The sequence below is a fragment of the Apodemus sylvaticus genome, chromosome 3, assembly GCF_947179515.1.
Source record: "Apodemus sylvaticus chromosome 3, mApoSyl1.1, whole genome shotgun sequence".
In the NCBI taxonomy this organism is placed as follows: domain Eukaryota; kingdom Metazoa; phylum Chordata; class Mammalia; order Rodentia; family Muridae; genus Apodemus; species Apodemus sylvaticus.
Genome location: NC_067474.1, coordinates 56,140,813 through 56,212,080, shown reverse-complemented (window position 1 = coordinate 56,212,080; position 71,268 = coordinate 56,140,813). Strand labels below are relative to the sequence as shown.

General features: G+C 46.2%; 2 protein-coding genes across 3 annotated transcripts; both read left to right on the top strand.

Moving 5' to 3' along the window:
• The first annotated feature begins 15,998 nt into the window (after positions 1 to 15,998).
• On the top strand, positions 15,999 to 21,726 carry Spata31f3 (SPATA31 subfamily F member 3). Of its 2 annotated transcripts, none has more exons than XM_052175459.1 (5): positions 15,999 to 16,149; positions 16,607 to 16,652; positions 17,151 to 17,211; positions 18,090 to 18,580; positions 21,441 to 21,726. In XM_052175459.1, exons 1-5 carry the CDS (start codon positions 16,003 to 16,005, stop codon positions 21,680 to 21,682), a joined length of 987 nt encoding a protein of 328 aa, XP_052031419.1. In that variant the 5' UTR covers positions 15,999 to 16,002; the 3' UTR covers positions 21,683 to 21,726. The 2 variants fall into 2 exon arrangements, with proteins under 2 accessions (XP_052031419.1, XP_052031418.1); XM_052175458.1 differs by having other exon boundaries at positions 21,438 to 21,726.
• Positions 21,727 to 36,093: 14,367 nt separating this feature from the next.
• LOC127679870 (protein FAM205A-2-like) lies at positions 36,094 to 41,799 on the top strand. Its single transcript, XM_052175457.1, has 4 exons — positions 36,094 to 36,237; positions 36,853 to 36,898; positions 37,383 to 37,443; positions 38,100 to 41,799. Exons 1-4 carry the CDS (start codon positions 36,094 to 36,096, stop codon positions 41,797 to 41,799), a joined length of 3,951 nt encoding a protein of 1,316 aa, XP_052031417.1.
• The last annotated feature ends 29,469 nt before the right edge of the window (positions 41,800 to 71,268 follow it).

Here is a 71,268-nt window from a genome sequence, read left to right as displayed (position 1 = left end):
ACAGCGCCTGCATCCCAGTCCCAACTGGTCCAACACAGCACAGCGCCTGCATCCCAGTCCCAACTAGTCCAGCACAGCACAGCGTCTGCATCCCAGTCCCAACTAGTCCAGCACAGCACAGCGCCTGCATCCCAGTCCCAACTAGTCCAGCACAGCACAGCGCCTGCATCCCAGTCCCAACTAGTCCAGCACAGCACAGCGCCTGCATCCCAGTCCCAACTGGTCCAACACAGCACAGCGCCTGCATCCCAGTCCCAACTAGTCCAGCACAACACAGTGCCTGCATCCCAGTCCCAACTAGTCCAACACAGCACAGCGCCTGCATCCCAGTCCCAACTAGTCCAACACAGCACAGCGCCTGCATCCCAGTCCCAACTAGTCCAACACAGCATAGAGCCTGCATCCCAGTCCCAACTAGTCCAACACAGCACAGAGCCTGCATCCCAGTCCCAACTAGCCCAACACAGCACAGAGCCTGCATCCCAGTCCCAACTAGTCCAGCACAACACAGCGCCTGCATCCCAGTCCCAACTAGTCCAACACAGCACAGAGCCTGCATCCCAGTCCCAACTAGTCCAGCACAGCACAGAGCCTGCATCCCAGTCCCAACTAGTCCAACACAGCATAGAGCCTGCATCCCAGTCCCAACTAGGCCAACACAGCACAGAGCCTGCATCCCAGTCCCAACTAGGCCAACACAGCACAGAGCCTGCATCCCAGTCCCAACTAGTCCAGCATAGCACAGCGCCTGCATCCCAGTCCCAACTAGTCCAACACAGCACAGAGCCTGCATCCTAGTCCCAACTAGTCCAGCACAGCACAGAGCCTGCATCCCAGGCCCAACTAGTCCAGCACAGCACAGCGCCTGCATCCCAGTCCCAACTAGTCCAGCACAGCACAGAGCCTACATCCCAGTCTCGACTAGTCCAGCACAGCACAGCGCCTGCATCCCAGTCCCAACTAGTCCAACACAGCACAGCGCCTGCATCCTAGTCCCAACTAGTCCAACACAGCACAGCGCCTCCATCCCAGTCCCAACTGGTCCAACAGAGCACAGCGCCTGCATCCCAGACCCAACTAGTCCAGCACAGCACAGCGCCTGCATCCCAGTCCCAACTAGTCCAGCACAACACAGTGCCTGCATCCCAGTCCCAACTAGTCCAACACAGCATAGAGCCTGCATCCCAGTCCCAACTAGTTCAGCACAGCATAGAGCCTGCATCCCAGTCCCAACTAGTCCAACACAGCACAGCGCCTGCATCCCAGTCCCAACTAGGCCAACACAGCATAGAGCCTGCATCCCAGTCCCAACTAGGCCAACACAGCACAGAGCCTGCATCCCAGTCCCAACTAGCCCAGCACAGCACAGAGCCTGCATCCCAGTCCCAACTAGTCCAGCACAACACAGCGCCTGCATCCCAGTCCCAACTAGTCCAGCACAGCACAGAGCCTGCATCCCAGTCCCAACTAGTCCAGCACAGCACAGGGCCTGCATCCCAGTCCCAACTAGTCCAACACAGCATAGAGCCTGCATCCCAGTCCCAACTAGGCCAACACAGCACAGAGCCTGCATCCCAGTCCCAACTAGGCCAACACAGCACAAAGCCTGCATCCCAGTCCCAACTAGTCCAGCACAGCACCGCGCCTGCATCCCAGTCCCAACTAGTCCAGCACAGCACAGAGCCTGCATCCCAGTCCCAACTAGTCCAGCACAGCACAGAGCCTGCATCCCTGTCCCAACTAGTCCAACACAGCATAGAGCCTGCATCCCAGTCCCAACTAGGCCAACACAGCACAGAGCCTGCATCCCAGTCCCAACTAGTCCAGCACAGCACAGCGCCTGCATCCCAGTCCCAACTAGTCCAGCACAGCACAGAGCCTGCATCCCAGTCCCAACTAGTCCAGCACAGCACAGAGCCTGCATCCCAGGCCCAACTAGTCCAGCACAGCACATCGCCTGCATTCCAGTCCCAACTAGTCCAGCACAGCACAGAGCCTACCTCCCAGTCTCGACTAGTCCAGCACAGCACAGCGCCTGCATCCCAGTCCCAACTAGTTCAACACAGCACAGCGCCTGCATCCCAGTCCCAACTAGTCCAACACAGCACAGCGCCTGCATCCCAGTCCCAACTAGTCCAGCACAGCACAGCGCCTGCATCCCAGTTCCAACTAGTCCAGCACAGCACAGTGCTTGCATCCCAGTCCCAACTAGTCCAACACAGCATAGAGCCTGCATCCCAGTCCCAACTAGTCCAACACAGCATAGAGCCTGCATCCCAGTCCCAACTAGTCCAGCACAACACATCACCTGCATCTAAGGCTCAGGGGTCACAGAAGAGGGAGCAGAAAGCTTGAAAGAGACAGGATCCGGAAGTTTGAGGTGAGATTGTATCTCCTAGAAATGTCAGAGAAGCTACACCATGGAGGCTGCCTGAATAGGACCTGAATAAGGGTGACATGAATAGGCATGCTAAATGGAAGGGGGATTTCATGGAGCCTCAACTGTAGACAAAGAACGACAGGCAACTAAAAAACTCTGAGAGGAGAAAGCGTCTTTCCCAGGGAAGAGCGTCAAGTTGGTTATCTAATACGAAGGGGTCTGCCCTGAAATCTTGTAATACAGTAATATTATCTAGACTGAGCAGGTTGTATTTATATATTTAGGTACATGAGCACACACACATGCACACACACATGCACACACAGGCACACACGCATGCACGCACTCACGTGCCCACCCATGCATGCCCCATCACCGTTACTATCAAAAATGATTAAAGCAATAGGGGCCATGAATTTGAGGGAGAGCAAGGTAAGGGGTACACACAGAGGGTTGGAGGGGTGAAAGGCAGGGAAATGATGTAATTGTATTTTATTTTCATATATAAATATTTTTAAATTATTCAATAATTTTAAATATTATAAATTATCCACTATAATTTATATTATTAATTTTAATATTATAAATTTAAATATATGTTTTATATTATATAAAAATAATAAAATATTATTTTTGGCCATGAGGCTTTATCAAAGCACTAGTAACCCTAAGACACTGAGGTTGGCTCAGATGTCCTTATGCACCCAAGCTGGCCTCGAACTCAAGTGCTTGCCTCAACCTGGCAATACAGCTGCCCACCACGACCCCTGACTGGATTTTAGTTTTGATGAAACAGAACTTGTCAATTTGTTTTCCTATGGATCACACTTTTGCTATAAAAATTTGGCAAAGTTTGTATAATCCAAGATTGCAAGGGTTTTTTTTTTTTCTAGAAAGTTTTAGATTTTATATTCAGTTCTTTAATTCTTAAAAAGTCTGTACATTTATTAGGAGCATTGCACCTAATGAAACCCTTCCTACACTGACAAATGTTGATTTATTTCTAATCTATTAGTAATACAAAATCTTGATAAAAAGACAAAAGTCATTAAATGAATAATTCCATGAAAGGATGAAACTACATGCTTTGCTCTTAAATGCCATTTGTAAAGATTTCTCTATTTAAATATTTAATTTTAATATTTAAAAATGTTTTTTTTTAAAAAGGAAATATCTATGAACAAACTATGTAGACACAAAAACCAACCAGAATATTTGTGGATGAACTGTAAATACTGACTTTTTCCTGCTATATAATACAGTAACCATGAGAAAGGCCACAGATATGTTCATCAAATGTCTACCAGGTTTTTTATTATGATAATATAGATATTATATAAAATTTACTAACTCAGCAATTTCAACTGTATAGATCAATGACATTAAATCCATTTTTGTCATTGTATTCCTGGTTCATTCTATAATCATTTATTGTGTAGTGTGAGGAATCAATGAAAAGAAATTGCTTTTACATACTGATACCAATCGTTCCCAAAGCCGTTCACTGAAAGGACACCTTTTGCCCCTGAATGGCTTTGGAGTTACCGTCAGTTATCTGTCTGTTGGAGTTATAATCAGTCATTTGTTTGTTATGTGTGGCATCACCTATGAATCCGGGTTTTTTTTGTTCTGTTTGCACGTGCCTGGCTAAGGTCCTTTGCTTTACTCAGATAAAAATCCTAAGTATGCAAGGACTATCTCTTCCATGTTGTCTGGCCTAGGCCCTAGGCAGCCTAAGGCTTCTCTGGGCTGGGTTGGTTCACTCAGACTTATTTTAATTTTATTTTTAAAGTAAAAAAATTTAATTAGTTAATTCACTTACACTAATGCTGACTCCCCCAGGTCCCTCTTCACAGTGACCCTTCCCTCTTCCCCATCCCCTTCTCCTCTGAGAGGGTGGACCCTCCCTGGGTATCCCCCCAACCTGGTGCATCAAGCCTCTGCCAGAATATGTGCATCCCCTCCCACTGAGGCCAGACAAGGCAGCTCTGGTGGGGACCGGATACCGCAGTCAGGCTACAGCTTTAGGGAGAGAGTCCCCACTCCAGTTGTCACAGGGCCCACATGGAGCCCGAGCTGCACATCTGTTACATATGTGCTGGGCTCCGCCTTTAAACCCATGCATGTTCTTTGGTTGGTGACTCAGTCTCGGAGAGCTCGCAGAGGTCCAGATTAGTTGATTCTATTGGTCATCCTGTGGGGTTCCCATCCACTTCAAGGTCTTTAAGCCTTTCCCCAACTATTCCATAAGGGTTCCTGACCTCTGTCCAATGGGTGGCTATGGGTCTCTGCATCTATTTTAGTCAGCTGCTGGGTAGAGCCTCTCAGAGGGCAGCCGTGCTAGGCTCCTGTCTGCAAGCATAACAGAGTAGCATTGATAATGATTGATAATGTCAGGGATTGGTGTTTCCCCTTGTGAAGGGTTTTAAGTTGGGCTGGTTATTGGTTGGCCATTCCTTCAGTCTCTGCTCCATCTTTGTCCCTGCATTTCTTATAGAGAGAACAAATTTTGGGTCAAAAGTTTTGTGGGTGGGCTGATGTTTTATTCATCCACTGGGGGTCCTGCCTGGCTACAGGAGGTAGCCTCTTCAGCTACCATGTCCCCACTGTGAGAAATCTTGGGTAAGGTCACCAGCACTGACTCCAGGGAGCCTGCCCTATCTCTGGTCTCTGGGACTTTCCCTTACCCGGACCCCACCCCCACCCGGCAGCTGCAGATTTCTATTCATTCTCCTGGGCCTCTGGGTCGCTCTCCTGTCTCTCTGCACATCTGTTCCTGACCCTCATTCCTTTCTCCCTCCCCTCTCCCACCCAGTTTCCTCCCTCCATCTGCCTCCTATGACTGTCTTCTTCCTCCTTCTAAGTGGGATTCAGGCATCCTCACATGGGCCTTCCTTCTTGTTTAACTTCTTTGGGTCTGTGTGGTGTATCATAGGTATTCTGAACTCTATGGCTAATATCCACTTACAATATCATGCCTGTCCTTTTGGGTCTGGGTTACATCACTTAAGCCTCTATATAACCAAATGAAAGAAAAAAAATCACTTGATCAGCTCACTAGATGCTGAAAAAGCCTTTGACAAAACCCAACACCCCTTTACATTAAAAGTCTCATAGAGATCAGGGATTCCAGGCACATACCTAAAAAGCGGCATACGGCAAGCTAAGGCAATAGTCACTTGGACTTACAATACCAGTCCCTGAAAACTAGGGGATCGCAGATCCAGGCTCTGGAGGCCAAAGACTTACAGGTGTAGGTGCACAGACCTGTCTGTGGGCTTTGATGTCTATGGCGTGGCACTTGGCATACTTAATCCTCTTAGCTCAGAGAGGTGCAACAGCGGCCAGCACTGCTGTGGCTCTCAGCTACAGTTAGCATCATAAATCTTGAGTTTTATCACTTAGAATGGCTGGTGCTGTGCTTCTTAGAACTTAGGTGTCTAGACCTTTTGACCCTAAGGATATGACCTTTGACCCTGAGCCCTGGAACTCATCCAGTGACAGACCCTCTTGGGCTATCCACGGCTTTCTCCAATGCTTTTGCTATTATTCATAATCTGTGCCTCAAGTCACTCTCAGGAACTCCACAGGCACCTTTGTGCCCCTGCTATTGCAGGCACGGATTTGAGGCTGTACACAGATTCTTGTCTCCTAGGGAACATGGTTTGAAATAGAAATAGAGGTGGTTTACTAAGAAAGCGGAAGAACACGTGAGAACAGGAGCCGTCCAGTGAGCAGAGGGATGAGGTGCTTCCTGAAAGTGCTGGGTTATGAATTGCATGACTCCCTCCGGGTCATCTGCACACGACCTGCCTCTCCCATAGGTACACTGTGAGCACTTCTTGAGTACACTCCATGTGCTGTGTGAAGCCCACCTGGGGAAGAGCTTCTGGTCCTTTTCTGGCTTCTTACATATGTTATTTTGCTATTTTTTTTCAGTCTCCACACTCTACACACTGTGACTGCTGTCGCCATCTCCATGTGACCAGCTCTACCCATGATGAATATTAAAACAAGCAGAAAGACTATGTGAAGAATCCTTTGTTCGGACGTAAGGTTGCAATACCCCGGGTAGCTCAAGTTAGTGTCTACAAGTTGAGTGAGTGAGTGAGCGGAGCCAGGCGAGGACGCTCGGTATGGGCGTGACCTGTAAACAAAGGACTGTATTTGCACTAATCGGTAGATTCCAGGTCTACCCACCAGAGGCCCTGCGTGGGGACCACCCAGGCCCTGCATGCTGTGATCTGACACCAGCAGCCCCCTGCCCCAGCATAGCTGTAGCCATTTTGCTCCATGCCTGTCAGTTATTTCATATTGCTGCTGTGACATGCCTGCCAGTCACTGACACAGCAGAGCAGGGTCACAAACCCTGCTATGTTCTATATGTCCTGAGGCATGTTACTCTTTTTTTAAAAGACTTATTTATTTTACATGAATACACTCTCGTCTTCAGACACTCCAGAAGAGGGCATCAGATCCCATTACAGATGGTTATGAGCCACCATGTGGTTGCTGGGAATTGAACTCAGGACCTCTCGAAGAACAGTCAGTGCTCATAACCATTGAGCCATCTCTCCAGCCCCTGAGGTGTATTAATCTTAAGAATTCCACAAGCTTTATTTATGTAGGATGCATCAGATTAAAGGTTAATATGAACTATTATGTCTAAAGTGGCTCGAGTCAGATGCAACCACTGGGCAGCACTTCCTGTGCCTGCCTATGAGCTCATTGTTGGTTGTGTGTGTATGTGCGTGTGCATGTGCGTGTGCATGTGCGTGTGCGTGTGCGTGTGCGTGTGCGTGTGTGTGTGTGTGTTTCCTTTATAGGCTGACTGAAAAAGATATTTGTCACTGGGGCTCAGTCCCAAATTCTGAGCTCCAGTCCTGATTGATCAGTATCAGGTGTGCATTCAAGAAATCATCCCTGTCTGACTGAGATTGGTGTTTATGTGGTTCGTGGAGCGACTCTCAGACCTCAACACTGTATAGGAATGGATTTTAAGGCCTCCACCACACTGTGTGTGACAGGCTTTTCTGGGAGGATGAAACACACACATATACATACACACACAGAGAGACACACACAGACACACACGCAGACACAGACACATAGGCACAGACACACAGACACACACATAGACACACACACATAGACACACACACAGAGACACACAAACACACACACACAGACACATAGGCACAGACACACAGACACACACACATAGACACGCACACACACACACACACACACACACACACACACACACACACACACACACACACAGTATTCCTACTCCTCCCAGATAGGAAGACTATTACAGACAAAAGTATGGATTCCACTGGAGTCCACCTTGGGGAATCAGTGAGTTTTACTGGGCTTGGCTTACTTATAGGAATCTAGGTGAGAGGTTAGATGACTCAGCCCTGTACCTGCCACCAAAGCCCACCTCAGCATGGGTGACAGCTCACAAAAGCTAGAAGCCTGGAGCACACTGCACAGATGCCAGGGACTCAGGCGGCTGCAGAGCGACTTTCCAGGCAGCTCAGCGGATCGGATCGCTGCTTCTCTGGGTGACTGGCCTTGTCTGAGAGTGAGTCTCAGAGGTCTTTACTGCTCCACTCTTGGAGAGGACTGCCCCAGGGAATCTGGTCAGTTTCAAGAGCTGAAGCTGCTTTGAGTCGCTCATTTCCTGTCTGAAGTGGCTTCTCTGCGGCATTTCACCTCCCCTTCAGAAATGCTGCTATTCTACCTCCCCAGAACACTGTCTGCCTTAAGAAGTTGAATCTCAAAGAAAACTGCTGCACAATACAAACGCATCACTGGCTCCTTGCTGAGTTACTGAGGAAGTCCTTTTCCTCCCGTTTTGAGGGCCTAGTTGCAGAGGCATCAAAGATTTAAGCCTTGTCTTGTTCAGAGCGCCGCATTCAAGGGCCAGCGCGAGTACCCTACAGCAGTTGGGACTGAAGCAGGGCCTTCTTGCCAGGGCTCGCAGCTTCGGCCGCAGTGGTCTTTGCAGCCAGATAAAGTGCCCGGAACAGCTGGGCAGCCATCTGGCTGCTCTCCAGAGAACGGCTGCTCACTGCCGGTTCCCTACTCCAGGTAAGGGGAAAATTCTATCTGCTGTCACTTCAAAGCCAGAGTGGCCTTCTCGTGGCTTCACTGACTCAGAGAGGATATTCTAGGGTGCTTACAGTGCCTATGAAATCTCTGTTTAAAACAAACAATCACAACAGTGTTCAACAGAACTTAACGGTATCTAGTGATCTAGGGAGAGTTGGGCCATTCTGCCTCAGTTCCACAGACCTGTGGGCAGTCTTCATGCCAGTACCACAGAGTTTTGATCTACACTTCGGTTTTAAACCAGACTCAAGCTTTAGTCTTTTTAAAAGTATATTTTAGGGGCTGGAGTGATGGCTCAGTGGCTAAGAGCACTGACTGTTCTTTCGAAGATCCTGAGTTCAATTCCCAGCAACCACACAGTGGCTTACAACCATCCGTAATGAGATCTGATGCCAGAGCTGACGTAATGAGATCTGGTGTATCTGAAGACAGCTACAGTGTACTTACATATAATAAATAAATCTTTAAAAAATCCATTAAATGTAGATTTTAGTGTTCTAGGGTCTTGGTACTGCCCTGAATTTTAGAGTCAGATATCAGTCATGCAAAAGGGCCTGCAGGGAATCCTTGTGGACTTCCCTGAGTCTCTGGATAATGTGAGGAACAGTGTTACGTCTCGTGACCTATGAACGATGTGTGTTTATTTTTTAAGCTCTTCCAACAGGATTTTGTAGCTTTCAGGGTGAGTTGTTTACATTTTTTTGTTAGCTTTAACTCTATCTTAATTTTGGACAAATGTAAGTGACACTTACAGTTCTTTTCCCGATTTCTGACAAGAAGGGTGAATGGCACAAGCTTTTAATCCCAGCACTCAGGAGGCAATGGGATGTGGATCTCTGAGTTTGAGGCCGGCCAGCCTGGTCTATAGAGTGAGTTTTAAGACAGCCAGGGCTATGTAGAGCAACCATTAAAAAAAATCAATTTCTGATTATTTCAAGTAGATGAATATCCAGGTGATTTTTGTACAGGGATCTTGTATCTTTCAGTTTCCTTCAGCTCACAATCTACTGGTTCTGGTAACTTAAACAAACAAACAAACAAACAAAAGAAAACAAACAGAGTCTGTGCATTGTCTACACACACTACACATTATTTATAAACTCGGGCAATTTTGTTTCTTCCCTTCAGACGCTTCCCTTCTGTTTCTTTTCTGTCTGGCTGAACTGGTCAGAATCTCTGGGGGCAACACAGAAAAGCATTGTTGAAAGGCTAATATTAAGTCCACCATATGACCCCGCTATACCACCCCAGGAATGCACCCAAAGGACTCTAAAACCTATGGCAGAGATGTTTCCCTATCGGTGGCTGAAAATGGAATTGATTTAGATGTCCATCAACAGACAAATGGTTAAAGAAAATATGCTACATTTTCATCCACAAATAAAATAAAACTCCAATGAAATGGAAGTAGACATCGTGTTAAAAGAAATAAGCCAGACTCAGAAAGACAAATGCAGTGCTTCCTCTCATATATGGAATCTAGATTTAGATGTGTGTGTGTCTTTGAAATTATTTGTGCAGAACTGATATTATTTCTTCCTTAAATATTTTATAGGATCCAACTGTGGGCAAATATGTGCCTGAAACTTTCTTTGCAGCAGCAATATTTTGCAGTGAGATTTTAAGTAAAAAGATGTGATTTCTTTAGGAAGGTGGAAAGCTACGCGGGGTTGTTTCTGTCAAATCCTCTATTTGAAAAGTAAACAGTTCATCTCATAACTCATTTTTCTGCTGCTATAACAGAATGGCAAACAGGGGAAATTATAAAGAATAGAAATGTATTCTCTCAGCTGTAAGCTGGGCGGTCCAAGCTGAAAACCCGAGATTCTAATGAGACCCTTCATGCTGTGTTCTGTCACGGTAGGAATCAGGCGGGCAGCGGCAGCAGATGCTGTGTCCTCAGAGGGCCAAGGAGCAGAAGCACGAGGAAGAGCTTCCACGACCGTTGTGAGAGCAGCCTACCTTCCTAATAGTGTTGCCTTGTCAATTAGCTTTCCGATATGCAAATTTCGAGGGATCATAGTATCGAAGCCATAATAGTCCATTTCATCTAAACTGTCAGTTTATGGACACTAAAATGTTCATATTACAGATGCATTACCCCTTTAGTATCGTTGGAAATTGGGATTAGCCACCTCTTTCATTTTAAGGATTGGTATGTTGTGCCCTCTTCCCACCTGTTTTCCTATAACGTCTTTAACTATGAAGGATTCTGACCTTGACGAGGGTCCCATGTCCTAGCTGTGATCTCGGGCCCTGTGTGGAATCATATTGAAGCTTCTTAACCAAGTTTCTTGGGTTTCCTAGCATGTCCACAAACAAGTTCATGCCCCTGACAGTAAATCACAGACTGAGTGTGGAGATAAGGCTATAACTAGGGGGTGGTTCATCCCTCTAATCCCAGCCCCAGGGAGGCAGAAGCAGGCAGATCTCTGAGTTTACGGCCAGGTTGGTCTGTATTGTGAGCTCCAGAAAATCCAGGACTTGTCTCAAAACAAAGATAAAGACATAATTGAATTTCCTCCTTTTGGAGATCAGCTGATGCGTGTGTGTGTGTGTGTGTGTGTGTGTGTGTGTGTGTATAACTTAGTACTCTATTGTCTTAGGGTTTTCATTGCTGTGCACAGACACCATGACTAAAAACCCTTCTTAAAAGGACAATATTTAATTGGTTCTGGCTTACAGGTGCAGTCCATTATCATCAAGGCAGGAACATGGCAGCATCCAGGCAGGCATGGTGCAGGAGGAGCTGAGAGTTCTACATCTTCATCTAAAGGCTGCTAGGAGAAGACTGGCTTCCAGGCAGCTAGGATGAGGGTCTTAAAGCCCACACCCACAGTGACACTCCTACTCCAACAAGGCCACATCTTCTAATAGTGCCACTCCCTGGGCTGAGCATATACAAACCATCACATCGATTGCATAAGATTTTATTTTTAATATTTACTTAAATGATAAGTTTCTGGATCCTGCCCATAGAGATTGTGATTTATTGTCTGATCTAAGGCCCGAATAAGACCATTTTTACAGCCTTCCCAAGATTTGACATGATTATTGGGAGCCTTTGGAGTCGATGACCTTGTAAAGGTTCTTCAGTGCGCTGCAGCCCCGGAGTGGGCTTTTGCTGCCCTCTAGCGTCCAGTGGAGGTTCTTTCCTTCTAAGGAGCCTGATGATTTCAGTGTGCTGTGGGAACTGGACTGTGTGCAATGCATTAACCAGAATGCTATTGTGTAAAAGTCGTCATGTACCTCTGTCCCCAGAGCCTTAGAACATCTCAAGTGTCACTAATGTTTTAGGAATGTGAGATGTGGCAAAATCCTTCCAAAGGCCTTTGTGGAGAGACAACACTGGCATCCAAGGAGTGTCTGCCCAGATTTTTCTTTACAAGGCTATGTATGTGACCCCCAGCACCTATAAACTGACATCCAGGAATAGTTTTATGGAGAAATCTGATGGCATTAATGTGTCACTGAGGCGTGACAATGGGAGCAGGGTCTGCCTTAAGCACATTTCCTAGAAACAAATGAACAAGGGTCCTTTACTATGCCGTGTCTCCCAAAGCCCAGAGAGGCCTGTCATGGGCTACATCTCCCCTGTTTACTGTTCAGACATGAGGCAGAAGGGCAGATGTGATGATACACACACACACACACACACACACACACACACACACGTGACTAAAATGGCCTTGCTGCGTCCACGGTATGAATGACACTTTTGTTCAGGAGCTCTGGGACAACTGTCCTCTCCACACAGGCATCTTCTGCCCACAAGTGACAACCAGCACATATACCTACCCTAGAGGGTGGTCTGCAAACATTTTGTCCTAGCACACGGTTCTAACTCTTCAGCCCTGAGACAGAGGAGCAGCTCCCGGGAAGCCAATGCAGAGGAGTGTTCAGCAGAAGGTCCTCCTGGCGTGGTGAGGTCGCAGCGGCTGTGGGTCCCTGGGTAGTAAATGGGGTGCCAGCAGGAGCAGGTGCAAGCTTTGCAGAGTTCGATGATGCCTGTCTAGGTAGAAGCCAGGGAAATAAGGCCAGAGAAACCCAGAGGGCAACAGAAGCTGCTGGAAGCCACAGCCTGTCAACTGAAAGGGATAAAATACCGTGGGATGGATGGGCTCGCATGTGGGATGTGTCTGCAGTCCTGGCATTTAGGACCAGGAAGCGGGAGCCCATGAGTTCAAGGCTGGCTTGGTGACATACTAAAACTCTGTCTCAAATAAAAAGTTATACAGATTAATTACCTGAAAGTTTGCGATCCGATGATTGTGGGCTTCTAAAAGTATTTGCATATGCATTAATCTACCCTAAAGTGTACTTAGGTTTCTTTGGTACCTTATAGATGTAGATTCAGATATACATACCTGTTTCGTGAGATTAGGTATGTATTTTTCTGTGTGTGGTATCATGCTAGATTTTTTTTAAAAAAATCAAATTTTGGAACTCTTAGAGTTTTAGATTGAGGTTCACCAACAGTAAAAGAAATCTGCTACTTTGTCGGCACGTGGACCTGCTGCTAAAGCGCTGACAAGCGCTGATTATCTGAGTTGCTTTTGTCTCACTGGGACCAAAATATCTGATCCGAATAGGAGGGTGGGATTTATCCTGGCTTACTTACAGTTTTAGTTTTCATAGTTGGGGAGCATGGCAGAGTGGGTGAGTCTGTGGCGGGGGGAATACCAGGCGGCGGGTGCCGCCGCAATGGTGAATCAGGAGGTAGAGAAAGAGCCCCACCCAGATCTGTAACCCGCAAAGGCCCGCGCTGGTGAATTCCTCCCGAGGTCTCCAGAGCCAAAACGTGAACCTGTGAGGATACTCCAGAGTCAAACCTAACCCAGCTTTTCACTTGACGCTTGCTAAGCTGTCATTTGGAACTCTTTCTTGGAATGAATACTCTCATCCTGCATGTTGACATTTGCAAATTCATAAAAGATGTGGAAATGGAGTCCGTGTCATGTTCAAGTGTGGCTTTTCCTAAATCATCTTTAATTTAAAAATTGGTAAGTGATATTTAAGAAAGACATGCATTGATTCATCTATCAAATAATTTCCAGAATATTCTTCCTTGTAAGTAGTAAAAACAAAAAGTCCTCATAACCACAATTTAAATTTTTTGCTATGATATACTTAGCATAAAATAAACTCACCTTTTTAATGACTTTTCTTGGTATTCATGAACTTATTATATTATCTTGACACTGGGGATCAAGTCAAAGCCTTCACCTACTGGCAAAGGCTCTCCCACTGAGTTCCGTAGCCACCCTAATCCTTCCTTCCTTCCTTCCTTCCTTCCTTCCTTCCTTCCTTCCTTCCTTCCTTCCTTTCTTTCTTTCTTTCTTTCTTTCTTTCTTTCTTTCTTTTCCTTCCTTCCTTCCTTCCTTCCTTCCTTCCTTCCTTCCTTCCTTCCTTCCTTCCTTCCTTCCTTCCTTTCTTTCTTTCTTTCTTTCTTTCTTTCTTTCTTTCTTTCTTTCTTTCTTTCTTTCTTTCTTTCTTTCTTTCTTTCTTTCTTTCTTTCTTTCTTTCTTTCTTTCTTAGGAAGGTTTATTTTTTCCAAATCTGCTTATATATTATTTTATTTTATTTTATTTTACTTTTTGTCTTTTCGAGACAGGGTTTCTCTGTGTAGCCCTGGCTATCCTGGAACTCAACTCTCCCCTTACTCATTTCTAAGTGCAAAGCTCAGAAGCACAAAGGACACTCAGTTTGGCCATCACCACTGTGCACTTCCAGGACAGATGCATCCCTGTTAAAACACCATTTCACACTTTCCCAGTCCCAGGAAGGGATGCTCTTGCTTCAGATGAGTTAGTCTTGCCTTTGCAATCAGATTTTTCAAGCGTCTTGTGGGCAAGTAGGCAAAGCAGTCCTTACCTACTTCCTCCCCATTGGTACTGTCTAACTCAGTATGAGCACACAGTAAACACTCACATGTCTGTTTGACAGATGGCTGGATGCTGAAGGAAGGACCAGATGGCATTTACAGAGACTCTGGATTAAAACACACTCTCTCTCTTTTAATATTTATTTATTTATTTATTTATTTATTTATTTATTTATTTATTTATTTATTTATTTAATGTGTGTACACGGTTGCTGTCTTCAGACAGACCAGAAGATGGCATCATATCCCATTAAAGATGGTTGTGACCCACCATATGGTTGCTGGGAATTGAACTCAGGCCCTTTGGAAGAGCAGTCAGCACTCTTAACCGCTGAGCCATCTCTCTAGCCCCCCAAACCACTCTTAATCCGAACAAGAATTTCTCAAGGAAGTTGTTGCAGACATACTGTCCTGTTACCAGGGGCCAAGAAGTTGAGATTAATGTGTGAATCAGGGAAGGCATTGGGGTTGGATGGAGGAAATCTCGCTATGCCTAAAGGCATCCAGATGTTCATAAAACACGTTTTCAGGGAACTATCAGCAGTCCTGGTAGTTTCAAGCAAAGACTCCCAGGTGTGTAGCTCTTGATCAAAAGTCTTGTCAATAGCCTATCTCAGGAACAGGCCAGGTGCCACAAGATGTGCAGAGGCAATTGTAAAGGACGGAGCCTTGGCTGGGACTTTCAGGTTAGCCTCATTCAGGTGCTTCTGTGGAAGGCGTTGTTTATAGTATCTTCCCACCCACATCAAGATAGGCTACACAGCCTAGGATAAGTAAGTCCTCTAACTCTCAGAAATAGTTAAAAGGACAGTATCTGAGTGGTGGCACAAGCCTTTGATCCAGCACTTGGAGAGCAGAGGCAGTAGATTTCTGAGTTCGGGGCCAGCCTGGTCTGCAAAGTGAGTTCCAGGACAGCCAGGGCTACACAGAGAAACCCTGTCTCAAAAATACATACATACGTACATATATTCACACATACATGAATGAATAAACAAATAAACAAATGAAGAGCCAGAAAGGGTTTTTTTCCCTCTTTTAACCTGTTTTTACACAACCATCCTAAACCTTTCAATACTGGCTATTAGTCACTGCCTGACACATTAAAATTATGCTTTTAAGGTTTGACAATGTAATGCTTGCTCGACCCTGTCCTATGATATTTAGTTATCCCCCAGTACAGACAATTTAGTTTATGGTATTCCTCTTAGCCTTCATCTTGTTTAAAGAGCATGTAGTGTGCACGAAGGCTTGACTGTCTGCAGAGAGTTGTCAGATAGGAATTCACAGGGAGCAGAGCTATTTTAGAAGCTCTTTGTATAGGAAGTAGGGAGCACAAAGGGGACATGCTCTCCATGACCGTGGCAGCTTTTATCACAGGCTCTGGGGCCTGTATAGACAACCAGACACACTCATCTGAACACTGAATCACCACGTGAGCTTATCCAAGATAGGGAGATGCTTGCAATTCCACACCTGCTTGGAGGAACAAGAGCTCTTTGTGATGTAGCTCGGTGGCCTGGGTATATCTTCTGTGAGGCAGCGAGCGGGACTCTAGAATTCAGAGGCATTGCATTCTAACACCCCGGAAGCCTAGGAGAGGAATGACTAGGGACGTTGAATGATGTTGATCCCTTCTTTTATTCTGTGGGATGTGGGATACTCAGTGTATACGTACGGGTCTCTCTTCATTATTGCACTGGTTATTTGGCATGTGAAAAGAAGCCACCGAGGATTACGGTTGGGACCTAACAAGAGCTGTGCCAAGGTAGGAAATACTGCGACCAGGCCTGAGCATGTGGTTGAAAGAAATGTTTCCCCTCCGCGTCTCTTGGTTATCTTACTTCCTGGTTTTTCTGTTTTCTTTTTAATAAGGATGTCTTCACTGGATCCCAGATCAGTGGGGGACATTTATGTCCTTTAATAACTGAAGTCCCTTGGTTATTGGCATTGTTCATTGATTAATTCGTTTCACCTTTCTTCCTGAGTCCTCCGCAGAACTCGTCCATGAAATGGGATGGAGGGTGTAGGGTGTGGAAGAGCTCGAAGCAGGACCAGAAATAAGAGGAGGACACGAGCTGGGGTCATGAGCTGAGGGGAGATGCGGGGATCACAGACCTGGATTACAGACAGTGACTGGGGGGAGACTTCAGAGTTTTGTATCACTTTAGACATGAAATAATTGACGTCTCTGCTTCATATTGTAATGCTTTTTGTCTTTCAAGTGTTTCCGAAGAATCAAACAGAAGCCTAGCGATAGAACGACAAGAGGTAAATCCCGATTCCTTTGACTCCCTACCCCTGTGGGACAGGGTTCCACAGATCACCCTCTGGCGATGACTCCCTACCGCTGTGGGAGAGGGTTCCACAGATCACCCTCTGGCGATGACTCCCTACCCCTGTGGGAGAGGGTTCCACAGATCACCCTCTGGTGATGACTGGCCCCAGAAGCCAGGTGTTTGCAAGCCTTCAAGACTATAAAATAAGCAGGGAGAACAAATGAAGACTTAGGTGGGTGGGGAAGAGACCGGGACTATCCCATCTTCTATCTGACCTCATGTCACCTCCATCTTCCCCACAAGACGGGCACTGACAGGGCATTGAAGATCACGTGGAATTAGAAATAGGACAGCAAGTAAATAGTTGAGTTGTATTTGTAGCGTGTGCTCTTGGGGTTGCCAAGTCATCTGTCCTTCAAAGGCCTTCAGCTTCTTATAGGTTGCCCCCTCAGCCTTCCCTTCGCCCTAACACTATGTCCTCCTTCTTTAGCTAAGAGGACATCTAAGGAAGAAGCTGAGAAACTGCAGAAGCTGCTCTCTATCATGAAAAGGTGACGTCTTGCTCTCTGTAGTCTCCCGGCTCCCAGTTTGGATGTGGTGATCTCTTAGCCTGGACTGGGCAAGGGAGGAGGGCGGGGGTGCTGACTAGAGACACCATGGAGTATGTCAGTCAGAGCAGAAAGGGCTCATACATCTTAACATGGAAGGGCTCCCCATTTTAGACTAGGTCCTCGTATGTCTGCAGTTCGGGGTTAAGTGGTGATGGCATAGCTTGCATTCAGTCAAGAGAATAGGTTTGGAATAAAGAAGCCATTACTGTTGTATCTCTTTCTAGCTTCATCCTTTCAAGGGTAGAACTCTGGGTCTGACTACATTCAGCTTCTATATACAATCCCATTTCTCTTCCATAGGCCAGTCTTGGAATTCTCTCTGTAAGTTATCTTATATCCCCACCCCAGGATTTTTATAGAGTAGAATTGATTCATTAGAGATGTTGGGGACAGCAGCAGGGGGACATCCACAGTTCTTAGGATGAGGGGCTCACATCTCACAGTTTGGATATACCATTTACAAGGCACCAGATTTCTTAGCCCCCAAATAGAACTGATTCAGGCCTTCTGCGGTGGTATCCTTTGGTGGTTCCCCATCAGCTGATCACCGGATGCTATCCGCCTGCTTCTTTTCATCTGGTTTAGCTTCTCAGTAAGGTTGGCAGAAAACTGACCCAAGTTCCCAGTTCTCTACAAGGGTTGTACCCTCCTCCAATAGCTTGTCCAAGACTGCTCCCCAGACTCTCAGTTAAATCCACTCAACCCACTCAAGAAAAGCAGAGTAGCAGACTTCAGAAGGTAGAGGCCCAGGACTTGCAGGGTGAGGGAAGGAAAGCGGTCTTCACGCTGTCATTAATGGTTGCCGTTTCCCTTCCCAGCCAGGGCTGGCTCCCTCAAGAAGGAAGTGTGCGGCGGCTCCTGTGCCCAGATCCCTCTTGCCCGATCTGCAATGCCATGGCTCTGGAAATCCAGCAGTTGCTGGGGGTTGAGGACAAAAAGATCGCTTCCAGTCCACTGAGGACCTCGCGTACCTTTTCTTGCCTGGAGGCATTGTCTCCGTCCAAAGTGATGGTTGACCAGAGTTCAGAGCTCAGTTCCCAGTACTCCAGAGACATTTCATCAACATCCAGGTTCACGCAGTCACAATCAACTGATCAGAAATCAACTCAGTCGGCCACTCCATCCACTGGAGGTGACGCTGTCCTCCAGTGTTACCACTCTGAGCCTCAGCCCCAGCAGGAACCTCAGGGGTCAAATGCGTTCCAGGATGCAAGCGGTCTGTCATCTTCAAGTATGGATGGGCCTGGGGTGCCTGCAAACCAACAAAAGAAGAGGAAGAAAACCAAGAAACTTGTCTTGAAGAACCAAGGTCAGCAGCACTTGAGTGATAGACTCCTTCCTATTCCTAGCACCCAGAGCTTCCTGAACTTAAACCAATACCCTATGCCCTCAGATTTTCAGTACCTGCTGCTCCTATGTCTAAAAGGCCCCAAGGTGCCCTTGAGTACAGAAGGCTATAAATGCATGTGTACTTTCCCTTGATCTGTGGAAGAGTAGCTCCCGGGGCATCTTGTAGCACAGCGCTTCACCATTTACCATATTTTCAAAGCCCAGAAACTCAACAACCGACAAGCATTGAAAGGATGGGCTGTCATCCCCATGACTCTAGCATTCACAGACGGCTGCTCCAGAGTAGGCCACAGACTCATCCCGTGGCTTAGGTTCTGCTCTCTCCAATGTTTAGCTTTCATTTTAGTGGCCTTTATATAATGCCTTAAAGGTGTGTGTGTGTGTGTGTGTGTGTGTACACGTGCACGAGACATTGAAACACCGATATGTCATCTCTAGACATTGAAACACCCATGTGCCATCTCTAGTTTTCTTTCTGTAGTTTACCTTTTGCACACTGGATTTTGAGTCTGCCTTTAGAGATCTTTCCACAAGGGGGCGGGGGAGAGTATGGGACTTTCTTAGTCAATTACTCCTTTACTCTGCATTGCCTAGAACTTCCTACACTCCACTTAGTACTAGCTTCTTCCCCATATTCTCAAACTTGGGTGTTTCCATGGACAAACACAGATTAATGTCCCAGTTAAGGTCAAGTGTGAGGTCTTGGTGCCTGTGACTATAGTAATGGCAGCCTCCTTGGGATTCGCCACTCACCTGGAGAGCTCTGTAGATGCAGAGAACCACACTGTAACACTGAGATGTGTTCCAGCCTGCCTCGCCAGATCCAGGGATCTTCCTCGTTAGAAGCCATTTCAGACCTCACATGGGTAGCAGCCTTGCTCTGCAGTGTGCTGGGCTCTACCTCCAAGAGCAGTTGAAATGGCAGGTTGCTTTAGTATTGCTGGAACTGTTCCCTAGAGATCCAGCTGCTCCTGTCCCCTGCTGAGCAGTGGCCCCTGCCCTGAAGCAGCACAACCCTGATCTTTGGTGATTTTTTTTTTCTCTCAGCCTGAGTCCTGGTAGTCCTTGAAAGGATAATGACCTATACTGATCTATTGCGGCAAGTCTGTAGTTGATTGATTAGACCGAAATATTGAGAGGATGACAGATTACATATAGGGAGATCTGCTGGGGCACTGTCCCTACCCCCACCTGTGATTTCTGAAACAGAAAATCACTGTCTACAGTGTTCCAGGAACTCTTGACAGCAACTTGGTTCTGGTCTTGCCTGAAAAATGACTCTCTGAGACACATAGACAGTACCCAGCCCTCATGCTTGGAACGGACTTGCTGGGTGCTGACAGGCCTTGGCCAGCAGCAGCAGAGTTGCCAGATGTTGGTAGCAATGACCCTAAGCTGTCTAAGCCTTGTCTCAGGGAGCCATTGAGAAACTAGAAACAAGATAATCTTTCCTACCATGGCTGCCTGCTGTTTTGTGGCTCTCTCTGGGCTATTACACTGGACATTCTAGCCAATACACAATATAGAGATGGGGCCTGAGTCTATTGAAGTCTCTGATTCAGTCTTAATAATGGCATATTAAGGTCTGGCCGTGTGTTCCAAGTGCCAGTGCACCTTATGTAGAGACTCCAGGCTGAAGTACCTCTGAGGATGTGTTCCTGACATTCCACAATCACTCGAAGCACTTTTCTTTCCTAAACTAAATTTTGACCTGAAAAAGAAACTCCTAGAAATACATTTGGAGAAATCTCATTCTGACAGGAAAGCTTTTTGGCCAAAAAGATTTTCTCCATGCAGTAGATGTTTGGTAATCTAAGCAAGCAAAAGAAAGCCCCGGCCCAGGACTCTTATCCCACCAGGATGCCCATGGCCTCACTGAGCACAGCATTCTAAGGTTCTCCCTTAGTGCTTCTGATATCTCCCAGTCCAGTCTAGACCCAATAGAGAGGCCCAGATTCTTGTGTGTACCTGGGGGTGGGGGGTGGCGTGAATAATCCAACTCAAGAACACCAGACTCCTTAGAGTAGGTTGGAGACCAGTCCTGACCTAAGCAGGGAAGACAGAGGACGTAGTGGAATGCAAACCAGCCAAGAATCACAGAGCACAGATACACACTCTGCTGAAATTCATGCACCAGCAGAAGATTTCTATGCAGAACCCCAGGGCTGCCTGACCCTCCTGTCTGCTCTTTAGGTTCTTTCTCAGATAGAATTTTCTTTTGTGCAGATGACTTGCCTCCAGGAATAGGGACTGGTGGCAAGGCTTCCCCATGTGCAGCCTTCAGTTTCTCGACAACACTCACCAGTTTCTTCACAGGTTCCCAGAGCATCCTTCAGGATTTCTTGGGGCCGAATAACCAAATCAAATTATTTACACAACCATCAGATTAAACAAATGATCTTACCCAAAGGTTCCTGAGAATTCCCAGTCTGGAGTGTCCAGCCCTTACAAGGCCAGACCTTACTTATTAATACACACACAAGGTACACACGAGAATCTGGGCCTCTCTATTGGGTCTAGACTGGACTGGGAGATATCAGAAGCACTGAGGGAGAACCTTAGAATGCTGTGATCAGTGGGGACATGGTCATCCTGGTGGGATGAGAGTCCTGGGCCGGGGCTTTCTTTTCTTTATTAGGCCATCAACTGCTAGGCCAGTATTCAAGGAGGTGGGGTGGTGGGGCTTTATTTTTTAAACAGAAAATTTTCAAGGTGGGATTCCTTCCAGGCCATGCTGTGGAGGGTGAAACTTGGTAGGACTGGGCATTGGAGGGTGTGACGGGGACACTATACTCATTAAACTTCCACCTTTCCAGCAGGGCCCCCAGAAGCTGAACTGGAAAACAAGATGACGTTCTTTTCTCACTGGGTTAACCCTGAAGTGAAATGTGACAGACCAGAAGAACCCATTGTCCTTAAGTCAGAGACAGGGGCCAAACCCGAGACTGGAGAGACCAAGAAGAGCCACAGTTCTGCCAAAGACCGAGCAGAGAGACCCAGCGTGGAGAAGCCAATAAATGATCTAAAAGCCAAGTCCCTTCGTGTTAAGAGGAACATTTGACTTTCCTTGACTCCTACAGTGCCTGAACAGCTCCAGCAACACCCTTTCCGCCCAACCAACCCTGGGCCCCATGGCTACTCCCACAACTACTTCAAAACTGTCTGCAATTAGTGTCAAGCAGCTAGGAAATCAACGTCAGATCTCCTCTCAGAAGGTCCTGGTTCACACAGAGGATAAACATGTCAAGCAAAAAGACTTCATAGGCTCCCAAAGCTCTGCCTCCTCCCCAACAAAGGCTTTCAACCATCATCTCTACTCCCAAGCAAGTCCGCCATGATATTCTCCAAATATACTCTATACCTATAAAGCAAAGAGCTACCTGTATTTTCTTTTTGTTTTCATTGCTGTGATAAAGTAGGAAAAGTTCTCCCTGGGGTATAGGTGCTTAAATCTGCCTTGCATTTTGATGGGTCAGCATTTATATCATATATACATATCCTATGGGTAAAGGGATTTGTGAGGAGAAGGAAGGCTCCTTGTTTAAAGTACACTGAAGATAGAGATCAAGCTTGACTGCTCATGAAGAAATGAGCTTCCTACCTTTCCTTTAAGAATGGTCACTCCGCCTCTGTGTTATCTCCCCCTTTCACAAGTTACATTGTCATACCCCAGTCGCAGGGAACCCAAAGTTCACCGAGAAGCCAATTCCGATGCAAACACACAAGGGTCTTTATTGTGAGTTCTCAAGCAAAGACTCTCACTGTCACAGCGAATCAGAAGTGAGAGCCTCAAGTCTTGGGGCACAGAGTATTTATTGTGGTTCCAGAAAGCTTGGGGAATTTCCATACAGATCCCCAAGTTAATATTTTAAAAACTGTATTTCTGGCATAGTCTGTAGGAACCAAACGCAAGGGCTCAACCACCTGGCAAAGAAGATGGCTAGGTTATCTATTTTCTGCAGGATATCTTAGGTTATCTCTGTATCTGGACCCTACTGTTGTAGATTGGCTGTTGCTAAGGGGAGGTTGCCATAAGTTGTTTTCTCAAGTGGACTTTGTGATCCCTGGCCAAGCCTCACACAAAATGGACCTTCTCAAAAACAGACTTGGTTGGGCTTTACAACATATTCTGCTGGCTCCACCCAAGTTAACACTTCATGCACGTCAGAAATTCTAACATATTTTGGGAATTAGAAGGGAAGAAAAGAAGGAAGGGGGAAAGGGAAGAAAAGAAAGAAAATGCAGGGAAAAGACAAAAATCCTGAAGAACCAGTGAGCACAGGGCATAGGAAACATCAGCCCGAGTGGTAGAGGGAAGTCAGGAGAGTGGACAATGCCTGGACGGCTGGGGAGGGAAACAGGTCAAGAGAAAAAATTATTGACTGATTGAAGGTGAAACGGCTTGGTGCTGACCATCAAACACCATTGAACAACATCGAGAGCCTTCATGATCTTGAAAAGAATAGCCAAGGAACAGGGTAAGACTTGCAAAGCTAGACAGTGATGGCGCATGCCTTTAATCGGAGCAATTGGGAGGCAGAGGCAGGTGGATCTCTGAGTTCGAGGCCAACCTGGTCTACAGAGTAAGTTCCAGGACAGCCAGGGCTACACAGAGAAACCCTGTCTCAAAAAAACAAATCCAAAAAAAAGAAAGAGAGAGAGAGAGAGAGAGAGAGAGAGAGAGAGAGAGAGGGAGGGAGGGAGGGAGGGAGAGAGAGAAAGAGAAAGAAAGAAAGAAAGAAAGAAAGAAAGAAAGAAAGAAAGAAAAGAAAAGAAAAGAAAGAAAGAAAGAAAAAGAAAGGAAGGAAGGAAGGAAAGAAAGAAAGAAAGAAGAAAGAAGGAAACTGGGAGTGGCAAGTGAGATCTCAGAGGAAGCTCTGAATCCATGGAACTGGAGAAGAGCTGGCACTAGAGACAGAGACAGGGCTTGCTCCTCTCGGCACTGGATCTGCAAGGATGTGGATGTGACCTCAGGGGTTCAAAATTGGGAAGGAGGAGGGAAAAGGAAAGGGACAGTCTTGGTTACGTGCAATGGATTCCTGTTGGCCATCCAGTGTTCCTTAGAAGGCAGCATGTCTGCTGTATCTTGCTAGTCTACCTCAGAAAGCTGAAGCAAGGGCAGGAAGCACCAGGCTTCCTTGTGATGTGGAATGAGGCAGGGGTGGCAAGGCGTGGAGCGGTTGGGGGTTGGGGGTGGACACCTCTGGTTCTGTCTGGATCTGTCAACAATCCCCATCAAGTCAAGAGGAAGTGGTAATGGGAGTTGCTTCCTCTCATAGGACCCTGCTGTTTAGCACAATGTGTTCACTGCTAGCAGGATACAGAAACCCCAGGTGGGAGAAAGTATGGGTGTGTGTGTCATCCCTTCTCCAGGGTAATTCTGTGCCTAAAGGAAGGAAGACCAGCCTTTAGTTGATTCTTAGAACACAGGCCCAGGCTCGCTGAGCTAACACACTCCCCAGTGGTTTCCTGAAGATCACGGAGGTCTTCTGACAGGCATCCTCTCTGCCCAGTGGGAGCTAGGCAGAGAGCCACAGGGCTAGGAGATTACAGGGAGACCTGAATGAGGGAACTGATGGGCTCAAGCGCACACTTCCTGGGTTAAGATGAAGTAGGTTCTTCCCATGCCCCACTCCAGGCTGTTATCTGGATTCTATTTCATGGCAAAACAGGGCAATCGATCCTCGTGAACTCATGTTTATTTTATATTTTTTCATAGAAGATATTTTGAGCATACATTCCCCTCTCCCAGCGTCTTCCAGATCCTCTCTGCCCACATATTGTTACCCATAAATTCACGATGCTACTCAGGCCTCATCAGAGAAGGTTCTCGCAGTAGATGGCGATTAACAAGGAGGTCCACAACTGGACAGTGTGGAGGGAGAGGGAACACTCAGCCTTAAGTGAGATGTCTTTATTAAAAATCCCTCCCTCAGGGCTCAGGGATCTGTGTGGAAGATGAAGCAGAAAGACTGTAAGAGTCAGAGCGATGGATGGTCTTAAGGGAACAGTGTCTTTCCCACAAAGTTTTTTTAATAAGTTCTCTCTCTCTCTCTCTCTCTCTCTCTCTCTCTCTCTCTCTCTCTCTCATTCATGAGTGTACTGTTGCTGTCTTCAGACACACTAGAAGAGGGCATCGGACCTCACTACAGATGGTTGTGAGCCACCATGCGGTTGCTGGGAACTCAGAACTCTGGAAGAGCAGCCAGTGCCTTTGGTCACTGAGCCATCTCTCCAGTCCCCTCACAAATACTTAACCTTCACTCCCTGCCCACACTCCATCCTAGAAGGGAGGTCATAAGATATGCAGAGCACAGGCATGAGTGTATGCCTGTTCATTTCCTAGCTTTGTGCAGTCTTGGCATGACAGCCTTTGGCAAGTAAGCAACTGGGACACCAGAGCAGGGCCAGATAATCCCTGCATATATTAATTAGGGTTTTACCGCTGGGAACAGACACCATGACCAATGCAAGTTTTATAAAAGACAACATTTAACTGGGGCTGGCTTACAGGTTCAGAGGTTCAGTCCATTGTCATCAAGGCAGAAGCATGGTAGCATCCAGGTAGGCATGGTGCAGGAGGAGTTGAGGGTTCTACATCTTTATCCAAAGGAAGAAGCAACAAACTGGGCATCCTCATGCATCTAAAGATCTCTAACTCCAACCCCACAGTGACACCCTTCCTCCAACAAGGCCACACCTTCTAATAGTGCCACTCCCTAGGACGAGCATATACAAACCATCAGACTGCTCCTATTAAAACATCGCAGCTTATGGGAAATCCCCAACTCTAGGGCCCCTGTTCTACTCACCCTCTCAAATTCTCCATGTGCTTTGTGTAAGACAGCTGACTGCTAAGTTCTCATAGGCTCAGAGTCTTACCTATCGAACACCTCACCCTTTAACATATCACTCCATTGATATCTGAGTTAGGGTGTTACTGCTATGAACAAACACCATGACCAAGACAACTCTTATATGAACAACATTTAATTGGGGCTTGCTAACAGGTTCAGAGGTTCAGTTCATTATCATCAAGGTGGGAGCATGGCAGTGTCCAGGCAGGCCTGGTGCTGAGAGTTCTACCTCTCATCTGAAGGATGCTAGGAGAAGACTGGCTTCCATGCTGCTAGGATGAGGGTCTTAAGGCCCACAACCACAGTGACATATTTCCCCCAACAAGGCCACACCTACTCAAACAAGGCCGTCCCTGGGTTAAACATATTCAAACCATCACACCATCTTACCTTGCCTTTGCCTGAACAAGCTGAGTCCCTGTAAAGATATTAATGGATGATTAGAGTTTGTTTTTATGTTTTAAGGTTTTAAAAAGGCAGCTTAAGATTTTCAGAAAAAATGATTGGAAAATATGAAGTTTCCATAACCGTTTCCTGGCCCTGGCAGCTTTCTTTATTATATCTTGTGCCACAGTTTTCTTTCTTACAGTTGAGGGACCGATATTGATGAATTCCTAAAGTCCACCTGGTACATTACCCTTCACTTTTGTTTGTTAAGGTCACCAACTATTGATTTAACCATTTTTTACAAGGACAGTGATTGTTTTAGCAAAATAGGGAGGACATGGCATGAAATATGGCAAAGGTGAAGGGGGAGGGGAAGGGATGGGAGCCCACCTGGGGAATCTGGTGACAATCACCTTGCACTGGCAGAGGGGGAGAAGGGAGCTGCTTCCAAGTTGGCTAGTTGCTTGCCAAGTGGCTGAAACGGCAAAGGGAGAATTCTAGAAGGCCTTGGAATAGCTGGTGAGTGGGCCGCCAGAAGGCTTTCCCTTGGAGAGGGCTGGGAGGAGCCCTGCTTGGCTGAGTCTCTGGAGAGGCTCACTGATGAATGCTGGGGACAGAGGGAACCCCAGTACAAAGCATCATCTACTGCTGAAGGCACATACAGCAAGGTTTTCATACATAAAGCTGGAGGACGTTCACACACACACACACACACACACACACACACGCTTCTCTGGAGAAGTCTCACGTGTTTTAGCACCAGACCGAGGTCTTGGTCAGGCTCTTTTCATCTTGCCTTTGCCCAGGATGCCACCAAGAGGCCATGCAGGCTAAGTCATGGAGTCTTGGTGTCAATTTGATCGTTTTTGGTTTTGTTGTGTTTTAAGAAAAGGTCTTGCTCTGTAGGTTGGTCTCTAATTCATGATGGCCATGCTGGGATCCCGGGTGTGCAACCACCACGTCCAACCGACTCTGATGCCGTGGTCCTGACTGGGCTGAATGGCAACTCATGCATTATTAATACCACCTACCTTGGGCCACTCCCACTAGTCAGACATTCCTACTTGTGTTATATACGCTACGGTTTTCTTTCTTTCTTAATCTCTACGTTTTTGGGTATAGTTTGTCTTCATTGTTGAGAATTTCACACATGAAATATGACAATACTCATCTTCAGTGTCCCCTCTGACTCCTCCTTTATCCCCCAGTATGTCCTCTCCTAACAATGTTTTTAATTATTTATTTTTTGGTAGCCCACTATGTCCAGTTAGTGCTGCCTTCCTGCGCATGAGTGTGAGGCATCCAGAAGAGCGTGGGAAACCTAACAATGGTCACAGCTTCAAAAGCTAATGAGCTTCCCTTCCCCAGCAGCTGTTCGCAGCCAATCGGCTCCTCAGTGAGGGGCGGGGCCTGGAGGTCATCCACCCCATCTATGCCAGGCTGGCTTGATCTTGTGCAGGAGCCACACACAGCTGCTGTGAGGTCATGACTGTGAGCCACGCCATGTTCAGAAGACTTCACAGCACTCCGCCCATTCTCCGGGTTATATTCCTTCCATCTTGTCTTGTGCAAAGCTCCGGAGCCTGGTGCTGGGGTGTGAATACAGATGTTCCGCTTGGTGCTGAGCGGCCAGTCTCTGGTCTTCAGCACTGTGATCAGTTCTGCGTCTCTGCTTTGAGTGGTGTCCTCTGCAAAAAGCAGCTGCTTTCAGCGGTCGAGAGAGGCCCGGGTCTATGGGTTTTAATGTTAATATTTAGAATGCAATTTGGCAACATGATTACACTAGTTACTTTTCTGTTGCTGAGATAAGACACCCCAAGGAGAAGAAATAGTTTATTTGGGCTTATACTTCCAGAGGGGGTTCAGCCCAACACAACAGGAGAGGCATGGCGGCAGGCATGGCGGCAGGAGTGTAAGGCAGGCTGATTGCATTTCACTCCCACACATAAGACCCAGAGGGAGAAAAGGAAGCAGGGCCGGGTTATAAGCCAGCAAAGGCCGCGCCCAGCCACCTCCATCCTCCCGCAAGGCTTTGAATGGCTTTAGGAACCTCCTAAAGGTTCCACAGTCTTCTCAAGCAGCCCACCAGTTGGGGAGCAATAGCCATGAGTCTATTGGGGGGCATTTCAGGCCACACTAATGACCTTGTTGTAAAACAACAACAGCAGGCTCTACCCTAGTGCCTATGGCCATTTCTAGCTGTTTTTTTTTCCTTAAACTTGGAAACTTCCTTATTTTTATGTGTATTCATGTTTTGGCTGCATGTGTGCCTGTGTACCACGTATGTGTCGGGTACTTAGAGACCGGAAGAGGATGCTAGATCCCCTGCGACTGGAGTTATAGGTAGTTGTGAGCATCTTCTTTGTTCCTTGAGACAGAGTCTGGTTATGTAGCTCAGGCTGGCCTTGATCTCCATTTCCTTCTGCCTCAGACTGGGATTACAGGCATGTATCACCATGCCCAGCTTACCAGAATCCTTAGGAAAACAGATTCTTTTTAAAAAGGTAAAGCATTTTAAATTACATCTTTGGGAATTTCATGCATCTATACAGTGTTTGTTAATTGTCCCCCCCCCCCCCGGAGGGAATTCTGTGCCTGATGCTACAATCCTAGCTCATGTCTATGGGGGTCATAGTCCCTTGAGCAGAACCAGGCTATGGTTATTTTGCTAAATGTTCGTGCTGTCAAATTTGTCTTCTGAACACTTATGCCTATAGATGTAGGCTATTCTTAACCTTGGCAGAGAAGCTTCTTTTTGGAGTGGAACTAGGTCAGCTGAGATCTAGGTCAGCTGAGATGTACAGCTGCTGAGAGAGTAAGGAGGGAGGCCTCGTGTTTCCACCTTAGGGGATATCATGACAATTCCCCACCCCCACCCCAACCACTACCACCGAGGCTCTGGAGAGAGAAGAGATGCAGGATTGGAGGGGCATTGTAAAAATTTCTTCTGGGTGTGGTGTGCCTGTCTCACTCATGCACTCACGGCAGCTATGGATGCCTCCACAACACCTGTACAAGATCAAGATAGCCAACATCTTGGAGTAGATGTGGGTAGATGGTCTCCAGGCCCCTCCCCTTGCTGAGGAGCTGTTAGAAGTTGATAGCTGCTCCAGAGAGAGGGGGAAGCATTCTGAGGATGTGGTCACTGGGTGAATTCCCCTGCTCCAGTGGATTGTCCCCACAACCCCACATACAGGCAACGCTAACTGGATAGATATAGTGGGTTATTTAAAAAAGAAAAGATGTGAACCTGCCTGTTACCCCACCATATGACTGTGAGTAACCCACCCTGCCACCTGAGGCCTTGGTGACGGCCCAGCCCGAGCTGCCACTGAAGGCCATGTCTGGGGTCTGTGACCAAGCAGCAGCAGGGCCTGTGCCTGTGTCTGTGGCTCATATTTCCACCAAAGGCCATGTGGACATCCCTGGTGTAGACTGCTGCCTGGGACCATATTGATGTGCAAGGACCGTGCAGAGCTGGCCCTGTTGGGGGTTGAGGAGACTTAGGTGAGCCCTGTGGCAGGAGGGCAGGCCACGAGAGCAGGAGAACTGTCCCTGCCCCTTGCGAGCTATAGTACTCCTGAGAGCAGACCGTGTATGTCACCTGGGTAGGACCCTAGAGATGGCCGTGTGTGTGCCACTCACTTGCTGTGGGTGGTGTAGGTGAGGGAGAGATGGCCCATGCCCCTTGTCATCTGTGGCAGGTGCGAAATCTAGCCCTGCCCCTTGCTGGCTGCAGCACTGGGTCAACTAGTGGGCCAGCGTTGGGGAGTTGGCCCTGGTGATGTGGGTGTGGGAGAGCTTGAGGGCCGACCACCTCAGCTCTCACCCAGGCCCGGATCCAGGGTGCCCACCCCAACATCTAGCCCATCTACAAACTGCTGGAGCACTGAAGGAGCCGGCCCTGCGGATCCAAAGCTGCAGGATCTCCATGACACAGGGCAACGACAGGGTTTCTGAGAGGAGTCGTGGTGAGGATCCAGTATTGACAGTGTAGCAGAAGCCAGCGGCCTCAAACCAGACCAATAACATAGAAAATGAACATTTGCAAGTATAGCCATGTGGACTAAAAGGGTATACTGTGGGACACACTGTGACACACTACAGCTTTCTTCCACAATGAGATTTTGTTGCTTGTATTTGTCTTTTGTTTTTACTCTTCACTTTTATTTTCTTTTAGGAGTGAGGCTGCAAGGGTGGAGGGCAGATAGAAAGGGATGGGGAGAGGGGAGGATTGGGGTGCATTTATAAAAATTCACAAAGAATTGATGAAATTAAAGAAAAAGATGACCACCAAAAGGCTTGTTGGAGGGGTTAAAGAAAGGTAGATGCTACATTTGTGTATGTGTATGAAATTCTCAAAAATAAAAGTATTTTTAAAGCTGGGCGTGGTGGCACTCACGTGTAATCTCTGCACTGGAAAGGCAGAGGCAGCTCCATTTCTGAGGCTCGCAGGTCCATTGGCCTGGCTTAATTGTCAACCTGTAAGCTCACAAATAGCTCACAGATAGTTTCTACAAATTAAACATCGAGGTTATGTCAGCTGAAGCATGGCCAGGAGAGTGGGCCACACCCCCACCCACCTGCCTGAGGCCCGGGCTGACCAGCTCAGCTGCCACCCAGGCCCAGACCAGGATTTTGAGTTGGCCCACCCCAATATCCACCCCATCTACGAACTACCAGGGCACCGAAGGAGCTGGCCCTGCCAATTCAAAGCTGCAAGATCTCCGTGACACAGGGCAACCACTGGCTATCTGATAGATCGTCAGGCTTGGTGGTGAGTACCTTCATCCACTGACCCCTGCCAACCATCCCTACCTCGTAAGTATCTATTGCCTCTCAGTGTCCCATTAAACTATGAACCCATCAATGGAATATTCCACTGAGAGTCCTCAGAATTCACTCTCTTCACCAAAGTCCACTTCAGAAGTTCGGCACCAGGAAGATCAAGACACCAACATGAGCTTTTGGGATTCTTGTCAGATTCAAACCATAACACAAGTGTATAAATACACTTGAGAAATAGTATTTTCCTGCTCTCGAGACAATTGACAATCTAGTTTTAAAGACAAGACTAGTTCACATGACAGCGATTAGTCCCAGCTCTCCCACACCCATAGCACCCGGGCAAGCTCTCCGGCACTGACCCACTCACCCAATGCTACGATCAGCGAGGGACAGGGCCAGATCTCCCTATGTTCCATCCCTGAAGCCCACATGGTAGAAAGAGAAGACCAACTCTTGAAAGTTATCCTCTGACCACCCCAGGTGTGGTATGATACAAGTGTACCCTCACAATGAATAAATAAATGTAGATTGTTTCATTTAGAAGGTAGAATCTACTCAAGGGAGTGGCTCCTTGGCATGCGTCTGGGAGGTGTGGCTTTGTACTTGGCTCTTTCTGCTCCCTCGCTGTTTTCCTTTCTGGGTTTCTTGAGGTGAGTGCAGCTTTTCTTGCCACCGGCGGCTCCCATCACCACTATTTTGTGCATCATAGATCCAGAATGATGCGGCCAAATGACTGAGCGCTGAAATGTCTGAAATCATGCGTCCCCTAACTCAGAAATCCGCCTGCCTCTGCCTCCCATGTGCTGGGATTACAGGCGTGTGCCACCGAGCCCGGCGGCCAGATGAATCGTATTCTCTTTGTGTCCATGTATTTGTCTCAATGATGAGAAGCCGCCTAACACGCTACTCAGTGTGGGCATGAATGTTCATCAGACCAGTAGGGTGGAAGACTGACTACTGAGGAAAGTATGAAATGGACTCTTCACAGGTTTGGGATACAAAGGTTTTTATGAGGTCATTCCCACTGGGCAAGACAGGAAAGGATTATCAAGATTCCTGAGTGTTACAGAAATACCACAGGATCCACAGGGGTCAAGCAGGTATTACAAATGCACAAATTAATGGGAAGAGCACAAGAACGACTGGTCCTAGAAAGGACTTGCAAAACACTTACCCTGTTTAGGTGTACACCAATAAATGCACACCAAATAAAACTATAAGACCATCTAACCACAACTAGCTACTGTATTTTATGATTTGGGCTGGAAGTACCCCTCTGTGCAGGCATCATTGCCCTGAGCAGGATAGAGAGAGTTCCAGACACACAAAGCCTTGGACGGAGCTCCACCCTAAGTAGAGTCAGTGAGCCTCTGTGGAGCGCAGTGCTTGTAACCTCTTCCCACTCAGGCTGGAGGCTTCTCCTCCTTGCTCTGATTGTGTCATTTAAAGGCAGTGCTGCCTCTGCGGTTGGCACACTGTCTGGACTTTTGGTGTAAACATGCTATTGACCAAATGTTTTGCTAAGGAAACTTTCCATTGCTCCAATTCCGTAATGAGCGCAGGAGCTTATAACGGACTTCTCGGGTGGGGGTGGGGATCCAGTGTTCACACTGGATTGAACAGTAAGTAACCTAGTAGATCAGATAACGTGTTATAGCCTTGGGGTCTGATTCTTCCTCCCTTTCCTCAACAGGAATGAAGAACTCTAATGTTGAAAGCGTGCACAGATCTGCGTAGAACAAAATCCAGGGAAGAAATGAAAACTGTTAACCAGGTGGAAATCAGTGTGATTAGCCAGGGTGGGATGGGGTTGTGGTGTTATACTTTCTTTTAGTTGGCATTGTACTTTAATCGGTTGAAATGCATTTCTGTACCACAATGCAAGTTTAAATAAAAGCTTGCTTAATTAAAAAAAAAAAAACAAAAAACAAAAAACCCTACCACCTTGGTTTTCCCTTCCACATCAGCCCCTTTTGCATTTCTGATGTCTGATTACCCCTTTAGGGAATATCAAGGCTCTTCATTTCTAATCCTTAAATATGTTCTATCCCTGAACCTCTGTGAGCTTCTCAGACACATTTCCAGGTAAGGAAGGAGAGATGGTAGACGTTCCTCTGTCCCAGCCACTCTTCCTGAAAATGTACCTGGTGTACCCAAGTACTTAGTTTTCTGAGGATGAGTAACTTATATGTAGTCAAGTGTAGGGGTCTGATCTGGTATTGCTATGTATTCAAATGCTAAATACCAGCCCCTAAGATCTGGTTGCCCCCTGAGTTGTTAGGGATGGTTAAGAAATACAAGTTAATAGTTACTAGTATTGTGCCAGATATTAATCTAGATTATCACAGAAATACACATCCTAGATTGAACAGATAATAAATAAATTATTAATAATTAATACATAATAAATACCTATAAACAAGCAATGTTTGCTTGCTCAGGTATTCTGTGAATAGATGGATAGTTTTCAAAACCCTCAGAAACTCACAGAATATGTCTTTTAAAGTTTTTATTTATTTGTTTATTTAAGGCCTTTTTGACATTAAGGCATGCCAGCTCCTGGAAGCACCTCATACTATTTCAAAGAAAATGATGGACATCAAGAATCTCCATCTTGAGTTTGCCTCAATGTGACAAACTGCCACAGGGCAGAGAGTAGCCCATACTTCAACTATAGACAAAATGCTCTTCAGAAAGGACACACTCAGGGACATCTGCCAAGCTCTGACTAGACAGGGTGAGTAAGTCCTTCACAATTCCTGCTTCACAAAATGTCTGTCAGATAAGTCAGATATACTGGGCCAGAAGGATGAAGATGGATGCTCCAACATCATGGAGACAATTCTGGGGAACTGCCCGGGAAGCCATTTCTCTGTCATTTCTTAACCTTGGAAGCTGCTTGCCTGCATTTTTTGCATATTCAGGTAATATTTATTCCTTCTCTCATCTCTGATTATAGTCTTACAATTAAACTTAAGTTATAAAGGATCTAAAAATATATACTTTAAGGTCTAAAGAGATGTTTTAAGGATGGCAAATGCAAATTATATAGGTTGGAGGACTTGAAGTTTAAGTTATAAATGGTTGTTTTAAGGTTGATAATTGCAAGTTATGAAAGTTAGAGACTTTAAATGCCTAAGGTGGCAATGGAAAAATGATGTAAATACAGAGCTATATCAATATAGGATAGATAATAGAACATCTTCTCCTAAGTTGCCAAATACAAATGGATTGGACATTGTGAATGTTAATTATTACACCATAGATTTCATAATTGTTCTTACTATATGTACTTTACTATTGTAAGAAAAATAGTCTTTCTATTTATACAAACAAGAGAGAAATGTAGTGGCTGATCTGGTACTGCTGTCTATTCAAATGCCAAATACTGGCCCCCAAGATCTGGTTGCCTTTGATGAGGAGACCCTCAGGCATGAGATCTTCATGAACACAAAATGATGCTATGTAACCTTGCTCCCCAAGTTAATTGGTTAATAAAAGGCTAAAACTTGTGATTGGGCAGTAGATAGAGGTAGGAGGGTTTTTAGTTACCTGGCTTGGGGTCGCAGGTTGGGAGAAAACACGAAGAAAAGACATTCAGAGAAGAGGAGGCCACCATGAGAATAGATGGACTCTAAGCACATGGCCAGGAGAAACAGCAAGTAACCAGGCACATACGGCTGGGAGGTAAGTTAGAACAGCTCCAAAGTGGCCCAATCTAGGCTGACAGCTTGCAAACACAGCTTGAAGATTGTGTGTCTTTTATACGGGCTAGCTAGAATATGTAATTCCTTTTACAGGCAAACATAATTGCTTAGCAATCTAGGACTCTGCTTGGCTTGCTCTAGGCACACATCCCTTTAATTGTGTACTTGGGTTGTGCACACATGCCACTCTCTAAACAATATGCCTACGCAACCTGCAAGCAATTAAGGACCCCCATTTGTAATAGCTATCTCCAAAGAATAGAATAAATAAACTGGGCAGTTTCTGTTCAAAGATCTTTCAAATACATCTTGTAAGAGGGTAGGAAGGTTGATATAACTTGAATTAATTTTGGGTCATAAGATGAAAGTATGTACTCTGAGTGAACTTTTAGGGAGTACACCCGTTTGCCATCTCGTGCCTGGGAAGAATTGGGTATGCAAATGATCAAAATCAGATGCATTATGGGAAAGAACATAAACAGTAGGAAAGAGGTCATTATGCTCAGATCTGAGGGTCCCCAAAGACCACCAGGAGTTGAAATGCTCAACATCATTAGCCATTAGGGAAATGCAAATCAAAACAACCCTGAGATTTCACCTCACACCAGTCAGAATGGCTAAGGTCAAAAACTCAGGAGACATCAGGTGCTGGCGAGGATGTGGAGAAAGAGGAACACTCCTCCACTGCTGGTGGGATTGTAAGATGGTGCAACCACTTTGGAAATCAGTCTGGAGTTTCCTCAGAAAACTGGGCATCGCACTTCTGGAGGACCCTGCTATACCACTCCTGGGCATATGCCCGGAGGATTCCCCAGCATGTAATAAGGACACATGCTCCACTATGTTCATAGCAACCCTATTTGTAGTAGCCAGAAGCTGGAAACAACCCAGGTGTCCCTCAGCTGAGGAATGGATACAAAAGATGTGGTATATTTACACAATGGAGTACTATTCAGCCATTAGAAACAATGAATTCATGAAATTCGTAGACAAATGGATTGAGCTGGAGAACATCATACTAAGTGAGGTAACCCAGTCTCAAAAGATCAGTCATGGTATGCACCCACTGATAAGTGAGGTAACCCAGTCTCAAAAGATCAGTCATGGTATGCACCCACTGATAAGTGGATATTAACCTAGAAACTTGGAATACCCAAGAAATAATCCACATATTGAATGATGTCCAAAAAAGAACAGAGGAGTGGCCTCTGGTTCTGGAAAGACCAGATGCAACAGTATAGGGGAATACCAGAACAGGGAAGTGGGAAGGAGTAGATGGAGGAACAAGGGGAGGGAAGAGGGCTTATGGGACTTGCGGGAAGTGGGGACCCAGAAAAGGGGAAATCATTTGATATGTAAATAAAGAATACATCAAATAAAAAAAACAAAAAGCAAAAAACAAAACAAACAAAACAAAAACAAGCCAGTGGGCTGGTGGGGTGGGGTGGGTACAGGGAAAACGGAGAGTAGGTCCTGCTTGTGAATGTGACATTCAGACCGAGGGTTCATGGCCTATAAAGATAACCATGTATCTACGCTCTTCTATAGACTGAATTACCACACAAGCTTCTTTTATGGAATGGAGGTCTTTGTGATGTAGTCTGGTGGCCTGATTCTACACTCTGTGATGTGCGCATGCCGAGGCTCAGCCCTGGGAGATATTAGGAACTAGGACTCAATGTCCTTAGAGTAGGGATGGCTGGTCTCCTCCTCGTGCTAATGAGGTTTGGACCATGTTGAGTTCTATGTGCTTTCTGTGGGATATTGAATGTTCTTCGTATGTCTATTTCTACATCATCATCATTGTCCTAATTGTCTGGCAAGTGCGTCAGAATTACCGAGGATTGAAGTGTGAACATAAGAGAAGCTGCTGTCGGGTAGGGAAGCCCTGTGACCACTACTGAGCCCACTGAGGAGCTTTCCGGATCCAGTGTCTGCCACCTTCCACTGATGACCTCACTACCCCATCTGACAGTTTTGATATGATACTTTTACAGGCGTTTATATAATGCCTTTCTCCTGTGAGGCCGTTCCTTACCAGGATGTTCATGAGTTGTAAACCAAAAACCTTTGTCTTGCTTTGAATAGAAGATTACCATTATCTCAGATTTCCCAATACAGGAGAATTTCCCATTTTAGTTTGTTACGGCATTTATACGTGGAAGGCCTTTTATATTAGAACACATTCTATATGTGTCCTGTTCTTTCTACTGTTTTGCCTGCAGACTCTGGTAAAACATTGCTCAGTAGCTGGATAGAGTTCAGATGAGTTTCAAAGAGAACCAGAAGGATGGAGAAGAGGAGAAAGTCAGGGTTTAAAAAAAGGCGAGGGGGGGGGGGGCGGTAAGAGCCTGGCAGAAGGCAATGGAGGCGGGCATAAAATAACACTCAGATAAGGAAAGGAAAGGAAATGTGTAAGATCTTTGTCATAATATGGACATGAGAAAAGAACGTTCCAGCTTCACATTCTAATATTTTTTTTTCTCTTTAAGCGTCATCAAAAAGTCAGGCAAAGGGCTAGAGATGCAGCATCAAGAGGTAAAGTCCCACTGTCTCCTGACTCCCCACCCCTGGGAGAGCTCCCCACAGTTCCTCTTCTCTGTGACCCTGCCCAGTGCCAAGGGCTCTAGCTTCTGAGGTTCCAGAGCCACTAACTGGTGACATTTACAAAGGGCTGCTCTTGATGGGAAATCAGAAAGTAAGAATGCTAAAAGCATTCTCTGCCTTGTTCCCCTGAGGAGAAGGAATTGAGGAATTAAGGCACCCTTACCTGTCATTACTGAATTTATGACTCTATGGAATTCATTTCACCTGTGGGTTTATTGATAAAGTAAGCATACTATGAATTATCCCTTCAGGGGACAGTGCACTGTAAATGGTGGTGCTCCACACAGATGCGCCATGGAGCACGGAGCCTGGGCGCTCAGCTTCCTGTTGCTGGGCTGAGGCTTTCCTGTTCAGATTCCTGTAGGATCCCCTCAAGTGCTCATTCTCCACATAACACTGTGTCCTGATTCCTCAGCCAGGAGACTTTCCCGGGAAGAAGCTGAGAAGCCATGGGAGCTGCTCTCTATCATGAAAAGGTGACCTCTTGACCCCTGGGGTCTAAACTCTGGTGATTTCTTGACCTGATCTGGGCCAGGGGTGAGGAAAGGGGTAACTGAGGGAAGGAGAAACACACCGTGCAGGCAGGTTCAGCAGCCAAGAGGGCTGCCAAGGCAGAGATGGGTCACATCTCAGCAGGGAAGATCCACCCCACACCCAATCTGAATGTCAGGGTCTCAGCAGTTCTGAACTTCAGAACAGACTAGCACACAGTCTGTAAAGCACATTGCTGGGGCTGCACCCAGACACCAGCCTGTCAAGAGTGAATTCAGCACAGTGGTCACCATGTCATACAGGCCTCCTGCTGCTCCCTTTCAAGGACAGAACCCTGGGTTTGGCTGGACCCTGCTGCTGTTACCTTCTGTCTGTCTTCAGGGTGGGGGAGCAGTTGCTGGGATGCCATCACCCCACTGTCTTACCCTCTACTTAGTTTCTGGAGGGCACAAATGATTCCCAAGAGTTTCTGGACACAGCAACAGGGACGCCCCATGCTTTGAACGAGGAACCCCATCTCCTACATTGCAGGGTTAGAACTTGTGGGACTGGAGAAAAGGGCCCAGAAACCTCCAGACACATTCTTCCCAAGAGGCAGATGTAATTTGTTCATTAATGGTTGTCTTTTTTCTCTTCCAAGCCAAAGCTGGACCCCTAAGGAGGGAAATGTGCGGCAGCTTCTGTGTGTAGATCCCGGTTGCCAAATCTGTGAGGCTGCAACTCTAGAGATTCAGCAGTTGCTGCAGAGCGAGAGAAGCCAGCTCTCCCCTGCTCTGTTGGGACTGCCACACGGCTCTGCTTGCCTGGAGATGCCCATATCCAGTGAGTCTTTTGAATGGAATACGGAACTTTATGCCAGGCAGGCAAACTTTCCAGTGGTGCCTGGAGCCCCAACACTCACACACCTAACAGAACAGGTAACAGAGTCAACCAACACAGATGGTGTCCAGCTTTGCTGGACCGATCACCTTGAGGTAGGACAGGAATTTCATCCGGTAGACATGCCCATGGCCTCTGAGACTGTGGCATCTTCAAGGCTTGAAGAGTCGGTGGCTTTAGTGAATGGGGAAGAGACAGTGCACAGCAATTTAAACTATATTGAGCAGCTCCAAGACCATGAGGCATTGAACTCACAGATCCCTTTTCAGACCCTGACCCCACAAATTACTGTCACACATCCTATGTCTGTGTCGATCGTCACCGATATCCCCCAGCCATTCCTCAGTCCTGAAGTGTTAAGGCTTCTGGAGCTACATGTGAAAAAATTGATGCATTTCCAAAGGTGGGGACTCCCCAGAAGAGTAGAGGAGTCCCTAAAGCAACTCATGCCCAACCCACCAATGTATTTCCAGCCAGAACATAACCAACCGGTTTCATTTATCCTGAACACTAGTTCTCAAGACTCTGTCCATAGGTTTGGGGACATTTCCCCCCAGACCTGGTACTCGTATATGGACGGAGAACCTATCCAGACCTTTTGGGTTTCTGAGTGGTCTAGTGGAGACACAGTACAAAGACTACCCTGCAAACAAATCTCTAGCCCTGTGGGGAAGCCCTTACTCACTCCTGACTATGAGCTTCTCCACGGTCTCTGTCTACTGCCTGAGGGACAAGCTGAGGACTCCCAGAGCGATCTTCAGAAGAAGTTCACTCAGTTATTCTGTGGTCTCCCTTCTATGCACAGTGAGTCCTTAGGGTCTACCTTCTTATGCACTGGAGGTGTCTCCAAGGACACATTCAAACCTTCCTACAAAGATCTTCATTTCTTGAAGGAGTCCCTGCCCTTTCCCCTACCCAGGCTATCCCCTTCTCCTTCATCCACTTCCCCAAATGAGTCTTTGTATCAAAGTGCTCAGACTGGCGTTCCATTTCTGACTCTGTCAGAATGTCAAACCTTGGAATGGCATCTTCTACAAAGACAGCTTCAGCTTCAGTGGGGTCTGCCAGCGTTCATCCCCGGGTCTCCACATGCACTGAGCCGCACGCAGTACAAGCCATGTCATAAAGCCAAGCCATGTGAGACTTTAAAAGCCTCCCAGTCAGGAAGGTCCTTCTCAACCCTCACCAGAGAGCTTTTCTTCATCCCACGGCACGCGCGCAGGCTGCTGGAATTCCACCTCCAGAAGCAGCTGATTCACCTCCGATGGGGGCTGCCCCAGAGGATCCAGCGCTCCATTCATATGCTCCTCTCTTCTGACCAGCCTTCCCTGTCCTGCAGGGACAGCACGCTACCCAGTGCGAGCATGCTACAGCCGGGGAAGCCAGAGGCCGATGGGTCTGGTGACATGTTCTCACCCACAGCGGGCGAAGAGCCAATCCCCATGCCACACTTGTTTGCCGAGGCAAGGGAAATGTTGAAAAGCCATGTGGATTCCAAGTGTGAACAGATCCACGAGGGCAAGGTCCCTGCTTGTGTCCAAAGCTCCTGGGAACACAGACTTTCTGGGAACTTGGCAGCAGGAACTCTGTTCCCAAACATTCCACAAGGTCAGCCCCTGGAGCTACGGGCAGAAAACAACCCTGACCTACATCAAGAATCTGTTCCCTGGAAACCGATGGTCCTTGACCAGGAGACGAAGGCCTTTTCAGGTGCTTTCATTGAACACTGTAGGCGGCCCCAAGCCCTGTCTGAAGAAACCATTAAGAAACTGGAGACAACTTTAAGACATAAGTACTTGGCCTTCCTGTCAGGCCTGCAGGCCCTATACTGTGTAGCCCCGACTAGAGCAACATCCCCACTTGTTGACCAATCCGTAATCACAACTGCACTCAGGCCCGTCAAAAGCCCACAGAAGCCCCTACCTCAGAGGTCCCCATCTGAAGGCCCATGTTTGAGTGGGCTTGAGCCCTGGACTCAGGATGACGATGAGACCTCTGCAAACATTGCAGAAGAGTTCCAGCGTGGAGTGCAGGTGTCTGGAAGGAGAGAGAAGGGGCCTCCAGAGATACAGCCTCTCCTGAATAGACCCTACTCCTTTAACACAGAGATCACGGAGAGATTGAATTTTCACCTGAAAAAAAAGGTCCTAGAGATAAAGCTGGGAATTCCTCTAAAAGCAGGTGCATTGCTCCAAGAGCCAATTGCAGCAGAACCAGAGAGTAAATCCATACAGGAGCCTCTCGGGAGTCCACGTATCTCAGAAAGAACACTGCTACAGGGACAGCCCACCTTCTGTGACTCTCCTCCAGCCCCAGATCCAAATAAGTTCCACCTCAAACGGCCAGATACTGCAGTGCAGGCTGTATTTCAGGAGCAAGGCCAACAGAGTTCCAAAGCAGTTCCCTATAGTTCTGCCCAGCAGGGCCCCACGGCGTCACAATTCCACAAAAATATGATTGAGGCCCAAGTGCACTATGTTCAGATGGGGACCTGTGGGGAGATGCTGGATCTAGGGAAATCCTTTAGCACTGGGTCCCAAAGCCCAGGCAAGAGTAAGTACTCAGGCCATGTCCCTACAATGACGGGCAAGAGCAAAAGCCCAGGGAAACCCAAGGCTGTGGGGGACCTTGGGGAAGGGGATGCAGGTCTTGTGCTTTCCCTGGTCCGTCAGAAGACACACCAGGATGGAGAGCAGGAACCAGAAAAGAAGCTCTTGCACAGAACAGCCCCGGCCTCCTCACAACAGGGCCACAACTTTCATCTTGAGGGTGCCCGTCCACACAGCCCCCAGAAGCTCCCTGAGCTTGAGTTCCCAGATCCACCTCCAGAGGTCTTTATGGAGACAGACTCTGAGCAGGACACGGAAGACAGTCAAAGTGAGGAATCCACTGTCCCGGAAGCTGCAAGGATCGCTGAAGGCCCCCAGCCTGTGGCCTCCCAGGCTGCCCAGGGCCTTCCTTTCCCATGCTCACCAACTCAGAGAAAGCCTTTTCAGGGCCAACCTTGTCCAGGTCACTTTTCACCGGGGCATATGACGCCACCGTCTCCTTACTCTAAGCCCAGCCGTCTTCCAGAGGCTGGCTTGAAAAATAAGATGAAATTCTTTTTTCACTCTATTAACCCCAAGATAAAGAGCAAAACCCAAATGGAACCATCCATGGTCTCTACACCTGGGAAGGTGACCAAAACCAGTAAAGAAAATGTTGAAAGGGCTCTGCCTCAAACCAAGAGCCTCACCAAGAAAGCTAAGCCAGAGGACACCAGAGGGCCCAAGGCCCAGGTTTCGTCCTCTGAGAAGTCAGTGATCTCCCCCTGTCTAACTCCTTCTCATATTCTAGACAGTAAGTTCTGGCCGCGCTCTCGACGGGTTGGCTCTGTCTCAGTACTGGGCCACCCTTACCATTGCCCTCGGCACTGTCCTAAATTGGCTTACGCCACTCAACAGAGAAACCCACCCTAGGTCCTGGGGTTTGCCTCAGAAATGTTGTTCTGCGAACGGAGACCACTCAGGGTGATGGCAGCTTCTAGGCTCCCCCTCCTCTGTATCCTTTAAAGAGAACGATTTTTATTTTCTCTAATGAGCAGGTGGATTAAAGAGCCACCCATAATATATTCTGTACCTGTAAACGAAGAGTCGTCTGTCTTTTCTTGTCTCTGCTGTACATTATTAAGGGAAGGGATGCAAGGAGTGACATCACCCCCATCCCGGAGAGGAAAGTTAGCCTCCAATTATTCTCTTCTCTCTCTCTCTCTCTCTCTCTCTCTCTCTCTCTCTCTCTCTCTTTTGGTTTTTTCGAGACGGGGGTTTTTCTGTGTAGCCCTGGCTGTCCTGGAACTCACTCTGTAGACCAGGCTGGACTCGAACTCAGAAATCCGCCTGCCTCTGCCTCCCAAGTGCTGGGATTAAAGGTGTGCGCCACCCGCCCGGCAGCCCCCAATTCTCATGGTCCTTTTTAGAGAAGTACCATTAGCACAGCCTTCTTCAAGGGATACTTTGGAGTTTATATTTTTGATGCAGGAAGTGGAAGGCAGGCAGAGAGGAATGCTGGGAGACCAGAGAGTGGGAGATATAGCCAAAAGCAAAGTAGCTAAAGAGAAAATGCACATTGTGTATATGACAAACATCACAACTGAGTTGTGGAATCTCCGTGTTCACCCCAGTGCTGTTGGGAGTATCCCTCTGAGGACCCATCTGGAAGCTTGTTACAGCCCCTTGCCTGGTTCTGGTGCTTCAGCCCTGTGGCATCTATAGATGCCTCCTGGGAAGGAAAATGCAGGGAGGCTGGGGACCATAGGGAGGGGGCTTGGGACAAAGCTGCTGTGTTCCTGATCTTCATGCAAGGACAATCAGGTCAGTTTGTTACCTCTAAAGCCCAAGCAGGAGGCTAGCCCAAGGCCGAGCTGTGTGGGGACAGGAGTGTAAGCAGGAGGCTAGCCCAAGGCCGAGCTGTGTGGGGACAGGAGTGTAAGCAGGAGGCTAGCCCAAGGCCGAGCTGTGTGGGGACAGGAGTGTAAGCAGGAGGCTAGCCCAAGGCCGAGCTGTGTGGGGACAGGAGTGTAAGGTCATGGTAAGCCCCTTGCATGACCAAGTAGTGAGCTGAATATTAAAGATTCTCGGCTAAGATTCTACAGCACCAGAAGTTATGTAAACTATTTGAGCCTGTTAAGACCAATAGCTTGTACCCAGCCCTACTGCCATGCCCTGTCTATAATACACACACACACACACACACACACACACACACCTCTGTCTTTTAATCCACCCTCTCTTCTACCACCCTTACTCTCCCAATACATTTTCATTTTAATTTTTAAGATGATACATCTATTTATGTATATATGTGTTTTGTTTGCATGTACATCTACACACCAGAAGAGGGCATCATGGGACTACAGTTACAGACAGTGGTGAACTGCCCTGTAGGTGCTAGAAATTAAACTCAGGACTTCTGGCAGAGCAGCTGGTGCTCCCAATGGTTGAGCCATCTCTCCAAGCCCTTAACTTTGTGCATACGGATACTTTTCCTGTATATACGTCTGTTGGGGTACACTGTGTGAAGGCATGTCTATATTCAATTGACAATTCTGTACTGGCAGAGAGCTACAGAATAGCAGGATCTCGGTACTGTATTTCTATGGCCCATCTCCGGCCTCACATTTTGTAAATATTTGTTCTTCCTCACCTGCCTAAGAAAGACAATCTAAAATTGTATCTGGTTTGCTGCAATAAAGATATGAGGGCCAATAGCTGGTCAGGAAGTGGAAGGCAGACAGGGAAGGAAGCTGGGAAAATAATTGAGACGTGGGAGATTCCGCCATCGGACATGGAGGTAAACAGACAGACCAGAGCAGCACAAAGGGGTAGAGCTGGCTATGTGACAGGGTGGAGTGCCAGGACTGGCATAGTTAGAGTAGCTGGGAGACTGCCCAAGCTAAAAGGCCTAAGCTTTAAAATATTAAATCTCTGTGTCATTATATTGCTGGCAGGTCCGAGATAGATGTCTGTAACACTACATGTGTACAAGGGCCCACATAGGCCATAAGAGGGCATCCGATCCTGTAGAGGGCACAGCTGGTAGGCTGTGGGGTTGTCAGAAATTAGGATGTCCACATGGGATTTGCCTTTTAGCTATGCTCAGTTTGTCCACACACATTCCTTCAATACCATGTTAATATAAGGTTAACCAGACACCTCACCAAGTGGGGAACAGCTGGGCAGATGCCCTGCTGCAGGGTTCTGATGGGGACTTTGCTCCAGTCAGGTGCTTTGGGAACTTGATCACTCAACCCATGTCCACCATGAGGATAGCACTTGTGGAGGTTCCAGACAGTCCTTGAGAGCTTTCAGCCAGACGCTAGTGCTCACAGGCAGTCACGCGTGTGCTCGGCCACAGCGCTGGGAACAGTCGTCAAAGCCAGGGCCACACACAGAGGCAGGCTGAGTTGTCTTGCTGATGGTCGTAAGACACCGTCTTGGGAGCACAGCACAGCACTGTGATTCCAGGGCCACTCTCAAAGCTCTGTTTTTTGGGTATCATTTCATTGGGCCTTAGCTTTACCCCTATGTGGGGCTCACGACTTAGTCCGGCTTTACTGACAGCAATTCCACGTTGGGGTTAGTTCATTAGAACATCACACTCTGCCTTGGGCTCAGTTCCTGTCTGAGCTTGCTTGTGTCAGGATCCTAGCTTGCAGGCAGATTATTCTAAGTCACGTAAACTGGTTTTCAAGTTACACAAGATGGTTTCACTTATGTTCCTAAAAGATCCTTCAGAGCTGGAATTCCAGGAAGCTGGGAGTAGGTTTGTACATGCTGGGACTCAAACCCTAGCAGATAATGCTACTGATCTTTGTCAGTTAAGGCCCCTCCCATGATATGCATGGTAAATCGCCCATCAGAGGACAACTTCTGCACCACCAAGGACAGCTCCTTACGCCTGAAATCACCACACTTTAGGTTAGTCTTTTTTCCTCACTCAGCCGGCTTTGTCAGGTTCTCATTGTTGATGAGACCATGACCAAAAGCAAATTGTGGAGGAAAGGATTTCTCCACATCATATCCATCACCGAAGGAAGCTGGGACAGGAACTCAAACAGGGCAGGAGCTGACGCAGAGACCATCGAGGGGCGCTGCTTACTTGCTTGCTCCCCATGGCTTGCTCAGCCTGCTTGCCTTCTAGAAACCAGGACCACCAGCTTAGGAATGAGGTGGTAACTCACAGTGGACTGGGCCCTCCCCATCAATTACTAATTAAAAAACACCCTAGAGGCTTGCTACAGTCCAGTCTTATGGAGATATTTTCTTTATGGAAGATCTCTTCTCTCAGATGACTTTAGCTTGGGCCAAGTTGACAAAACTATTCAGCACGCATCTCCGCACTATGTTTCGCTGCACTTTAGAAGGCATCAACACCAGCCGGGCGGCGGTGGCGCACGCCTGTAATCCCAGCACTCTGGGAGGCAGAGGCAGGTGGATTTCTGAGTTTGAGGCCAGCCTGGTCTCCAGAGTGAGCTCCAGGGCAGTCAGTGCTATACAGAGAAACCCTGTCTCCAAAAAACCAAATCCAAAAACAAACAAACAAAAAAAAAAACAACCAAAAACAAAAACAAAAAGGCATCAAAACCTTCCACCTAGATTTCAAAAAAAAAAAAAATACTTTTAGGGTCTTTGGAAAGGGTCCCATCTACTCAATAGGCATAAAACATGATCAAAATTCTGGAGTTTAATAACATATATAAGTCTTCAACCAGAATGTGAGGTCCAAAGGAAACGCCATTTCCCAAATTCTGGCTGTCAGATAAAAGCCAGCATTCCTTGGGAACTTGTAAAGTCAGCTCTCCTCTACCAACATGGGCTTTATGTTCCTTACGGCAGTCGGGACAAATGGGTATCTGTGGTGCCTATTAGCGCCATAGTGCATGCTGGTCTCCAGCCTTGTTCAGCATCACGAGAACCTGTTACACACTCCAGAGTCCGTGGTGGCATCTCAGCTCCTCTCAGCTCCTCCCGACCCTGAACGTCCCCAGCTCCAGGCCTCCCTTCCCCAGCTACTCGTTCTTACGCCTCTTCTGTTTCAGCTCTACTCTCTCTTGCCCTCGCTCTTGCCCACTATTTCCTTGTCTTCCTCTCTTTTATCTCTCCACTCTGCTTCTCCATGGCTGGTCCAGTCTGCTGGCCATGTTCAGTCTACTGCATTCTCTCTCTGCTCTAGACTTTCCAGACGCCTCTGGCTGTTCTCTCTCTCATATCCACAATAAAACCCTCCTTAGCCATGGCACGGAGCAGTCATGTCTCAGCTAGATACAGACCCAACATCTGTCCTTCTGTCCTTCCTTCCCTCTTTCTTTCTTTCTTTCTTTCTTTCTTTCTTTCTTTCTTTCTTTCTTTCTTTCTTTCTTTCTTTCTTTCTTTCTTTCTCTCTCTCTCTCTCTCTCTCTCTCTCTCTCTCTCTCTCTCTCTCCTTCCTTCCTTCCTTCCTTCCTTCCTTCCTTTCTTTCTTTCTTTCTTTCTTTTTTTTTGCTGGCAATGTCCATTACTGGGTGTTTTGGGGACATCTGCTTATTACTAGTGAGAATGTTTTGTTCAGTTTTCTGAAATCCGTGTAAGGAAATGGAGGAAATAAATAGGTTGAAAGGCAAGCTGAGGAAGGCTGTGAGCAGAATCTAAGAAACATAAGATCCAAACCGTCTTGTCTACACAGGTTTAAGCCAATAGAAAGTCTTTATTTGCTGGCCAACAACTACACTGGGTGTTCAGGATCCCAGTGTGGCCTTTCTTGGGTGAACTTTTAAGCACAAAAACTGCATTCCGGATTGACATACTTCAGTTAACAAGATTAACAAGTTAACAAGAACACTTACCCAGAAGCAGAACTATAGAAAACAAAAGTCAAAGTTAGTACATTTAGAGACTTTTCCTGAACTATGAGTTTTGATAGATTAGGTCTTTGCTTCAATTTTGGCTGGTGGTGCTGTCTACATGCTGAGTATTAAGTCCTGATGGATTTAATACTTATACAACTTATTTATGACAACTTATTATTACAACTTAATACAACTGACTTATGGAGCCAGTTGTGCTAAGGTCTGGGGGCCTGTTACAATCCCATCCCGTTGGTGAGTAGGTGATTCACCACCAAAGGCAGTTTTGGTGGCCATGAGGAGAAGACTGGAAACTTAAACTTCTTAAGAAATCTTTGGCACAACAGTGGAGCTCAAGGCTGTGCTTGCATCATAAAGTCAAAGATTTGAGTTGGAAAGAAACTTTAACTGAAGTGACCAGAGAATGACTTTAGCAAAGATGACAAAGATGAATAAAAGTATGTGTGTGTGTGTGTGTTTCATTATGTGTATGCAACATTTCAGTAGCCTGAGTATTTTGTTATTTATTTATCTATCTATCTATTTTTGACAGTTTTTAGGTCAAACGTCTGACCTCTGTGGGGATTAAGGTCAAAGTTACAAGGATGGAATGTAGAAAACCATCCTCAGCTCTGACAAGTTAACATTTCTAAGCCTCAGTTTCTTTTGGGGTAGTTGTCTTAGTTAGGTCTTATTGCTGTGAAAACACTATGAAAGTCTTATAAATGGAAGCATTTAACTGGGGCTGCTTACAGCTTCAGAGGTTCAGTCGGTTATTGTTGTGGCAGAAACCACGACAGGCAGACATGATGTGGGACGCTGAGCTGAGAGTTCTACATCTTGATCCACAGGCAGAAAACTGTGTGCCACACTGGGGGTAACCCGAGCAGAGAAGAACTCAAACACCACCCTAACAGAGACACGCTTCCCTCAATAAGGCCACACCTACTCCAATAAGACCACGCCTCCTAATAGTGCCACTCCCTATGGGCCAAGCATATTCAAACTCATGAGTCTTTGGGGGCTATACCTATTCAAAACACCACAGTGGGGGAGTACAATTCTACACATATATCCAAAACCTCAACTGTCAATATAATTAATTGTTAAAATAGTCAATATAATTAATTGTTAAAATATTAATAAAAATGATTCTCAAATCCACTTCTCAGGCCCAGTATTTCCTATGAACTCTAAATCATACAGATGGATTTTAAAGCAAAATAAAAACAAAACAAAAGCAAAAGAGCCCTAACACCATATTCCTCCAGAGACAATGCATGTGGACTAAAGTTTTCCAGACACCCTCGTCCTCATTAAGCAGCACCAGAAAATGGCTTCGTGACCACATCTGTTTGCTCAGTCTGTCCACCCAGATGGGCGCAGGGCTCTGATCTTGATCATCCTCAGCTACCCCCTCTCCAATTTGCTGACTGTCCTTGGTATTAAGCTTTTCTCTTTCGCTTGCCTTAGTAACTAAATTAGTGTTTGGAATATCGTGGTGGTTTGGATGCTTGACCATAGGAAGTGGTGTGGCCTTGTTGGAGGAAGTGTGTCACTGTATAGGTGGGACTTTGAGGTCTCCTGTGCTCAGCTCCTGTGCAATGCACATGAAAGTCTTCTTCTGGTGCCGTTGCATCAAGATATAGAACTCTGGGCTCCTTCTCCGGCACCACGTCTGCCTGGACGCTGCCATGCTTCCCACCACGATGATAATGGACTGAATCTCTGAACTGTAAGCCAGCCCCAACGCAATGTTTACCTGTTTTCATCAGGACTCATGACACACCAGAGAGACAAGTAACTAGTGGCCCTGGTGGGAAGGTGCAGCAGGGCGGGGGACTTAGCAGCAGGTGAGGTTGCTGGGTATGTGCACGTGACAGGGGTGCAGGACACTGCCCCCCTCTGTTCCCGGCCATTCTGAGATGAGCAGCTTTTCCTGACCACATGCTGCTGACAACGATAAGCCACCTCATCACCCAACACAGCAGAGCTCACCGATCATGATCTCAAGTCTCTGAAACCAGGGCTGAAGAGACGGCTCAGCAGTTCAGAGCACAGCAGTGGGGGTGGGGCTTTCCAAAAGACCCTGGTTCAATTCCCATGCACCCACATAGGAGCACCCAGCTGTCTATCTGTAGCTCTAGGTCCAGTGAATCTGACACCCTCACACAGACATATGTTCAGGCAAAACATCAACACACATGAAATAAGTAAATAAAATTTCTGAAATGATGAGTCAAAAGGAAGTCTTCCTCCTTTATAATCATCGTGGATATTTCTTCTTTGTTTCTTTGTTTCTTTGTTTCTTTGTTTCTTTGTTTCTTTCTTTCTTTCTTTCTTTCTTTCTTTCTTTCTTTCTTTCTTGTTTTCTTGAGACAGGTTTTCTCTGTATAGCCTCGGCTGTCTTGGAACTCACTCTGTAGACCAGGTTGGCCTCAAAGTCAGAAATCCACCTGCCTCTGTCTCCCAAGTGCTAGGATTAAAGTTGTGCACCACCACTGCCCGGCCTCTTTTTTCACAGTAATACAAAGCTAGTGGTGATGGCGTGTTCAACTCAAGAGACTGGAGAAATGAACGTCCTGTCAGTGGTAGAGAAATGGTAACATTAAAGATGAGATGTTTCTCTCACAAATAAGTGAGTACCAAGACAGTGACACAGACAGGGTGACAGCAGGAACGCGACAACCATGAAGCTGGAGAACTGGAGGTACATAGAGATTCTGGAATCAGTAAACACACACACACACACACACACATACATACACTCAGCACTCATGTATCAGGCAGCCCTTCGAAGTTGTCAGCAGAGTTATAGAGCAGATGGAGGTCACTGGTCACGCGCGCGTGAGGCAGGTGCTCTTGGGACACAGGGAAAGCTTTGTGGAACCTGCTTGACACTCTGAGTGTTCACCTAACATTCAGAAAGGGCTGAGGATAGAAGGGAGTGTCTTATGGCTTGAATCCAGAGTGTCTCCCACAGGCTTGTGTCCCAGGGCCGTGTCCTCAGTTTCTGGCACTGTTCTGAAGACTCTAGAGACATTAGGACAGTGGTTCTCAACCTTCCTAGTACTGTGACCCTTTAATACAACCATAAAATTATTTTTGTTGCTCCTTCATAACCATAATTCTGCTACTGGTATGAATCATAATGTAGATATGTGTGGTTTTCTTTCTTTTGTTTAATGATTTATTTATTTATTTATTTATTTATTTATTTATTTACTATATCTTGGTACACTGTTGTTCTCTTCAGAGACATAAGAAGAAGGCATCAGACCCCATTACAGATGGTTGTGAGCTTCCATGCTGTTGCTGGGAATTGAACTCAGGACCTCTGGAAGAGCAGTCAGTGCTCTTAACCACTGAGTCATCGCTCCAACTCCCATATCTGTGTTTTTCAACGGTCTTGAACACCCACTGTACAGGGCAGTTCCACACCCTCAAAAGGGTCATGACCCGCAGGCTGAGCACCGCTTTGTTAAGAGGTGAGGCTGGCTGGAAGAAGCAGTTCCCCACAAGCAGAATTTTGAAGGTCATAATCATTTATGGTTGTGGACCCAGCTCCTTGCTTCCGAGTGCGGATTGATGCCCACAGGCTCCTCCCGCCATGCCTTTCCTGTTGTGCTGACCTCAAACTCCCTGAAACCATAAGCCAAAACCAATCCTCCTCCTTTAAGCTGCTCCTCTGAGGTAATTTGTCACAACAATGTGAAAAGCAACGAGACTTAGTCACTAGGAATCAGGAAGATGGGGGATGCCTGAGTCAATATCACGGACCTCTAATGGGATATCCTACATCTCTCAGATGGGTCCTCCTTCTGGTCTGTTCTCGCGTAGCAAGAGCTGAAGTAAGAGTCCTTGAAATTCTTTACAATGTGCAATGTGGATATTCAGGGTTTCTAAGAAAACGCCAACCAATCTCGTCAAACGAAGAGGCAGTAATGGAGGACTTGCTCGCATAGCAGGACTCCATCGTGTGCCTACCACAGAGAAGTCAAGAGGGATGGCGCTGTTCTTCTCTGGACGGGTGCGCCTGTCCAAAGTTGGTCCTGGGGACACAGGTCCAGGCTCCAGGTGTTTTCCTGAAGTGTCCCAAAGATAAAAGGAGGTCTTGTGACAGGCACATCCTCTCTGCCTGGGGGGGCTGGGCAGAGAGCCACAGATGGAGTCAGGGGACAGCAGCTAATAAAGGGAATTGACTCAAATGTCATGGTGGCCCAAGGTAGGAAGGTGGGTTACTATGCACACATCCTGGTTCAGGGTGGAGCAGGTCCTTCCCGATGGCTCCCCACAGGCTCCCACCTGTCACAATCCATCATGGACTCACACTGCTGGCCCACCTCCCACAACAAAGGGCGGGAGAGATGACCAGAGACTTTCGGGATCCTGAGTTCTCGGCAGAGAAGTGAGCTAGAAGACAGAGGGAGATGCCGACAGAGGGCGGGGCCTCTCCATCCCTTCCCACAATCCTTGCACAGCTCCATCCATTCCCTTTCCTTAGACTTAAGGAAGGGAAACTCTGAAGAAGCAAAAGCCTCACACCAGCACAAATTCAAGAATTTGGGGAGATGGCTCAGTCACTAAAGGACTTGGTGCACAAGGATGAGGACTTGAGTTTGAATCCCCAGAACCCACATAAAGCCAGGCAGAGTAGCACACATCTGGAATCCCAGCACTCCTGCAGCAAGATGGGAGGCAGAAACAGGAGAACCTCTGGAACATGTGCTGTGGAGAACGAAAGAACGTGCCTCAAACTGGGTACAAGGTGATGTCCTAAGCCTCAGGTAGTCTCCAGACCTCCACAGCTACACAGGACCTCACACTCACACACATGAAGGTGCCCATGCAACATGGATACATGCATACACACACACACACACACACACACACAGACAAAGACAGAGTTTTCAGAGTAATTCACTAACTCACTACTCTACATCAACATTTGGTTAGAAACCCTAATTCCCTCTTAGCATGTCATGCTGCTCTAAATGGCCCATACCTTTCAGAAGCTCTTCCTTGGGGCCCTCTAGAAGAGCACTTCAAACCGTGTGGAAGAAAATTCTGGCAACTGAACACAGGTAGATAGAGGAGGGTACGCTCTTTATGTCATGCCTGTTCCGTGCTGGGCTGTAGAGAATAGAGCCTACAGCTGCCTCTCTTTTGTGGAGGACAGAAGCCTCAGGATGTGCACAGGCGTAAGTCACGTGAGAGCATCACGGAGCGGTGGTTGAGTCTCTGACCTTTTTCCCAGCCTACCGAGGCCTAATGCTCTGCCTGGAACCATCAGCCCACGGCATAGGCCAGGAGTGTCATAGAAGGAAGGACAAGGATGATTTCTGTGTCCACTCCAGAGAGAGGAAGGAAGTGTGTGGTGAGCATGGCGGTCTATATCTGTGATCCCAGCGTTCCCGAGGTTGCGAGCTAAAGGCCAGCCTCAGACAACGACACACCCGGGGAAGAAAGAGCATCAACTGAGGAACTGTCTCCATCAGACTGGCCCGTGGGCACATCAGTGGGCATTTCTTTGATTTGCTCATGGGTGTAGGAGGACCAAGCCCTGTGGGTGGTACCATCCCTAGGCAGGTGGGCCTGTGTTGTGTGAGAAAGGTCACTCAGCTAGCCAGAAGAGCGCACTAGTGTTCTTTGATTAGTTTCTGCTTCAGGGTCTTGTCTTGAGCTCTGCCTTGGATTTCCTCATTGAAGGACTATAAACTTTAAACTAAGATAAGTCCTTTCTTCCCCAGGTTGCTTTTGGTTTTGCTCGTAGTCTGTTGCTTTTATTCATAGCAACAGAAATCAAGCTAGAAAAAGGAGAAAGACGAAGTAGAGGAGAAGGAGAAAAAGACAAAGGAGGAGGCTGGAGAGCATTGAGGGGGGAGAGCGTCGAGGGGGGAAGGAGGACATCTGGGAGCCACGGGAACTGGGACAGTGTGGGCACGGCCGGCCGGATCCAGCAGGTCTGACTGGATGCAGAAGGCTGCTCGTTCCCATGGCCAGAGATAACAAGAATGGAATTTTCACCCCATGTTGGGAAGAGAGCATGGGGCAAGGAAGGGACCTGGGAAGGAGTCAGGAGAGGTCTGGTTTTGGAAGGGCTGAATGCTGTGGCTGTAGCTTTCCCACTCTGCATAACTTGGGTTCAGCCTCAGATAGAAGAACCACAGTGGGGATTTCCAAAGCGTAGCACTTCCAAGGTCAGGCCCGCTTCAGAGGCTACAGGGCCAGGGTCCCGGGCAGGCAGCCTGACTCATGGGAATCCAGACAGCGGGAAGGGAAGCCATTATTTGCAGTAAATAGTGCTGGCAGCTGGGGTGTGTCAGGTGGAAACAGGGAGGGCAAATGGAAGGGCCAAAGCCAACTCACAGCGAAACACACACCCAGCCACACAAGTTTGTTAAAGATAACCAGACCAGCAGAAACAAACTCAGGGAACACAAAATCATGTGTTGAAAACATACCTGTACAGACCCGTGAACACCCCACGTAGGCATGTGGGAGCAGACACAGACAAAACGTTCATGCAGACACAAAGATTCATTTGTACACAAAGTGCCTCAGCCCACTGCACAGACCCACAGACACAAACGCACCCCCTCTCCTCCACCAAACCCCTAGGCCTCTTCTGACCTGGTGACTCCCTCCCCCTGCTAAGCCTGGTTTGTAATTTTTATCCCATTGCGTCCTTTATCAGAATAATCTAAGATTCACGTGTGTAGCCTGGTCTCAGCACCTTGGCTGTGGCTTGTCCTTGTGACTCTCCAGCCGGGCAGCACCCCCTACCCTCTTCCTCCAGTTTTGTACCTCGAAAGCCCCAGTGTACTCTATGCTGGCATCAACCAAATCTGCTCACGTGGCCAAATAAGTTTGGCTGATAACGGTGCTGCTCTCCCTGCCTGGGGAACAGAACTCTGCTCCTTGCATGACTACAGAGGCTCTCGTCACCATCAGGCCCAGGAAGCAGCCAAAAGTTCCCACCTAGACCAGGAAAAACAACAAATACACAGGCCTAAACCTGTCTCAGCTCAAATTCTCCCCTCCCCCCCCATCCTTCCTGGCTCTGATCCGCCAAGCAGACTGTCTTTGGAGTTAAGAGGAGCCCAGAGAGGGGGCTTGGCGATTTAAGAGCCCCAGCTGCTCTTCCAGAGGACCTGGGTTTGATGCCCAGGACTCCCCCGTCAGGAAGCTCACAACTGCCTGCAGCTCTAGCTCCAGGGAATCTAGTACCCTCTTCTGGTTTCCAAGGATAGTCCTGCACAGGTGGCATGTACTCATATAAGCACACACATATGCACACATGAATAAAAAACAAAACCAAATATTTAAAAGGTTCTTTTAAGTAAACAAACAAACAAACAATTTTTAAGAAGTTAAAAACTAACCTTTCACGTTGTCTATCTCCTTGTCCATTTCAATCCCAATGCTAAATACAAGCAGTCCTCTATTCTATTCCTAACAAAATCCTAATATAAAACACAGGAGGTCTTTAAAATTTTTATTTAATTATCTTGTGTTGTGTGGTGTGTGTGTGTGTGTGTGTGTGTATGTGTGTGTATGTGTGTGTGTGTGTGTATGTTCGAGCGAGTGCTTGTGTATAGCGCTCATGCCCACACTGTGGGGAACAACTTAAGGGGGTCAGTTCTCATATTTACCTTGCAGGACCCAGGAATCACTTAGACTATGAGACTTAGTGGCTTCACCTGCTCAGTCATCTCACCAGCATAGAATACTCTAGATCCTTTCTTTCTATCTTTCTTTCTTTCTATCTTTCTTTCTTTCTTCTTTCTTAATTTGTTTTTATTAATTATTTTTATACACTCCATATTTTATTCCCCACCCCGCCAAACCCTCCGACTGTTCCCCATTCCATACCTCCTCCCCTTCCCCTGTCTCCACATGGATGTCCCTACCCCCAACCCCACCTGACCTCTAAACTCCCTGGGGCCTCCAGTCTCTTGAGGGTTAGGTGCTTCAACTCTGGATAAACACAGATCTGGTCCAGATTAATTGAGACTGCTGGGCCTCCTATAGTCACCCTCAGCTTCACTCAGCCTTCCCTAGTTCAACAGCAGGGGTCAGCTGTCCATTGGTTGGGTGCAAATATCTGCATCTGACTCTTTCAGCAGCTTGTTGGGTCTTCTGGAGTGCTGTCATGCTGGGTCCCTTTTTGTGAGTGCTCCTGTCGCTGGACCCCCAGCTCTCTCAAACACTGGACCACCACACAGGCAGCATACACCAGCTGGTATGAGGCCCCTCGCACACATACAATAGAGGACTGTCGGATCTGTGTTTATCTAGATCTTTTCATAAGGATCACAAATTCCGTTCCCAGCCCCACATTAACATCAACAGGATCGCTTTGACCTTCCCTTTGCACGACTTTGGTCTGTGACTACATCAGTGCTGTTCTAAGCTACGTACAACTCAAGAATCCATAGAGGCTACCCCTTGGATAACACAGTCCTCTACACTGGGCACAGGAATTTCACACCCACATGAAGGGCTGTATCATTTACACCCACAAGAGAACATAGACTTCTTCGGGAGCAGCTGCCCTGTCCTGGGGACATTCTGTTTTTGGAGGGCTCAACAATCCACTGAGAATGTACGAGGATCAAACTGCCTCTGACCCTTGTTGGAGACGCAGGGCGGTTGGCCTACCCCAAGCCTCTCCTGGAACCAGCCCAGCCCCTGAGCTCACTCCAGACCTTCAGGGCAATCTCAGTTCCTGCCAGATGGGGAGCATGTGCTGCCCTGGAACCCACAGCAGGCGCAAGTAGGTGTGGCTGGGGCTGTAATGGAATGTGTAAACAGGCCTTTCTGGGACACAGGAGCAATAGCTGACAACTGCGACAGCTTGGATCTGAAATGTCCCCTGAAAGGCCTGTGGGTTAAAGGCTTGTCCCCAGCGAGGGGTGTATTAAAAGGCAGTGAGCACTTTAAGGAGTGGGGTCCAGAGGGAGGCTTTGGCAATGCAGAAGCTTGGACTGAGGGCTTTGCACTTGCCAAGCAAGGGCCTACCTCTGAATGACAACAGCCCGGTGGGTGGGTGGTTTTATTCAGTTGGATCCTGGTGCTTAAGAACAGAGTGGACCCCCCCCCCCCCATCTCTCTTTTGCTTCCCTTTGCTATCCTAAGATGATTAACGGCTCTGGTTAGCATCCCCTCCCAGCTATTCTTTTCTGTGCGACCTTGTCACAAACAGGGACCAAAGCAAGACAGCGAGTAAACATGAGATCCCTGACCATCACTCCACACAAACTTTTCCTCTTTTGCCTTATTTTTTATTTTATGTGCAGGGATGCTTTGTCTGCATGTATGCCTGTGTAGCACTTGAGTGCCTGATCCCTGAGGAAGCCAGAAGAAGAAACTGGATTTAGAGATAGTTGTGAGGTGCCATGTGGGTGTCTGAAATTGAACTCAAGTCCTCTGCAAGAGCAGTAAGTGCTCTTACCTGCTGAGCCATCTCTTCGGCTCCACCTTTCCTCTTTTTAAGTTAATTGTGTCAGGTGTCTTGTTACAGTAACAGAAATCTGAGCCACAGAAATGCCATTCTGTACAGGGTCTTGTCTCAAAAAAGTCCTTCAAATGATTTTTACTTTTTTTTATATCCTCTTAGTGTGTGATAGGTCAGGTCTGACCCATTTTTGGGATTCACATAAAACATTTTTGTTTTCTTAAGATTTATTTATTTATTATATGTAAGTACACTGTAGCTGTCTTCAGTCACCTCAGAAGAGGGGGTCAGATCTCATTACGGATGGTTGTGAGTCACCATGTGGTTGCTGGGATTTCAACTCAGGGCCTTTGGAAGAGCAGTCATAACCACTGAACCATCTCTCCAGCCCACATTTTTTTTTTGTTGTACCAAAGTAACTTATTTCTTTTTAATGACACTAATACTTTTATAATCATATTATTCTTGTCCAAAACTTTAAAAACACTTTAATTTCTAGCCAAATTACATAATTTAAAAAACTTTCCACTTGTTCCAAATTCTCACTCTAAACCTGGCTAAAAGCATTCTGCATTAACTACACAACAGGCCAAAGGCTACTGTGCTATTTCAAAATTTCCTCCAAGTTAATTTGTTCATTGCCTTTAAATTCAGCCTTACACAAAGTCACAAGACACAAATAAAGCACAGGTGATTTCTTTTCTCGGCTGTGCACATAAATAGCCCTGGTCTATTCCCAAGGTTACCTCCTCGCAGCTGAATCCTCTCACGCCCTGTGGCCTTCAGTGACCACATTCTTGCTGCTGTTCTGATCTCCTGTGTAGCTGCTGGTGTACCTACCTGTCTGTGACTGCTCCCTCCGTGGTATGGTTGATTCTTTATTGTATGAGGGATAGGAGAGCGAGAAAGCCAGAGGCATCTGGAAGTTTAGAGCAGAGAGAGAACGTAGTAGACTGGCCCTGACCTTGAGAGAAGCAGGAGCAGAGCAGAGAAGGGCCGGAGTGAGAAAGAAGACAAAGAAAAAAGAAAGGACCAAAGGCAGGTAAAGGAAAGAAATCAGGAGAGAACATGTAGCCGAAAGGGCAGGGCTATAAAGGAGAATGAGTAGCTTCAGGGGAGAGGAGGTGGGGAGGGTGTGTGTGTGTGTGTGTATGTGTGTGTGTGTATGTGTGTGTGTATTATGTGTGTATGTGTGTGTGTATGTGTGTGTGTATGTGTGTGTGTATTGTGTGTGTATGTGTGTGTGTATTGTGTGTGTGTGTATGTGTGTGTGTATGTGTGTGTGTATATGTGTGTGTGTGTATGTGTGTGTGTATTGTGTGTGTGTATGTGTGTGTGTATTGTGTGTGTGTATGTGTGTGTGTGTATGTGTGTGTGTATGTGTGTGTGTGTATGTGTGTGTGTGTATGTGTGTGTGTATTGTGTGTGTGTGTATGTGTGTGTGTATGTGTGTGTGTGTATGTGTGTGTGTGTATGTGTGTGTGTATTGTGTGTGTGTGTATGTGTGTGTGTGTATGTGTGTGTGTGTATGTGTGTGTGTATGTGTGTGTGTGTATGTGTGTGTGTATGTGTGTGTGTGTATGTGTGTGTGTGTATGTATGTGTGTATTGTGTGTGTGTGTATGTGTGTGTGTGTATGTGTGTGTGTATGTGTGTGTGTATGTGTGTGTGTGTATGTGTGTGTGTGTATGTGTGTGTGTGTATGTGTGTGTGTATGTGTGTGTGTATGTGTGTGTGTGTATGTGTGTGTATGTGTGTGTGTGTATGTGTGTGTGTGTATGTGTGTGTGTATTGTGTGTGTGTGTGTATGTGTGTGTATGTGTGTGTATGTGTGTGTATGTGTGTGTATGTGTGTGTATGTGTGTGTATGTGTGTGTATGTGTGTGTGTATGTATGTGTGTGTGTATGTGTGTGTGTGTGTGTGTGTGTGTGTAACAGGTACTTGTGGTTCCGAGGGAGCCTAGAGACCACACGCACTGTGGTGCTCACAGGTGCACAGACAGCCATTTGTCCCTTCTTCCAGTGATAAGGGAAATGGCTCCTTTGGTGGAAGGGAGCTGACATCACAAGTTCCTGAGGAATGCTGGCTTTTTTCTGACAGCGAGAATTTGGGGAGATACCCACCATATCACCTGTGAGGCCTTGCGTACGGACTCCAGGGCTCCTCTAGGCTGCTTTTCCAAATTCCTGCCATAAACCGTCTGAACCTGCCAGAAGGCTTCTGGGCCACGTGGCCAGGTGTAGCTGTGGCATGACCCCACATGGTCTCCGGACTTGATCTTCTGCATTGGTCGCCTTTCTACTTGCCGTTACAAAGACATGACAGAAACCACCTAAGAGAATAAACCTTCATTTCAGTCTGTAGTCCTTTGCTGTTGTGGCTCTGGGCCTGTGGTGATGAACATCATGATGGTGGGACAAGAGAATGAAGAAGGGACTGGGGACCAGGGATACCCTCAAGTGGCCTGCTTCCTTCAGCTAGCCCTGCCTACAAACTGTCTCTCAAAATAGGGCCAATAGCTGAGAACTATACAAGCAACACATGAGTGTGTGCACAACATGCCATGTATAAATCATGACAGATATTTTATATAAATAAAAGTTGAAGCATGTGTGTGTATATGTGTGTATGTGTATGTTTATGTATATGTATATGTATGCATATATGTATGTATGTATGTGTACATGTGTATGTATACATGTGTGTATGAGTGTATATGTATATATGTGTATATGTGTGTATCTGTGTATATGTGTGTATGAGTATGTATACATGTGTGTAAATGTGTATATGTGTGTATGTATATATATGTGTGTCTCTGTATGTGCATATGTGTGTGTGAATATGTATATGTGTATGTATATGTGTGTGTGTGTGTGTGTGTACCTAGACTTGTAGATACAATGGCAAGTGTGAGTGCTGGTCAGGCAGTCCTAAGTGGTTACTGTCTTTGTCTCCAGTGTCAGAGACTGTAGTCCATGAGACAGAGAATTGGGAAAATGGTGACTCTGAAGTGAGAGCCAGTAACAATAGCCGAGACCTCAAACATAAGCTAGGTCATGATAGTTGGCTGGAATCTATGTCGGTTCTGGTCTTCTGGTCTTGGCAGTGTGAGTATACAGCTGAGATCAGGGTTTTTGTTATAGAGTTAAACACATGCACTTAGCTCAGAAACGAGAAATTGGTGGGGATCCAGGGGAAAGTGTAACAGGTACTTGTGATACTGAGGGAGCCTGGGGGCTCTCACAGACCTACGGACTGTCTTCCTGCCAACAAACTAATCCAGCTCATATGAGACATTTCTACAGCAAGAGCATGTTCCAGGACTCCAGGGGATGACTGAAATCATGAATAGTATCAAACCCTATATATGTTGTTCTTTTTTCCATTTGTATATATGTATGAAAAATCAAATGCCAAGATGATTCAGTTATAATAATTACATTAAATGTAAATGTCTTTAAAATCCCCCAAAGAAACAGAGATTGTTGAGATTGGATTTTAAGAAATAGTAAGACCCAATGATAGCCTGCCTCAACAAACATAATATAAATATATAGTCATGAGTAGGTTAAAATCAAAAGGTTGGGCAATTATATACTATGGTTAGATTAGCCAAGAGAACGCTACAGTGGATATGTAATATTAACTAAAGGGTGTATTACAGAGAAAAATTCACCAGGATAAAAATAATTTCAGAATGATAACAGGCTCAGTTCATCAAAAGGACATAAAAATCTTAAATGTTCAATCATCTAATAACATAGCTCCAAAATATACAAAAACATTCTGGTAAGATAAATATATTTATGATTTAAACAGATTTAAAAAACCAAATGATTAAGAGAAAAAGTGTTCTGGAGATAAGGGGACTGTAGATTTGAACACAAGGGCAAGCAGTTGACATAATTGCTATTTATAGATGACTTTCCAATAACAGCAACATCTACTTGGTTTCCATAGGTACACCAAACATTTAACATGCTAAACTACATGCTGACCCCCAAAACAACTCAGAAAAGTTTAGGAATCAGACAGTGCACTTACAGCATAAACAGAACGGTTAGAATGCTAGGGTAGGCTACATCTGGCTCGTCCTCAAATACCCAGAATGCAAATGTGAGAGCTACAGGCCCTGAGCTAGGAAAGCCAAAGGCAAAACATATAAGAAAACAGTGACTTTTGACTTCTTTATAAATAAGAATTTCTACTCTTTAAAAGGCATATTTTGAGTGAATAAAACAACCAAATACTGGGAAAATATTTGCAAACCATATATCAAATAAATGACTTAGCCGGGCGGTGGTGGCACACGCCTGTAATCCCAGCACTCTGGGAGGCAGAGGCAGGCAAATTTCTGAGTTCGAGGCCAGTCTGGTCTACAGAGTGAGTTCCAGGATAGCCCAGGCTATACAGAGAAACCCTGTCTCGAAAAAACCAAATCAAAAAAAAAGTTTAAAAAAATAAATGACTTAAATACATAATATAATAAAATCCTAGAGTCTAGGACGATGCCCCCCATGGACAAGAGTGGTTGCTGTGAAGGCAAGAGGTGAGTTCAATTCCTCAGCTGACAGGACGCTGAGCCTTACCACACTTGTTGCAGTCTCGGCACTGGAGGCCAGAGACAGGTGGGTCCCAGGAGCTAGCTGGCCAGTCTGGCCAGCCAAAGCAGTGAGCTCCAGGGCTTAGGAGCACTGGCTGCTCTTCCAAAGGGCTTGGGCTCAATCTCTGGCACTACACAGAGGCTTGCTGACACCTATAACTTAAGTTTCAGGGAATCCAACACCCTATTCTAGTTCCTGTAGGCACCAGGCACACAAATAGCACACCAACATACATGCAGGCAAAACACTCATACACAGGAAATAAAATAATATTAAAAAGAGTTTTATAGAAAGAAGAGAAAAAAGAAAGAAGAAAGGAAGGAAGGAAGGAAGGAAGGAGGGAGGGAGGGAGGGAGGAAGGAAGGAAGGAAGGAAGGAGAATGGATGATGTCAACTTTCAGGAAGGACAGAGCTGCAGAAGTTCTTGTATTGTTGCTGAGGGTTTAAATTGGCACAGCCACACTGGAAAACAGTCTTGACATTTATGGCAAAGTTAATAAAACATTATATGCCCCATCAATCCCAATTTACTTAAGAAAAATGGATGCACAGTTTGTGTAAACATTTTACGTGAGTTCTTGTAAAAGGCTTAATTTATTATAACTGAACCCCGGAGACATTTTAAATGCCCCTGTAAATGTTTGAGTGGCACAGCCCCAAACAAGCATAATTCAGAAAAACTAAAACAAAAATCAGAACTAGTTTTTAAGAGGAAAAGAAAATGGGCAGGCAGCCTAGAAACTTTCTCAAGCTTGGTCTGTGAGATTATTACCCAAACGTGTGCAGCTCTGTTGCTCTGGGTCCCAGGTCAACAGTCAAGGCCAGCCTGGTCCCTGTCATGAGTTCCAGGACAGCTATGGCTATGTAGAAAGATCCTGTCGCAAACACCAAAACAAACAAATAAGAAATGGATAGTCTTCGTTAAGAGACCAGAGTGACATGTGAAGTATAAACTATGCCTTTGACTGCAGTGGTCCAACAGCAGATTACTGTTGTTGTTTTTCTAAGAGTTTTTGCAGATGGAAGGTCAAACAGAGATGGACAGATGCTAGTACGCATGACTGAAGAAAGTTCTATGCAAAAACCTTAAGTGGTGCTCTCCTGTACCAGGTTCCAGCTTCAATCCAAAACTAAAGAAAGAAGAGGAAGAGGAGGAAGAGGAAGAAGAGATAGAGAAGGAAAGGAAGTTATTGTATGCCCATGTCTTCCCAAAATTCCTCTTGAAAATTCAGTATGATGGATTAACAGGTAGAGTTTATGTAGATTCTGAGACAGGATAGAAAAACAGGGAAAGATTAAGGGCTCCTGAGAAAGGAGAGAGTGAGACAGAGAGACAGAGACAGACGGAAACGACAGAGATAGCCTGACCCCTCTGGTCTGCTTTATGTCACTTGCTGACAGAGTCAAGAATCTTGACACAGTTGACTGCAGTTGGCCTGTGCAAACAAAACAAAGCAAAACAAAAAAACTATGCTACGCTTCCTTTCTAAAGACATTACAGATGTGACTCTTAGAACAGCTAACAGCTAATGCCTAAGATCAAAACAAACAAACAAACAAACAAACAAACAACCCTACAAAGGGTCACAGCCATCTTTTTTTCTCTGGGGGATTCTCCCGCTTCCCTCAGGAAGCTCTCTCACTGTACACACACAGTCCGGGCTGCAGCTGGGGCTCCCTTCTCTTTTCTACCCCCTGTCCCTTTAAGCCGCTTCAGAGACCTAACACTTTCTGTCAGAAATTGAGTATGCAAACACTTTTTAAAGCTTTAGTTGTGGATCACCTTTAGTTGATGTCGCCTCACAAGCATCAAATTCACCTCACTACTCCTAAAGTGCCTGCTTCGGTAAAGAAATATGTGAACCAACCGATAGATAACCTTCAATTCCGTCTTCGCTATAGATTGCAGTCTCCAAATGTCACTTCAAGAGCACCAAAACCATGCAGATAACTGTAGCTGAAGCACTTACGTACTTTCTTCCCCAATGGCTACCCTGACTCTCTTTCAGTGCATCCTGTCCTTTTGATTAATCAAGACTTATCTGAAATACTTTTCTTTAATTCAAGTCAATATCCTGGGTGCTTGTAAGTAGAGGTCCCTAAGGGGGACTCCTCAGGTGGGAGAGCTGGCAACTTCAACTTGCATCCCTAGCATAAGGTGACGGTTTCTTCTTCAAGGGTAGGATTGGTGCCCATATACCCAAGGCTCAGGAACACTGTATATATCCCTCCGTGATGAGAAAAATGGCAGAAAGTCACTGTTTATAAATAAGCAAACATACCTTATAGGAAACCAAAGTATTCTCTTGACCTTTCTCTCTTTTTAAGATTTGTTATTGACTCTTTGTGAATTTTACATCACGCATCTGATTTCCACTCATCTCCCCATCCCTCCATATCTGCCCTTGCAGTAACCTCCTCCAACAAAGAAAATAAAAAATAATAAATAAATAATAAAACAAACAACAAACATCTCACCCTTTGCCCTTGCAACTTCCCCCACAAGGTAAAAACCAAAAACCAAAAACCAAACCAAAAAAAAAAAAAAAAAAAAAAAAAACAACAACCCCAGAATATACACACAATCTCACCACAGAACTGCTCCTTCACACAGTCCAGCAGGCCATAGATGGGGTGGATGTTGGGATGGGCCAACTCAAAGCCCTGGATCTGGGCCTAGGTAGTGGCTGAGTTGGTCAGCCAGCAGGGTGTTTCACACCCACAGTTCTCTACAGGGCCAGCTCTACTGTGCTGGGCCAGTTCTCTAGCACTGACCCACCTAGCTCACCCAAGCGCACTGGGCCAGCTCCACTGTGCTGCCCAGGGGAGATTTGTCCCCCTCTCCTGAGTGCTGCACTGGTGAGGGTTGGGACCAGCTCTTCCACTCTCATGACCTTGGCAGAGGGATTCTTACCTGTACCCACACCACCACAAGGCAGATGAGAGGAGGGCTAGATCTTTGGTGTTCATGCACTCAGGGTTAGCTCATGCCCTTGCCACCAGGGCCAGCTCTACCGTGCTGCCCAGGCAAGGGGCAGGGCCAGCTCAGCACAGTGCCTGGACATCAACAGGGGCTTAGGTGGCAGCTCAGACCAGGGGTACCTGGATGGTCCTTAATGGGAACACAGCCTCAGATATCAATATGGACCCTAGGTGCAATAGGACCATAGACCCAAACATGGCAGCTAAGATGGTGTTGAATTTGCTTTATGTAGTCTGTTTTGTGGAGAAGCGGACAGTTTAAGAAACATTTGTTTTACAGCCAGATGTGTATGATTGCTAAAGTTGTGTTTAAATTACTGTGCTTATGAGAGATCTATAAAATAGAAATGCCTCTAGCCTGAAAACCAAAGGACAGAACTTCCTGCAGTGCTAGGGGCTGTTTGTTGCAGGATTTTGTGATTTACTGAAAAGTCCTGTTTCTAGTTGTGATGTGGTTCAGTCCTAGCACACAACTTTAAGCCCTCTAGTTGGAATATAGACATGCCCTTAGTACAGTCCTTTCGTCCCAAACAACGAAGGTAAAGTTAGCTTGTAGAAGGAAGCACCATATTTGAAAGGGATGTCTAATTGAGTGGCAGATGAAGTGACAAATCAAGAGAAAGATTTGAGAGAATAGGACATACCCAACTCTCAGAAGCACAGAGGAAAGAAAGGTAACTTAGGAGGCAGCAGCGCAGAGGGCGAGGAGAAGGAGGAGTTTTACAAAGACAGGGTGCAGAGAGAAAACAAGCTAGTCACAGGTGAAGACAGAATGGGCCAGAGATGAGAAGGAACCGGAAGACTAGAACTTATTGCCAGAGTTGTTATAAGGCCAAGCAGAGCAATTCAGGAGAGGCTGAGAGAGAGAAGGCAGATTGAATCAGTCAGCTTGGAGAGGAGTTTGAGCCAGGAGAGCTGAGTTGAAACAGCCCAGCTTGAGTCCAGTAAGAACTAGAAAGAGTGAGCTCTCAGCAGCAAATCTCAGAGTCGGAAAACAGTCTTGGCCTAGCTAAGATTGTACAGAGGCTAGCCGTTTCCAGGACTAGGCCTGGGTTAGCAGGCGGAGGCAGTAAGCCCTGGAGATGCAATTAGAGCAAAGATAAGTTAGGCAAACAGATTAGGTAGTCTATGCAGAACCAATCGGTCCGGCTCTAAGTGATGGAGACAGAACACCAAATGGGGTGGGGATGCCAGGGATTCGTCCTACTCCGGGTCCCTGTGGATCCTAGCGAGAAGGGTTCTAACAAAGCAGCTCCTAAGTGCCTCCTATATTGTTTAAATATTGAGAGCTGTGCTACCCAATAAATGACACAGAGACCTAATGAATTTATTAACAAGCCGCGAGCAGTGAGCTTGACAGCTTCTGAGCTATTCTCACCCGGCTATGCTGCCAGCCTCCCGGCCATGTGGTCCTTTAGCACATCTGAGTCTTTCCTGGCTTGCTGTGGTCCGTGTGTGTCCTCATGGCTGCTCTCACAGTGACCTCATGGCGAATCCTCCTGGTCTCTCTATCCTGGTCCTTCTCCTTGGGGTCCTTCCCTTTCTGCAGCCCCTTCTGGTCTCCATTAGGACCCCTTGACTGGAATCGGAAGTCCTGCCCTATTCTCTTCTCCAGCCCAGATATTGGCTTATCAGTACTTTATTAAACAATCAGAGGTGATGGAAATAATCTTTACATATCATAGATACCAGAGATGCTCCAACCATCACGACAATGCCCACGTCCAAACTGCAAACAGATCTCTGAGCACAGAAATCAGCATCTGAATATAATGCACAAAATCCTTCCCTCATCTGTGAACTGTGAGGAAGGGCTGCCCTGAACATGGGTAGCACCATCCTTGTGGCCTGGGGGCTGAGACTAACAGAAAGGAAGAGGAAAGAGAGGGCTGAAGCCATTAGAAACAATGAATTCATGAAATTCTTGGGCAAATGGATGGAACTGGAGAACATCATACTAAGTGAGGTAACCCAGTCTCAAAAGATCAATCATGGTATGCACTCACTAATAAGTGGATATTCGCCTGGAAAACTGGAATACCCAAAACATAATCCACACATCAAATGAGGTACAAGAACGGAGGAGTGGCCCCTGGTTCTGGAAAGACTCGGTGTAGCAGTATAAGGCAAAACCAGAACAGGGAAGTGAGAAGGGGTGGGTGGGAGAACAGGGGAAGGGAAGGGGGCTTATGTGACTTTCGGGGAGTGGGGGACCAGAAAAGGGGAAATCATTCGAAATGTAAATAAAAAATATATCGAATTAAAAAAAGATTTAAAAAAAGAGAGAGAGAGAGAGGACTGAAGAAAACGGGAGGAAGCAAGTTGACCACCTATGTTCTCTCTGCACCCTGATTAACCCAGCTGTGAGAGAGCAACTTCATGCTCCTGCCCCAGATGTGAGCGGGTAGCCTCGAGCTCCAGCCTCCACAGCTGTGAGCCACTCCCTGTCCCTGTATAACAGACTGCACCCTTAAACTGTGAGCCAGACCTCCCTCCTTTAAATTGCTCCTTGACAGGCATTTGGTCACAGAAATGAGAAAATAAAAATGTAGTGTTTGAGGGTGGGGAGCAGTGTCTGTGGGTGTTTCCTGTTTCAGAGGTTAGCAGATGAGCCTTGGTGAAGACCCACCTGAGGGTGAGCATCTACCATCCAGTCAGGACAGGGCGAGAGAAAAAAACTAAAACAAACAACAACCAGGAAGAGAATAAAGTGTGTGCTCATCTGCAGGTGCTGATAAACAAAGCTTCCTCATCTTGGATGCTAAAGTCTGAGGTTCTCTGGGCTTGAGTTGATTAACTGGTTCTAAGGTCTGTGGCCTCTGACCCCAGTCTGAGGCTTGCAGATGTGGACTGTGCCTTGTTTCTAGTACCCTGGGGTCTACAGTTTAAAAACATGATAGTTGTTCTTCTCAGCTTCCATGATGGCACAGATTGGCTCCCCTGTCTCTTCATCTTGTGTATTTATATATCTTTTTGGTTCCATCTCTCTGGAGACCCTAATACACCAATTTGCTTCTAAACGGATACACTTGAGGTTTGAGTAAACTAAGAGGATGTACCCAAGAGAAAGGGCTTTGTTTGTTTGTTTGTTTGTTTTGGGGTTTTTTTTGTAGTTTTTTTTAATTTTTAATTTTTATTAAACTAATACAATTTATTTTAAAATATACAACCCAGTATTGACATTTTTACATCATCAAAATAATTTATAATAGTTAAATGTCTCTTCGGTATACCTGATATCTTCTGAAGCTAAAAGTAATATGCACTCAACCAGTTTTTAAAATCTATTTGGAACATTAAACATGACAGAAGTAGAAAACCCCTATGAAGTCCTCTATAAAGGAAATTGTGAAAAGTTCCTGATTAGACAGAGACAGTTCCATCTCCAAGGGAGAATACTCAGCATAATTGTGGCTTCATAGAATGGATTGGGTAGTGCTCCTTCTGGTTCTATTTTGTGGAATAGTTTGAAGAGTATTAGTATTAGGTCTTCTTTGAAGGTCTAATAAAATTCTGTACTAAAACGATCTGTTCCTGAGCTTTTCTTTTGCTTGGGAGACTTTTAATGACTGCTTCTATTTCTTTAGGGGTTATGGGACTGTTTAGATGGTTTATTTGATCCTGATTTAACTTTGGTATTTGGTATCTGTCTAGAAAATTGTCCATTTCATCCAGATTTTCCAGTTTTGTTGAATATAGGCTTTTGAAGTAGGATCTAATGATTTTTTAATTTATTCAGTTTCTGTTGTTATATCTCCTTTTTCATTTCTGATTTTGTTACTTTGGATACTGTATCTGTGCCCTCTGGTTAGTCTGGCTAAGGGTTTATCTCTCTGGTTGATTTTTTTAAAGAACCAGCTCCTGGTTTTGCTGATTCTTTGTATACTTCTTTTTGTTTCTACTTGGTTGATTTAAGCCCTGAGTTTGATTATTTCCTGCCAGCTACTCCTCTTGTGTGTATTTGCTTCTTTTTGTTCTAGAGCTTTCAGGTTTGCTGTTAAGCTGGTGGTGTATGTTCTTTCCAGTTTCTTTTTGGAGGCACTCAGAGCTGAGTTTTCCCCTTAGCACTGCTTTCATTGTGTCCCATAAGTTTGGGTGTGTTGTGCCTTCATTTTCATTAAATGCTAAATAGTCTTTATTTTTTTTTTTTATTTTGTCCTTGGCCAAGTTATCATTGAGTAAAGCATTATTCAGTTTCCATGTGTATGTGGGCTTTTTATTATTTTTGCTGTTATTGAAAACCAGCCTTAGTCCGTGGTGATCTGATAGGAGGTATAGGATTATTTCAATCTTCTTATATCTGTTGAGGACTGTTTTGTGACTGATTGTATGGTCAATTTTGGAGAAGGTACCATGAGGTGCTTAGAAGAAGGTATATTCTTTTGATTTAAGATAAAATTTTTTATAGATATCTGTTAAATCCATTTGGTCCATAACTTGTTAGTTTCAGTGTGTCTCTGCTTAGTTTGTATTTCCATGATCTGTCCATTGATGAGAGTGGGGTGTTAAAACCCCCACTATTATTGTGTGGGGTGCAATGTGTGCTTTGAGCTTTTTATGAATGTGGGTGTCCTTGCATTTGGAGCGTAGATGTTCACAATTGAAAGTTCTTCTTTTTCCTTTGATGAGTATGAAGTGTCCTTCCATATCCTTTTTGATAAATTTAAAGTTGCTTTTATTTGCTATAGGAATGGCTTCTCCAGGTTGTTTCTTGGGACCATTTGCTTGAAAAAGAAATTGTTTTCTAGCCCTTTACTCTGAGGTAGTGTCTTTCCTTGACACTGAGGTGCATTTCCTTTATGCAGCAAAATGTTGGGTCCTGTTTATGTATCCAGTCTGTTAGTCTATGCCTTTTTATTGGGGAATTGAGTCCATTGATGTTAAGAGATATTAAGGAGTAGTGATTGTTGCTTCCTGTTATTTTTTATGTTATTATTATGTTTGTGTGGCTCTCTTCTTTTGGGTTTTCTGAAAGATTACTTTCTTGCTTTTTCTAGGATGTAACTTTCCTCCTTGTGTTGGAATTTTCCATCTATTATTCTTTGTAGGGCTGGATTTGTGGAAAGATATTGTGTAAATTTGGTTTTGTCATGCAATATTTTGTTTTCTCCATCTATGGTAATTTTGTGTAAGAATTTTGTGGGCTCCTGGTGCTCAAGCTGCACCCAGTGCAGAAGAGACCCTCCTCCTGACTGCCTGAAAAAGAGCTAGTCTCCTCCTGGTAGCCTCTGACCAAGATGTAGAACTCTCAGCTCCTTCTCCAACACTGTGTCTGCCTAGATGCTGCCAAGCTTCCTGCCATGATGATAATGAACTGAAACTGTAAACCAGGCCCAGTTAAATGTTTACCTTGCCTTGGCCGTGGAGTCTCTTCACAGCATCAGAAACCCTAAGTAACACAGTCCCTTCTTCACTGTATTATGCTGGAGTGATACTCAAGACTGAGATGCCACGGTATGATGGTAGTTGCTAGCAACACACCCTGGGATGGCTTTATTCCTGCCACTAGCTTGGCAAGTGGCTGCCAGGCCCCCATCTCAAAAACTGCATATGTTCACTAGGGACCACATCAGCAACTCCAACAAGGCTAGCAGCCAAATTATCAATAATGCTCCCATAAGGATTGAGTGTCAGGAGCATACCCAACTGGTAAGGAAGGATTCTGCACCAGCTGCATGCAGCAACTGTCTCTGACCATTGTTCCAAACTTGATTTGGGTGTTGTATTAGTCAGGACTCTCTAGAGGAACGGAACTTATAGAATGGGATTTATTAGGACGACTCACAGGCTGTGGTCCAGCTAGTCCAACAATGGCTGCCTACCAAAGGAAGGTCCGAGAACGCAGTGGTTGTTCAGTCCATCAGGCGATGTCTCAGTTGGTCTTCAGTATATTCCAGAATTCCAAAGATGTGGGTGCTGGTGCCAGTGAAGGGATGAGACTGCCACAGAGAGGAAGCACAAGACAAGAGAGAAAGCAAGACTCCTTCTCCCGCGTCCTTTATATCGGCTTCAAGAAGGTGTGCCTCAGACTGAAGGTAGATTTTTCTGCCTCAAAATATCCAGATTAAAAATGGATCTTCCTACTTCCAGTGATTTAATTTTTAAAACAATCCCTCACAGGTGTGCCCAGCCGCTTGAGTTTTAATTGAGGCCACACACAGTCAGCAGATAACCAGGAATGGACCAGCGGTGTGCAGTTTGGCAACTTCCTCACATCACTGCAGAAACAACTCAACCCCAGGTTTCACAAGTTGGCCTTCTGGACATCTATGGCCTTCCCTGAATCTTGGGCATTATTGGTTCTGGAGAGAATCTTCAAGCACTCAATTATACCCTTCTGGTGTTCTGGAGGGTGACACTCCCCTTCTGTCTGCTCACAAATGGTTACTAGGTATAGACTGCAGAGATGAGTCATGTGCCCAGGAAATGACTTCATAAGTACTACATTAGCAACCAAGTTCAACATCTGCCGCAGCGGCATATCAGACAAAGCCAGCTCCCCTAGGCTCCACGCGGGTGTAGAGCTTTCTAGTGATGGCGACTTTGCTCTTCATGGTGACTTTGCTCTTCACTTGCTCCAACTTCTCAGAAGCTACTCTGCCCGGCTCAGGGGATACACCCAGAATTACATCTGGGCATCAGCAGCCTTGAACATTTTCTTGGCAGCATGCATGAGCTCTGGTCCCGTGAAAGAAAGAATATGGGGGTAGGAGGGAGAGTGGACCTGTGTAGAAATGGTCTTTGGAGTAACTCCCATCTGTGTTGTCTGGAAATCGGCAGTTCAGTTCACAGGTTATCAGGCAGTGGCAGCTCAATCCACTGGCAAACACTTCATGGGTATGCCAGCAGTCCAGTTCAGCAGAGTTGGGTTAGTGACAATCGGTGACACAACCTAGCAGAGAGAGCTGGGCCTCAGCCTTGGCTCCAGTCAGCAGGAGGGACCAGCAGGAACATCAAGAGAAGTTCTTAGCTGTGCTTCAGTCAGGGAAGGGAAGATCAGCAAAGACACGAGACCCACAAGTACTGCACAGCAAGCTGTACCAGCAAGCCAAGCTCTCCCTGCCCTGTCACTCCATGGAGTCCTATTTATACCTTCCAAACATCACGTGTCCTCCAGATGTCTTGCCTCAGCACCGGTCTTGTCTTAGCACAAGTGTTGCCTCAGCATGTGCATCCAATCAGACCGAGTTCTCAGAGTCCCAACAAGATGCCACTCCTAGTGACCTGAGTCAGACCCACAGAGCAGACAGTGAGAACTGATTCTAATACAGTGCCTTGTGATCGTTGTACACACAATCACAAAGGAAGTGTAGATGAATAATTTTGAAAGTCAAGGTCACCACTGAGATCATAAGATGGCAAACCAGAAAATGGATGAAATAGTTGTCAGCCACGTATATGACAGAATACTTTAGAATATATGTAGAGTATATATATATATATATATATATATATATATATATATATATATATGAAGAATTACAATAACAACAAAGAAAAAGACAAATTTTAAAATGGG

What these genes read in the sequence shown, in the direction of transcription:
- LOC127679870 (XM_052175457.1), top strand. Translation starts at nt 36,094, where the DNA reads ATGTTGAGTTCTATGTGCTTTCTGTGGGATATTGAATGTTCTTCGTAT. An exon ending in ATAAGAGAAGCTGCTGTCGG is followed by an intron (nt 36,238 to 36,852) that starts GTAGGGAAGCCC and finishes TTTCTCTTTAAG; the next exon opens with CGTCATCAAAAAGTCAGGCA. An exon ending in TAGAGATGCAGCATCAAGAG is followed by an intron (nt 36,899 to 37,382) that starts GTAAAGTCCCAC and finishes CTGATTCCTCAG; the next exon opens with CCAGGAGACTTTCCCGGGAA.
- Spata31f3 (XM_052175458.1), top strand. Translation starts at nt 16,003, where the DNA reads ATGATGTTGATCCCTTCTTTTATTCTGTGGGATGTGGGATACTCAGTG. An exon ending in TAGCGATAGAACGACAAGAG is followed by an intron (nt 16,653 to 17,150) that starts GTAAATCCCGAT and finishes CTCCTTCTTTAG; the next exon opens with CTAAGAGGACATCTAAGGAA. An exon ending in ACTTGTCTTGAAGAACCAAG is followed by an intron (nt 18,581 to 21,437) that starts GTCAGCAGCACT and finishes CCACCTTTCCAG; the next exon opens with CAGGGCCCCCAGAAGCTGAA.